The 67,162-nt window shown below is 47.5% G+C and overlaps 2 protein-coding genes and 1 pseudogene across 2 annotated transcripts; 1 reads left to right on the plus strand and 2 right to left on the minus strand.

Annotated features, from left to right (window-relative positions):
* Positions 1-19,245: 19,245 nt before the first annotated feature.
* Positions 19,246-20,504, plus strand: LOC136478265 (probable CCR4-associated factor 1 homolog 7). The gene has a single exon (XM_066476632.1). It carries the CDS (start codon positions 19,371-19,373, stop codon positions 20,232-20,234), a length of 864 nt encoding a protein of 287 aa, XP_066332729.1. The 5' UTR covers positions 19,246-19,370; the 3' UTR covers positions 20,235-20,504.
* Positions 20,505-28,479: 7,975 nt separating this feature from the next.
* LOC136475085 (pentatricopeptide repeat-containing protein At5g27460-like) lies at positions 28,480-31,282 on the minus strand. Its single transcript, XM_066472638.1, has 2 exons — positions 30,924-31,282; positions 28,480-30,447 (listed from the first exon to the last, which is right to left on the minus strand). Exons 1-2 carry the CDS (start codon positions 31,245-31,247, stop codon positions 29,695-29,697), a joined length of 1,077 nt encoding a protein of 358 aa, XP_066328735.1. The 5' UTR covers positions 31,248-31,282; the 3' UTR covers positions 28,480-29,694.
* A 3,482-nt stretch (positions 31,283-34,764) lies between these two features.
* LOC136475086 (two-component response regulator ORR23-like) lies at positions 34,765-39,368 on the minus strand (annotated as a pseudogene).
* Positions 39,369-67,162: the final 27,794 nt, after the last annotated feature.

A 67,162-nucleotide genomic window follows, 5' to 3' on the forward strand; every position in this document is an offset into this window, starting at 1 on the left:
GTGGTGGTCGTCGCAGAATGTTAGGAACTTATGGCCGGTGAATTGCATCCTGTTGTCAGTGATGATGGTGTTTGGAACCCTGAACCTATGGATGATTCAGTGAAGAACAGCACCGCTTGTTCGGATTTGATTTGATTGATCGGACGAGCCTCAATCCACTTAAAGAACTTATCGATTGCTACCAATAGATAGGTGTAGCCCCTAGGGGCTTTCTATAGAGGCCCAACCATGTCCAGCCCCACATGGCGAAGGGCCATGTAATGGGGATGGTTTGGAGGGCTTGGCCGGGAGGTGCGTTTGCCGCGCATAGTACTGGCATCCCTTGTAGGAGCATACTAGCTTGGTGGCGTTAGCAACCGCCATCGGCTAGTAGAACCCTTGGCGGAAGGCATTTCTGACGAGCATCTGAGGCGCTACATGGTGCTCGCAGGCCCCTGCGTGCAAGTCCCAAAGTAGGGCTTGGCCTACCTCAGTGGTGATGCATCACTGGAGGACGCCAGATGGGCTTCACCGGTACAACTCACCGTTGCTGAGGACGTAAGTCTTGGCTCACTGCACAAGTCATCTGGCTTCAGTCCTATCTATAGGGAGCTCTCCTTGGATGAGGCAATCAAGGAATAGGACCCCGCTAGTCCATGCCCTGGTTGGCCTCAGGAGGCTCCTCATTGACTTCCATGACCTCGGTCTCGGCCACGGTGGTCTTAGCGACCGAGGGAGCCTCAAGCCCTACAGCGGGCTCGATCGGTGGGCCCTCTTTCGCTGCCGAGGTGTAGTCGATGGAAGGCTTGTGGAGATCTCTGGCGAAGACGTTCGGGGAGACCGAGGCCCACGCCAACGCCATCTTTGCCAGTTCATCCACGGCCTCGTTGAATTTCCACGCGATGTGGTTGAGTTTGAGACCGTCGAACTTGTCTTCAAGGTGACGTACTAGCTTGCAGTACGCCTCCATCTTGGGGTCATGGCTGTTCGGCTCCTTCATCACCTGATTGATAACAAGCTGCGAATCGCCCCGTACGTCGAGACGTTGTACCCCAAGTTCAACGGTGATCTGCAAGCCGTTGACGAGGGCTTCGTACTCGGCTGTGTTGTTGGAGGCAACGAAGTAGAGCTAAATCATGTAACACATGTGTACTTCAAGGGGTGAGATGAAGAGCAGACCCACACTCGCCCTGGTCTTCATCAGGGACCCATTGAAGTACATGGTCTAGTATTCTGCCTAGATTTGGGCAGGTGGCAATTGGGTGTTAGTCCATTCTGCCACAAAATCAGCCAAGACCTGAGATTTGATTGCTTTCTGAGGCACAAAGGACAAAGCCTCCCCCATGAGTTTGACAACCCACTTGGCTATCCTACCCGAGGCCTCTCGGTTATGGATTATCTCCCCTAGGGGGAAGGACGACACCACGGTTATCGGGTGGGATTCGAAGTAGTGACGCAGCTTGCGTCGAGCCAAGACTACGGCGTAGATCAGTTTTTGGATGTGGGGGTAGCGTGTTTTGGTCTCAGAAAGTACTTTGCTGATGAAGTAGACAGGTCGTTGGATGGGTAGAGCATGCCCCTCTTCCTACCTCTCGACTACTACGGCCGCGCTAACCACTTGGGTCGTTGTGATGACATAAAGTAAGAGAGCCTTGCCCTTGGCCGGCGGGTACCAGGATGGGAGGATTGGTGAGCAATGCCTTGAGTTTGGTGAGGGCTTCTTTGGCCTCAGGGTCCAAGAAAAGCGCTCCGATTTCCTCAAGAGACGGTACAGAGGCAAGCCTTTTTTGCCAAGGCGTGAGATGAAGTGGCTCAGGGTAGCAAGGCATCCCATAACGCTCTATACTCCCTTGAGGTCTCAGATCAGCCCCATGTTGGTCACGACCGAGACCCTTCGGGTTGGCTTTGATGCCACGTTCCGAGACTATAAATCCTAAAAGTATGCCTCGGGGGACCCCGAAGACACACTTTTCGGGGTTAAACTTGATGCCCCTTTCCCTGAGGCATCTGAAGGCTATTTCCAAGTCACTAACGAGATCAGACATGGGTCATGCACCGCTGGTATGTGGTCCCTGCGTTTCTAAGGCCGAACAACATAGTCACGTAGCAGTACATGCCAAATGGTGTGATGAAAGAAGTCGTGAGCTGGTCAGACTCTTTCATCTTGATCTGATGGTACCCGGAATATGCATCAAGGAAGGATAGGGTTTCACATCCCACAGTGGAGTCGATGATTTGGTCAATTCGGGGCAATGGGAAAGGGACTTTTGGACATGCTTTGTTTAGACTGGTGTAGTCTACACACATTCTCCACTTCCCATTTTTCTTCTTAACTAATACAGGATTAGCTAACCACTCTAGATGGGACACTTCTTTGATGAATCCAGCCACCAGGAGCTTCTGTATCTTTTCGCCGATGGCCCTGTGCTTTTCCTCATCAAATCAGCGCAGGTGTTGCTTCACCGGCCTGGAGCCGGCCCGGATGTCCAAGGCATGCTCGACGACCTCCCTCGGTATGCCTGGCATGTCCGAGGGACCCCACGTGAACATATCGGCATTCACGCGAAGAAAGTCGATGAGCATGACTTCCTATTTGATGTCGAGGGTGGCACTGATCCTCAACGCCTGGTCATCGGGGCAGGTGGGATTGACTAGGATGAGCTTGACGGCCTCCGCGGGCTCGAAAGTCCTGGCGTGATGCTTGGAGTCGGGCGCCTCGCTACCGAGTTGGTCAAGGTTGACAATGAGGGTCTCAGCCTCTACGATAGCCTCAGTGTACTCGATGCACTCGACGTCGCAGTCGTATGCATGCTCATACGTGGACTCGACAGTGATGACACCAGTGGGGCCCGGCATCTTGAGCTTGAGGTACGTGTAGTTGGGGACCGCCATGAACTTGGCGTAGCACGGCCGCCCTAGGATGTCATGGTAGGTTCCCTTAAACCCAACCACCTCAAAGGTGAGGACCTCCTTGCAGTAGTTGGAGGGAGTACCAAAGCAGACGGGCAGGTCGACGCGCCCAGGGGCCGTGTGTGTTTCCCCGACACAATGCCGTGGAAAGGCACGGCACCACCCCGGAGCTATGACTGGTCAAGCTCCAGGAGCTCTAGGGTGTTGGTGTAGAGGATGTTGAGGCCACTGCCTCCGTCCATCAATACCTTAGTGAGCCAGGTGTTGCTGATAATGGGGTCGACGACAAGTGGGTACTGCCCGGGGTTCGGGACATAATCAGGATGGTCATCCCGATCAAAGGTGATTGCCTCCCGAGACCAGTTGAGGTACCGAGGAGTGGCCACCTTCACCAAGAAAACCTCCCGGCGCTCCCTCTTCCATTGTCATGCTGTGAGGCACGCCGAAGGCCCACCGAAGATCATGAAAGCGTTGTGCACTTTGGGGAATCCATCGTCCTTATCGTCGTCCTTATCGTCGGTGCCCCTCTTCTTGGCATCATTGTCGGGGAGTCCGAGCTTGGTGTAGTAACGCCAGAGCATGGTGCACTCTTCAAGGGCATGCTTCACCGAGCCCTGGTGGTAAGGGTAGGGTTTCTTGAGCATGTCGTCGAAGAGCCCGGGGCCTCTGGGGCCTTAGGGATTTTTGCGCTCTGTGGCCGTGACTAGGCCGGCCTCAAGGACTTTTTGCTTCCCCTGGTGACCCTTTTTCTTTTTCTTGGGGAGGTTGGGAGCCGAGGCCCTGGGGGCCTCGTCCCTCCGCTTCCCCTTGGCATCGTCGTCGGGGAAGATGGCCCCAACGGCCTCTTCGCCCGAGGCGAAGTTGGTGGCGATGTCGAGTAGTGCGGCCATCGAGGTTGGTATGTTCTGGCCCAATTCTCGGACCAGGTCTTGGCAGGTGGTGTCAGAGAGGAAAGCCTGGACGACCTCTAAGTCGCCAACGCTTGGCAACTCAGTGCATTTCTTGGAGTAGCGTCGGATGAAGTCTCGGAGAGACTCGTCCGGGCCCTGGCAACAACTTTTGAGGTCCTAAGAGTTCCTAGGGTGCACGTACATGCCCTGAAAGTTCCTAATGAAGACCCTTACCAAGTCGCATCAGTCATGGATCTATGAGGGAGGGAGATGTTCAAGCCAGGCTCGCACCGAGTCTGACAGGAACAACAGGAGATTGCGGATGATGAGCAGATCATCGTCCATGCCACCTAGCTGACAAGCCAGGCGGTAATCGGCCAGCCAAAGTTCGAGATTGGTCTCACCACTGTACTTCATGAGGTTGGTCGGTTGTCGGAACTAGGCCGGAAAATGAGCAGCACAGATGGCTTTGCTAAAGACTCGAGGACCAGGCGGCTCAAGGGAAGGACTGTGGTCTTCCCTGCTGTCGTAGTGGCCACCTTAGTGCAGATGGTAGCCCCGAGCGGGCCCCTCATTGTCGTGTCGCCGTCGCCTGCTGACCACCTCGTGGTCGCCCTGTGCCTCGCGTTGGTTGCCGAGGCAGTCATGCAGCAAGGGGACCATGTTGATCGTCGGTGCATGAACGGGTTCGGGATGAGCCAAGGCCAACCTGTCCTACCGAGGCAGTGCCATGGGAAGGTCCGAGGTGCCTCTGCGCCATCGGGAGGTGGAACTCTCGGCCTGCTACACCGCGGTGGTCTCAAGGAGATCCTAAAGCTCACAGTGGACCCATTGCCCCTCCGTAGTAGAGGGCTCGAGCATCGTTCAGACTAGCATTGTCGCAGCCGCGATGTTCTAGCTAGCACGATTGAAGATTGGGGGTTGCTCACCCCCTTTGTCATCGTTGATGCGGTGGTGGACATCGCAGGCCCTCCGCCGGGCTCTTCCGCCATCACCGTGACCCTACTGCTCCTGCTTGAGAGTGTCTCGAAGCTGCTGCAAAAGGAGTCAATCTTGCTTGACCTTGGCCTGAAGCTCACGGAGCTGCTCTAGGTCCGAGTGTTGAAGTTGTCCGAGGGCGAGGCTCTTATTCCGTGCTGCCGATGGGACAACGCGTGAGGGTGTGGCATCGCTCACTCCCTGGCAAAGCGGGGTATGATTGCCTATCCCCTCGTCCTCATCACCCATGCTTGGCATCCCGAGTCTGATGTGGAAGCACTCACGAGTGGGATCATAAGTGCCTTCATCATCAGAGTTGGAGTAGCCGAAGTAGTAGTCACTCGTGGCCAGGAAGCGACGCATGGCTTCAGGGTCACGAAGTCCAGAGAAGTCCACTCCAGCCCATGCCTCATCCTCCTTCGAGGAGTTAGTGTGGGTGTGAGTCGAAGTCATGGTGCCGAAGTCAAGGGCGAAGTGTTGGTGGCGTCCTAAGGGCTCTGTGTGAGTAGAAGCATAGGCAGAAGCATAGGTGGTGGTGGCATTTCTCAACCCAAAGGGGTACGGGGATGGTGCTATCGCTAGGCTTTGCTCCGCCAAAGTCAACTCCTTAGGAGGTGGCGGGGCTGAGCTTGATGACGGGGGTGTCGTCGTGCGCCACCGGTGCCTTTCCCTTGTCTAGGCTCAGGCTAGACAGGTCCCCAACCAGGGACCTTGTGCCAATAGCTGGGCATGGGATACCGGTTGAGCATAGTGTGTCACCCTGAGTTCGCATGGTGTCAGGGTGGCCCCGCTCGTGTCGTGCCTAGCGAGCGTGACGAGAGCGGCCGCTCGGGCATCGCCTACGCCTAGGCTGCGGGTGCGTGATGTCGTCATCGGTCGGTGGGGCTCAGGGTGTGAGAAGTACCATATCATACTCATATCCTAGAGACATGAACTCTAGGCTCCCAAACCAGATCACCCATCTAGAACTTGTTAGGGAGATGAAGCTGACACACAGAACCCCTACCTAGCGCGCCAACTGTCGGTGTTTCGGACTAGCGGGCCCTCAACCAACTAGTAAAAATGCACTGTGTGCCCCTAATCCTAGATGGTGATGTAAAGAGACATAAGGTTTGTACTGGTTCAGGCAATGGGTGCCCTACGTCTAGTCTGAGATATCGATCTTGTATTCCTTACACCGAAATACTCGCAGTAGGGGGTTACAAGCAAGGCGAGAGAGGGAGTTAGTCCTAGGTCTCTGCGTGGAGCGGTGTGAGTTGCTTGAGATGCTGATCTCAGGCAGCGGGTAAATGTGCATGTTACAGAGCGTTGCTTGCGCGTGAGTGAGTTTGTCCGTCTGCCTATGCGTGTCCCCTAGAAACGGCCCCGATCCCTCCCTTTTATAGTTGAAGGGGGGTCAGGGGTGATACATGTGTTCGCTATGCGGTGTCCTACGAATAGAGGTGGCATGTCTGAGCCCTGTAGCCTGTTACTATGGTAGCATGGTTGAGGGAGTGGTCCTGCCCTTGAAGTGCTAGAGCAACGTGCCGGTCACATCTGATCTTGTGCGACGTGGGAGCTCCAGTGATAGCTTGACGTAGGGCCTGGCAAGCGACGTGCTGGTTGCTGTGTGTTGATCGCATGAAGAGCCGAGGCTCAGTTGGTGCCGAGGCTGAGCCATCATGGGGGGCCCAGCGGGCGTGAATCCCGAGGTTGCCTAGACCCTGAAGTAGACTACCGAGGCATGGAGGGAGCAGTTGGGCCTATACACTGATTCCGAGGCTATAGTAACCTGGACCTAACTCCGCACGCCGCGTTGTCCCTGGAGCAGGAGTTAGGTAGCACAGCGCAGTATGGGCACCGGTCGTGGGCATAGCACCAAGCACAGCGGCTAGTAACCCCTGCCCTATCCTATCCTAGATAGCATGGCTTCGATGTGACTGGCGTCCAATCGGCCACGCCACTGTGTCGAGCCATCGTTCAGCTGATATCGCGGGAGCGGTTGAACGCGCCGGGCGGACGTGACATCTTTTCCGAGAAGTTGGTCGAGGCAGAGGCGATGGGGCTGTTTTGCTGAGCCGGCCTTGAGCGAGGCGGAGAATCAGCGTCTCGTCCGAGGCTGTACGCGTAGGGCCTCGGGCAAGACAAAGAATCGGTAGGCCGTCCGAGGCCTCTCATGCAAGGCCTCTAGCGAGGCGGAGAGTAGGTGGCCTTGGACGTGGCCGGGGTTTAACCAATAGTTGTCTCTTGGCTTTGATTTTGACGGGGTATAAGCGATTTTTTTCGATAGTTGTTTAGGGGACCCCTTCTCGTGGTACCCGACACAGGGCATACTACATGATTCCTATCATACTAGTAGGACTCTTAGGATATAATATTTATGCAGGTGGGTTTCAATCAACTCCTGTAACTTAATGCACATCAACATAATAATAAATGCTTAAAAAATAAGGGTTATGCACCGGGGCTTCTCTAGGTAAACCATCATTATACTATGTTGGTTGGCTCCATCTTTGGGACATGATCCAACCATCTCCATCTTCTGGACATGGTCACATTACACCCGCTTCTGGTTTAACTCCATAGGCCATCAACCCATCCATCAACCACCAACGCACCTAAATGATATGCATAGATGCAAATGAATGCTTAATTCAAACAAGTGTAACAAAGACATTTACAAACACTAGAAGACAAGCAAAACGTCATCATGGTGAACGGTAACTAAACGTGGGAGGTTCGACTCTCATCCTCTCCTAGTGACTTACTTGCGAGTTACTATTATCAACCTAACACAAGTAAGCAAAACAACCATTTGCATTTTAAACATACAAGTGAAAGCTTATCATAACATGCCAAGCACACTTCTACTTACTAAACACACTTTGCCTAGTCATCATATAAAACAAGTAGTATAGACAATATATTAACCCTAATCTAAACACCTAACATATATAAAAGCTTTAATAATTACAACCAAGGAATAAAAAGGTGGCGCACCAAACATCTCTTTTGGACATAAAAAATTTATGGGTGATACATCTTAACTAAACATAACTACCACATAAATTTTATAATTTTAGTACTAGCAAATTATTTACTAGCAATTAATTAAGATTTAAAAGCAATAAAGGCATGTAACACATGATCAATCAATAACTTGGTAAATAAGCATCCATTGGACATGAAATTTTTACCATAGCACAAGCATGCAACAAGTAACCTACCATAATAATTTCATAGCAATTAGATTCATATAACAGTAGATATGAATTTAACATTAAAAAACATAGACAAATATCTATAGCAAAACTTTTGTACTAAAACATGTCATATTATATATCTACTGCATAGATCTACTTGTGTGGAGTGTAACAAAACTGGTTTGACATTTTTATGCTTTTTCTACAGTTTACTATTATTTTTCAAAGTTTTAGCCGAATAAAACATAAAAGAAAAGGAAAAACCATAAAAGACAAACACCTTGCACAGTGGCCCCTGAGCTTTTCTTGAATCAACCCACAGTCTAGTAGTACTATTCATGTGAGTAAGAAGATTTACAATGGGGACCCTAGAAAAGCTTCTATTTAAGCGCGAGGTCCTTTTCTTCTTCTTCCTCGTCTTCACCAAGCAGAGGAGGGCCGCGGCAGGGTTGATTTCTGGTTGTGGAGGGCTAGGCGCGTGGCGATGGACTGGGCGGAGGGGTGAGCAGGCCTCGTAGAGACCTGGGGCTATCCACGGCCTCGCTAGAGGTGGCCCGAGGCGGTCCAGCCGTGGACGCCAATGGCTAGCGACTATGGTGGTAGGCGACAGCAGCACCGTGGGGCGTGGTGGCTAGCAAGGGTAGGCTCCTAGGAACCGGGTAGACATGGAGTGCCCACGGCTAGGTGAAAGCTCTAGTTTAGTTTTGGTTAATTGATGAAACCCTAAGTGCTAACCTAGTTTATCAAAGTGATTATGAGATAGGTAGCACTACTCCAAGTGATGAAGCAATGACGAAGATCATGACAATGGTGATGGCATGGTGATGATCAAATGCTTGAACTTGAAAAGAAGAAAGAGAAAAATAAAAGGCTCAAGGCAAAGGTATAAATAGTAGGAGCCATTTTGTTTCGGTGATCAAGACACTTAGCGAGTGTGATCATATTTAGGTTAGATAGTCATACTATTAAGAGGGGTGAAACTCATACTAAAATGAGGTTATCAAAGTGCCACTAGATGCTTTAACTCATTATATATGCATTTAGGATCTAGTGGAGTGCTAACACCCTTGAAAGTATTTTATGAAAATATGCTAACACATGTGCATAAGGTGGTACATTGGTGGTTGGCACATTTGAGCAAGGGTTAGAAACTTCACTGGTGGAGTGTCCGCCCGTAGAGTGCGGACAGTCCGACGGTGCCACCGGTGCCCTATATAGAAAAGACAGAGGTTCACGCAGTGACTGAATGCTGGTGGTGTAGTGACTGGACGCTGGGGTCCTACGCCCGGTCAGTAGCACCAGTGAGCACGTGTCTTGGTCTTTAACCAGACGTTGGCGCGAAGAGTGATCGAACACTAGCAGGGTGCGTCCGGTCAGTGCTGACGTATGCTGACGTGAGGCGCATAGAGGAAATGTTGAGTGATCGGACGTCGGGTGAGTCCGGTCGAGCTTGACCGGACGCATTCGGTCGTGAAATTTCGTGTTTGGAACCTTACTAGAAATGACCGGACGCTGGGGTCCTACATTCGGTCACTTTCTAACTGATGCGTTCGGTCATCACTTGACCCTTCAGATCAGGCGATCTGCGTTTGAAGCCAATGACACATGGCACACATCGCGTGACTAGACGCTGAGGTCCAGCGTCCGGTCGATTTGATCAGAGCGTCCGGTCACCCTGTTTTGTGCCTAGTGAAGAGGTACAACGACTCTATTTTGTGGGGACTTCTATTTAAGCCCCATGGCTGGCTCAAGCTCATTCTCTTGGCTATTTTGCATTGACATAGCAACCTTGGGAGCTTAGCCAAAGCCCTCCCACTCATCTTCATCATTGTTTCATCATCATTGTGAGATTGGGAGAGAATCCAAGCGCATTGCTTGAGTGATTGCATCTAGTGGCGCTTGTCATTTGTGTTTTCCTGTGGGATTCACTTGTTACTCTTGGTGGTTGCCACCACCTAGATGGCTTGGAGCAGCGAGGATCATTGAGCGGAGGTTGGTGATTGTCTCCGGCTTCGATCGTGGTGATTGTGAGGGGTCTTGTGCCTTCCCTAGGGGAGAGCCAAAAGGTAACTCTAGTGGATTGCTCATGTTGTTGAGTTACCTTACTTATGGATAGGTTCTTGTGGTGTCCAATTGTGTGGACGAGGTTTGTGCAACACCTCTTAGCCACTGAACCACCAAGTGTTGGTCGACACAATGGGGACTAGCGTGCCGACAAGCACGTGAACCTTGGGAGAAAAATTGGTTGTCTCTTGCCCTTTGGTATTCTCCTGATGATTGATTTATGTTTCATCTTGTGATTGGTTCACTCCTCTACACGATGGTATAATCACCCTACTCACTCATTTATATTCTTACAAACTAGTTGTGGCAAGCTCTTTAGTGTAATTAGAATTGAGAGCTTGCTTTGTTATGTTAAGTTCATCTAGTAGAGCTCTTTAGAGTAGCAAGATTGAGAGCTCTTAGTGAGTAGTAACATTGCAAGTTGTGTGCCTAGTAATCATTGCAACTAGAATTGTTGGATAGGTGTCTTGCAACCATTGTAGAGCTAGAGCAAGTTTGCATTTCGCTATTTTTCGTACTAATCAAATTGCTCTAGTTGATTTATAGATTTTTAAATAGGCTATTCACACCCCTCTAGCCATATTAGGACCTTTCACTAGGCCCTGCTCGTGCCAGGGCAGGGCGCAGTGGCCTGGCTATGTGCATGCAACATGACGGTGACTAGAGTAGGAGCCACGGTGGCTCCCGACAATGCGGCTATGGTGAGCGCATGTGGAGCATAGCGGAGAGCGAGGTGGGAGGTGGGGCGAGCTCAACTCAGCTTGTGACCGAGTGCAACTGCAAGGACTATGGCGCTCGAGCTTGACCCCGAGCTCGGGCATGGCGGGTGCTTGTGAGCAGCAGAGCAAGGGAGAGGCCGAGGGAGAGCAAGCAGGGTGCGAGCGAGTGAGCTGCGTGAGCTGGGCGTGTAAAAGAAGGAAGGGAGGGGGAGCAGCGCGGCATGTGTAACACCCTCGGTGTTACATCATAAATCATTTACTAAAATATATTATGAGCATCATGTTTATGTGTTAATGCATGTGATGAAGTGTGTAGATCAATTTCTATAACTCAAGAACGAAAGTTGATTCGATAGTCATGTTATATCACTTAGGGTTTAAAACCAATTTTTATTAAGCAAAAATGCTATAGAACATGTATGTGATACTTAAATAAAGTTTGAAGTACAAACTTTGTAGATGGCAATGAAATACTTATGGTCGAAAAATGATATTACTAGTTAATATTTCCACTAGCTTAGAAATCGCAAATGGAAATCAAATTCAGCTCTAAAACTTAGAAATTTTCAAGTCTGCCAACATCTAAACATTGCTATGTTTAACAATTTATTATGAGAGATTGGGTTAAAGGGTGCTGCAGTGTTATAGCTTGATTTGGTAGTCTCATGTGCCATCTTGAGCATGGTGAAGATGATTTAGGTTTAGGAGCAACTGTCTGGTCACGTTGAAGGCTTTGAAAATCATGCGTGTCATGGTTTCAGGCTGGTTGGCTGCGTGGCCATGATCACCGTGCTTGGGTGCTTGGCATCGCCACATTGGTCACACATGTGCACGCGCGCACTACCGCGAGTGGCTAGCTATGGCTGCTGAAAGATCCTAATGGCTAGAGGGGGGGTGAATAGCCTAATAAAATTTCTACAACAACACTTAACAAAGTGGTTAGACAATTATGAGGCAAAGCGAGTGTTGCGCTAGCCTACTTAAAATGCAAGCCACCTACCATAATTCTAGTTTAGATAGTGTTTATTCACACAATAGCAAATACACTATTCTATGTTAGTGTGCTCTCAAAGACTAACTAAAGAGCCACACCAACCAACCAAGCAAGCTCTCACAACTAGCTACACTAAAAAGCTTGTCAACTAATTTGCGGTAAAGTAAAGAGAGTGATTAGGATAGTTATACCGCCATGTAGATGAAGTACCAATCAATCACAAAGAGGAATAACAATGGAGACCAATCACCTCGGAATCAAAGGATGAACACAATGATTTTTACCGAGGTTCACTTGCTTGCCGGCAAGCTAGTCCTCGTTGTGGTGATTCACTCACTTAGAGGTTCACGCGCTAATTGGCTTCACACGCCAAACCCTCAATAGGGTGCCGCACAACCAACACAAGATGAGGATCACACAAGCCACGAGCAATTTACTAAAGTACCTTTTGGCTCTCCGCCAGGGACAAGGTCAAGAACCCCTCACAATCACCACGATCGGAGCCGGAGACAATCACCACCTCCGCTCGACGATCCTCGCTGCTCCAAGCCGTCTAGGTGGCGGCAACCACCAAGAGTAACAAGCGAAATCCGTAGCGAAACACGATCACTAAGTGCCTCTAGATGCAATCACTCAAGCAATGCACTTAGATCACTCCCAATCTCACTATGATGATGAATCAATGATGTAGATGAGTGGGAGTCCTTTGGCTAGGCTCATAAGGTTGCTATGTCAATGAAAATGTGCAAGAGTTATCCCTTGAGCCGGCCATGGGGCTATAAATAGAGCCTCAATCAAATAGAGCCGTTATACCCCTTCACTCAGCAAAACGCGCTCTGACCGGACGCTCCGGTCATACTGACCGGACGCTGGCCCTCAGCGTCCGGTCGCCCGATGGACGCCACGTGTCACCAGCATCAAATGCTGTTTGTCAGATTCCAACGGCTATGACGCTGACCAGACACAGTAGCTTCAACTGACCGGACGCTAAACCCCCAGCATCCGGTCGTTTCTAGTAAGGTACTGACCTCGACCGGACGCGTCCGGTTAAAACTGACCGGATGCTGGAACCTCAGCGTCCGGTCGAGTACAGTAAGGGTTGAAACCTGGTTTTCCTCGACCGAACATGTCCGGTCCACCTCGACCGAACACAGCCAGCGTCTGGTGGTAAACCCTAGCCACTGTACCGACAGTCAACGCGACCGGACGCAAGCAGTCAGCGTCTAGTGCTTCTGGATTCAGCGTCCGGTCATTGGACCAACGCTGGCATCAGCTCTGTTCTCACTTCTATCTTCTCCACCCTTGCTCTAATGTGCCAACCACTAAGAATTTGCATCTGGCGCAATAGAAAATAGGCATTTTATTTTCCTGAAAGCGCCGAATGCATATGCAAACACCTTGTGCACATGTGTTAGCATATCTTCACAAATATTATCAAGGGTGTTAGCACTCCACTAGATCCTAAATGCATATGCAATGAGCTAGAGCATCTAGTGGCACTTTGATAACCGCATTCCGATACGAGTTTCACCCCTCTTAATAGTATGGCTATCAAACCAAAATGTGATCACACTCTCTAAGTGTCTTGATCACCAAAACAAAATAGCTCCTATAAGTTATACCTTTGCCTTGAGCTTTTTGTTTTTCTCTTTCTTCTCTTCAAGTTTAAGCCCTTGATCATCTCCATGCTATCACCATTGTCATGTTATGATCTTTATTTGCTTCTCTACTTGAAGTGTGCTACCTATCTCATGATCACTTGATGAACTAGGTTAGCACTTAGGGTTTCATCAATTCACTAAAACCAAACTAGAGCTTTTAGCTGCCTCTGGCCTAGCTAGGTCTCGGCTGCCGTTGGCCCCACCGCATGGAGCCATTGCCACTGCTACCGACTGCCCTGCACGTGTCGTGATGGAGCCACTGCTGACACCATCAACTCACTGTCATGTTCGCACTGTCGACCTGCCTCACGTCATGACGCTGCCGCTACCGACGCCACTGCGACGCTGTGCTGCTGCCGTTTGCCTTGTCCTAGTTTGCACATGGGCTGCCTTGTGCCATCATCTCGCCTTAATGGCACTATGGTCACACATGTCGTGCTCTCACTTGCCTCCATGCTCGCACATGGTTTGGCCGTATTGTCATGTAGCGGGTGCGTAGATGCCACCCTAAGTCTGGTCGGACGTGTCCCGCCAAGGCATAGATGAGCGAAACCCACTACCGTGCCCGTCTCTCTCTCTCTCTGTTTTTCGCCGCTATCACATCATGTCACAGTGAAGCCAGAGAGCAAGCACCTCTCATCTATTCCTCGTGCTCATGTCTCCACCTTCACGCCACCTCTCTAGCCGACCCTACCCCACCTTAACTCGCATCACGCCGAGCTCTGATTTTGGAGCTTTGCCCGCTGCCATGCCGTTAAGGCCCATCATCGCCCGCGTCGTGGCCAGCCTCCACCACTTCACCCCACGCTAATTCCTCTGCACCATTAGCTTGCCTTGGTTCCCTCTTCGTCGTGCGCACGCTAGTCGTAGCTCTAGTGCCACCTCCTCGATGTTGATGCGGCTGTGCCTTTACGGTCCATCGTTCACCTCGTAGTGCGCATGTGGCTAGCCTTGTTTGGGTCATCTTCGGCCGAGCTAGCTTCTCAGTAAGGTCACTGGTGAGTGGTCGTTGCTCACCCGCTACCCCCTGCCGCCTTGTTGTTGCTGTGGATTGCCTGAACGCCATCGCCATTGCTGTAGGGTGCCCGCCATCATGGAGAGGTCCCTCTACGGTGTCTCGGCTCATGCAATCGCTGCCCATCGTCTTGCATCAAACCCTAGGTGAGCGTCGACCTCGTAGATAGGTCAGCGGGTGTCCCATGTGGTCGGCATAAGCGCCCGTGCCACTGCTCGCCGCGCTGGAGCGCGTGGGGATGGCCGAGGACCTTGCTGTTGTAAAGAGAAAGATCTGGGGGTTTTGTTGCAAAGTTATTGTCTATAGAAATAGTAATGTGGACTGTGGGTTGTTTTGCTCATAGTCCAGGGGCATTTTTGCAAGAGTGCCGAAGCGCACGGGCTTCCTCGCCGCGGGCCGCCTCCGCGCGTGGGTCACGCCTCACCTAAGGCCCATAGCGTGCTCGCGCGTGCACGCGCATTGCGCCGCGTGGGGCGCGTTGGGCCAAATTGAGTGTATCTTTTTCGTGGAGAATAGAAATAGCTTTTCATTTTAATTCTGAGTTAAACTTTGATAATTAATATAAAATAATGTAGATGTCCAAAAATTGTGAAACAAATTTTGTTAAGTTTCTAAAATTATGCTCTATCTGTTAGTGTATTTAGTTCATATATATATTTGCTGATACCAGGAGGTATTAAATCATTTGAGAATGCTTAATATTACTAGGTTAGATATTGTAGGAATTTTTGTGGCCAAATTGTGATAGCTTTAGCTTTGAAAATTTTACAGTAGCTTTGTGATATTGTTATGTGCTCACTGTAATTTTTGTAGCTTTAGCATAGGCTTGACATAAGGGTAGTTAAATGCTCTTTGTTTCAAGTATACATTAAATCATTAGTAGAAATAAAGATAAATTCTCCATTTGTAAAGCTAGGTGTTTGAAACCAACACTTTACTTGATGAAAATGATAGCTATCTTAGTATCTTAGTCATTAGAGTTACCTTAGTAGATTGGTAGATGTATTGTTATTTTAAGAGTTGCTGTTGTCGTAATACTAAGTGTTACATCATCATCGCATGCATGTAGAGAACGAGTTGGTGGAGATCGTGACCAATGGAGATCACGAGTTCAAGGAGGTGATTGAGGAGTATAAGGAGGAGATCCTCGTGCAGGAGGAGGTCCTAGAGCCACCACTGACTAGCTAGCTAACACCCCGCCTACCTAAGGCAAGCCCTAGTGCATAACCCTTATTTTGAATAATCATTGGGTCTATATATGTGATGTGCATTTATGTTATAGGCTTATGGTTGAAATTATATGCATAGATAAACCTACCTATGAGTCCTACTAGCATAGGTCGAGTCGCTACTATGCTTAGGCTATCTGTAACGTGAGTAACCTGCATGTAGGCCAAGTCCTACTAGCATAGGCCATTACTCGCAATAGATGATTATTATTATCACTTCCATGATAAATGGTGAAAAAGAAATAGAGACTGGATAGGGATATGGTATGGGTATTGATGGGTGTAAGAGGTTGTGTCCCATGGCCAACGGGGCATAACTTGGTTGCACTGTTTTCCCTATCCGTGTTGGTTAAGGACCGACCGTTGCATTGGATTCTAGTCAGGTCACAGACTTATTATCCTTAGCACATACTTATTTATGGGAGTAGGGAAGGTTCATTGCTCTCTTGTCATGGGTTTCGGCTCTTTTCGGACTGGCTGATTGGAGACAGGGATGGTGGAGGTCTAAGCACCACACTGAGTCTGAGACTCAGGTGTGGGGGCTTGGAGTCCAAGTTTGGACGGGGACGTGGACTCCTTGATAGGAGAGTGGTGGGTTGGTCCTGCTTATGCCTAGGGTATAAGCGGGGCGTGTGTTTTAGGGTACCCAGCTAGGCTACATTGATTTGTGAATCGCCATATAATACGATACGACTTGTCTATGATCTAGCACCGTAATAAGAACTAGAAGATGAAAGGTGGTGAAATTGATCTGATTGCTCAACTCTTGCTTGAAAGTAGAACATGTGCTTACATAGAATAGTTAGCTAATGAACTAATCATGACTGCTAATAAAATGCATACATAAGGATTCACTACTAGTGTTGCTTTTTGTAAAAATAAGGAAACCCAACAAACCATAAAGCTTATCATAGCATTTGGAGTTAGGAAATTATTCATACTAGTTGGGTAAGTCTTGCGAGTACATTGTGTATTCAGGGTTTATTTACCCCTGTTGCAGGTCCAGCTTGAGGAGTAGTTGTTGTGTGGAGGATTCTTCTAGTGAGCACAGACGGATCCTTGTATCTTATCGCTAGATGTTTATTTTAAATTCCACTGTTTAAATTCCACACTCTGAACTTGGTATTATAATAATGTATTTTTGAGAACTCTTGATGTATGAAATGGACTAAGTATTGTAAACTCATTCTTATTATTGGATTTTGAAGGAAAAACATGGATTGTTCGAGTTCTCCATTAGGGTGTGCTCGACGAAACTGTCCGATGTAGCTTATTTTCGGGTGCTTAGTGTCTGGTGGAAGACGAGTGCCTTCGAAAACGTGCTATTTCGAGCGGTTCTACCATAGCATGGGCGCGACGTGGGCAAGGCAGGGCATGGGCGAGGTCAGAGCAGGGCGTGGGCGTGGCAGTGGCCATGTGCTCCTCTTTGACATTTGGTGCAGCGAGTTTGGTCAAGAACTAGGTCCCACGTCCTATACAAAAGATCTTCACCAAATTGTAGACTACAACTTTGCTTAAGGGACCAAGGGCATTAGGACAATGAATTAGCGGGTAATTAGGGCCAAAGTTAGCAGTGTCAGTGAAAACACTAAGCACTTGGAAACTTTGTAAGTCTCCTAGGAAATGATATTTTATTCAAACTTTAAAGCACTAATTAACCTATCAAACAATTAAACTAGGCCTGAACAAGCACTCTACCGCAAAGTACAAAACTTAAACTAAGTTTTTCATACCCACATATTTTATAGTTTCTATATAAAATAATTATTTATTTATCCTTCAAAAAGCTATTGAGCAATTAAAACAAGGTAATATTTTTGGCATTTTTAATCATTTTCCCAACATGAACCCTAAATAGCTTTTGTTTGCAAACTCATTTAGAGATGTTTAAGCACAAAATCGAGGTTGGTTGATATCACACATGTTGACTATATTCGCAAAGGTGATTTAAACAAACATGTATCGTATCATTTCATGCAAGAATTTATCACCAAGCATAGAAAACTTATTTATTAGGTTTTATTAAGCCTTAAACTATTGTTAAACATGTATGTAACACCGAAGGTGTTACACCCTCTGAGGTATTGTTGCATCATCGCATCCTTGATACTACACTACTCTCACCTCTCTAAAATTCCAAGTGCTTTGTTTTTTTCTAGAGCATTTCATCCTATTCACCAATTGGACCAACCTCTAGAATACCAAAAATAAACAATAAGATGGCCCATAGTTTCCAACTCAACTCAATTTCCGTTGACACTAAGCCGTATTTTTGCTAAAATATCATGTAACAAAAATTAGTTATTTTCCACCATCCAACGTACATTGAAACCATGTTATAGACTTAAAAATAGTCACAACTAGCACATTTTAAAATCATGGGTTAACATTTATCTTCTGTAGGTGCACTAAAATCACTATGAGAATTAAATATCGATCACGTTTGTAACGACAAATCGGTTCTAATTTTAGTTGTAGACATGCACCATATTGTTTTAGCTAGTTCAACACTTGCACATAATTTGAATTTCCAATCAAGGAAGAAAAGACTGCCTTCTGGCCGTATATTTGATGTACAACAGTTGATATGTCATAGTGGTACTGTCGTATTGTCTTGGCTACCATGCCTACGGAAAGTGCTCTACAACTAAACATTGTCACAACTAGCTATTTCAAAAGTTCATGGTAATCAATGCTTTCTTTTTAATTAGGAGCGCTAGATAATATCTAGTAGTTCAACATGTTCATTCTATGGTAGATTGGTTTCAGTTTTGGGTTTAAACATGCACCGCCACTTTTTATTGTAGGTCATAGAATTTGAATTTGCATGTAAAGAAGGAAAAAGCTGTTTTTATAGAAACATATTTAGTGTGAAAATTGATCTCAGTCGTTGGTACATGACATAGATATTGTTGCGCCATCTTGTCATGCTACCACGTCTATTTGACTAATCCCACCTCTCTAAAATTCTAAGTGCATTGTTCTTTCTCTAACATTTCATACAATTTACCAATCAGACCAACTTCTAGAATCTATACAAAGGACAATGAGATGACACGTACTTTCCAACTCAACTTCATTTCAAGTAACACTTAGTCATATTTCCGTTAAAAATATCACATGGCAAAGTTTTATTTCTTGCTCAAAACTAGTTATTTTCCACCATCCAACGTGCGTTGAAAACATGTACTAGGCTTAAAAATAGTCACAACTAGCACATTTAAAAATCATGATAATTAACATTTCTTTTCTGTAGTTGCATGAATCGTATAAGGAGAATCAAATACTGATCACGTTTATAACGGCGGAATGGTTCTAATTTTAGATGTAAACATGCACCGTCCTGTTTTGTCCAGTTCAACACTTACACGTACAGGCTTGTTTGTCTCTCGGCTTGGTAAAGTTCTCTGGGCCACGCAGCAAGGCTAGGCGTCTGATTTGGGATGCCTGTAACCACCCGGATGGCTGGTCTGGCCAGGTAGCGCTTGCCAGTGTACCATCCAAACACGCCTGTAATTTGAATTTGCAAGCAAGGAAGGAAAGACTACGCTGCACATTTCATGTGGATGTGATCTCAGCCGTTGATATGTGATAGAGGTATTGCCGCATCGTCTTCTGTCTTGGCTACCACACGTACCCCCCTCCAATCTCACCTCTAAAAATCCAGAGGCTTCGGCCCCCTTCTCGAGCCGTTCGCCCCATTCCCCGATCGGACCAAACCCTAGGAGAGATTCGGTTTGAACTTTGGCATGGCAATGTCAGATCTCACAGCCACCGTGATCCCAAAGCCAGACGGGGCCGACGACGACTCGGTGGAGATCCGGGAGGTGTGGGCGGACAACCTGGAGGAGGAGTTCGCGCTGATCCGCGACATCGTCGACGAGTTCCCGTTCGTCGCGATGGACACGGAGTTCCCGGGCATCGTCTGCCGGCCCGTCGCCGCCTTCCGCTCCCCCGCCGACTACAACTACGCCACCCTCAAGGCCAACGTTGACATGCTGCACCTCATCCAGCTCGGCGTCACCTTCTCTGGGCCGCGCGGCGAGCTGCCGACCCTCGGTGCTGGCCGCCGCCGCTACGTCTGGCAGTTCAACTTCCGCGAGTTCGACGACGCGCGCGACATCTTCGCGTCCGACTCCATCGAACTGCTCCGTCGCAGCGGCATCGACTTCCGCCGCAACGCCGAGCGCGGCGTCGATGCCCGACGGTTCGCCGAGCTCCTCATGTCCTCTGGCGTCGTGCTCAACGATTCCGTATACTGGGTCACCTTCCACGCAGGATACGACTTCGGGTACCTGCTGAAGATTCTCACCTGCAATACCCTCCCAGACACACAAGCCGGGTTCTTTAAACTTATGAAGATATATTTCCCGACTGTGTATGACATCAAGCATCTCATGAAGTTCTGCAACAGCCTGCACGGCGGGCTGAACAAGCTCGCTGAGCTACTTGATGTGGAGCGTGTTGGGCAATCTCATCAGGCTGGGTCTGATAGCCTGGTCACGTCCTGTGCATTCTGGAAGCTCAAGGATTCATTCTTCGCGGGCTCAACAGAGAAATATGCAGGTGTGCTGTACGGGCTCGATGCAGAGAATGGTGTTAGTGCACATTGAGGGGTATCACTCTCTTTGAATTTTAGCTTTGTGAATGTATTGATTTAGGACAGAAAGGGTGACAAGTGTGCAAGAGGGCTCACTGAAACATCAAATCTGTAGGTTAAGTCTGTCTCACTCATTTGGGTGTATTTGGGATGTAGTCTTCTCTGGTTGCTCATTATTGAAATAGCTATTTCTCTTTTCTCTTTCAGCTTTTGTTCTCAATTTTTATTTTCTCCAAGCAAGATACTACACTCGATTAAAAATAGTAAAAGATGACCTCTGAGAATTAAGCCATGATACTTGCATTGCCACAATTTGTACGACCCATAGTCTAATTTAATTTTCTTTATTTCTTTATCTTCATGGTAAAAGAATTGATATATGATGCCTTTTTATATGAGCAGCTGATTGTCTTGAAAGAGTAATAGTGTAATACTACGTTATAATATCTAAGCATTTGTGAGCATAAACTTGGTGATGCTATACAAGAGAAAATGCCACCCACATTCACAGGACTATGCCTGAGGATGGCTCTCTTAAGGTTCCCACAATAAAGAAACAGCTACAATATACTTTAGGAGACTAATACTTCATAATCCATTATCTATCCTTAGAGTAAGCACATCACCCATTTCATTTTAAAGCTGCAACTTTTCCAGAAATAGGATTCTGAATGCATCTTGATTGAAAACTTCTGGTTTCAGTAATTGTGTATGCAAGTCACTTTCTACTTTTCAGTATTCTTCCATATGAGATGGAGCTAACATATTTCAGTAAAAATTCCCAACAGCAGCTTGGAAAGCTCTTGCTTGATAGTTGTGCACGACATGTTTCTTTCGTTTTTTACTAAGGCCTTGTAGAATCTGTTTATGGAATCTGACCTTCATGCCAGTGCCTAGTGCTCCAATTGACTGTTGGAGTTTTTGTCTATGTAAGTGTATCTTTGCATGAGGACAATTACAGGTAGCATTGTTCAAGGTTGAAATATTTGAGCAATTTAGAGTTTAACAACCCCTCTCTGGCCCTCATTCTTCCAAAATGTAGGTCGTTTTAGTTATGTTCTAGGTCAAACTTCTCTAACTTTAACCAAGTGTATAGAAACATGCACCATCTAGAACATCAAAATTAGTTACGTTAAATCCACCATGAAAATATGTCTCGATAGTGTATTTCTTTTGTATTTGCAAGTGTTGATAGTTTTTTGTATATACTTGGTCAAAGTTAGAGAAGTTTGTCTTAGGAAAAAACTAACCTACGTTTTAGAACGTTGGGAGTATTATATATGTTTTTTAGAATTATTCTTTCTAACTATGCACTGAACATTCAACGGCTAATTTTCTTCTTGGACACTTCTCTCCATGATACACGGTGTATCTAATAAAAATGTCCTGAGCCATTGAGATATATTTATTGATGCTGATGCAAGTTTACAAATGTGCATTGCATATATAAATGTGCATCTTGTTAGTCGCTGAATTCTCACTCTTGGTAGTAGGAGAATTCTTACTCTCATCGAGAGAGGATGACACTAGGAGTTGGGGCAATTTTCTTGTCTATTTCTCACACAAGCTCACACAAATGCCATGCCAACCCAAGGGGTTGGGGTTACATATTTATAGGCTGCTAGCCAGCCAAGCATATGCCAAGATGCTAGTCTAAGATGCTAGTCTAAGATGCTAATATGCTGTCCTAGCTAAGATGCTGTCCTCTAGTCTAAGATGCTGTCCTAAAAACAGAAAAACAGCCACAAGGACCATGACCATGTGAGCATCATAGCCCCACAAAGACCAGCCACACATGAGACTTATCCATCATTCTCCCCCTAAGTCTTGTGCGTCGTCTTGTGGGAGAGTTGAACCATCCCGGTCCTGGAGCAGAGCTCAAGGAACTTGATCCTCCCAAGGGGCTTGGTGAGCAGGTCCGCAAGCTGGTCCTTGGTGTTGATGTAGCTCGCCTTGATGCTCCCTTCCTCCAAACAGCCTCGGATGAAGTGGTACCTCACCCGGATGTGCTTGCTGCGTTCGTGGAACACGGGGTTCTTTGCCAGGGCCAGAGCGGACTTGCTGTCCACCCTGAGCTCCACCGCTCTAGTGTCTCTGCCGAGGAGATCACCAAGCAGTCGAGCGAGCCAGAGCGCCTGAGTCGAAGCGGTGGAGGCCGCTATGTACTCGGCCTCGCAGCTGGACAGGGCCACCACCTGCTGCTTGACCGACTGCCAGCTAACGAGGCACTTGCCGAGGAAGAAGAGGATCCCGCTCGTGCTTTTGCTGGTGTCGATGTCGCCGGCGTGGTCGCTGTCGCTGTACCCGACGAAGTGTGCCGCCCCAGGGCACCTCGGGTAGTAGAGGCCGTGGTCGAGAGTTCCCGCAACGTAGCGGATGATCCTCTTCACAGCCTGCTGGTGCTCCGTCGTCGGTCGCTGCATGAACCGACTAACGTAGCCGACAGAGAATGCCAAGTCCGGCCGTGTGTGGGCGAGGTAGCGAAGGCTCCCCACAAGACGCCGGTACTGCGTAGCGTCCACCTCCTCCGTCGTGCTGTCGCGGCTCAGCTTCAGCCTCTCCTCCATCGGAGTGAGAGCTGGGTTGCAGTCGGTGAGCCCAGCTAGCTCAACGACGCGCTTGGCGTAGGCGGTCTGTCGAAGCGTGATCCCAGAGTCATCCTGGTGTACCTCGATTCCCAGGTAGAAGGAGAGAGGCCCCAGGTCACTCATCTGGAAGGTGGCCTTCATCTCTTCCTTGAATGCCGCCACCTCCGCATCCTTGGTGCCGGTGATCACCAAGTCGTCGACGTAGACACCCACCAGCAGGGCATTACCTCCATTGCCCCGTCGGTAGATGGCCGCCTCGTGCGGGCTTTGCTCGAAACCCATCCCCTTTAGCGTGGAATCCAGCTTGGCATTCCACGCCCTCGGTGCCTGCCGCAAGCCATAGAGGGCCTTGCGCAGGCGGAGCACCTTGCCCTCCTTGCCGGGGATCGCAAATCCCGGCGGCTGGTGCACGTAGACCTCCTCCTTCAAGTCGCCGTTAAGGAACGCCGACTTGACGTCCATGTGATGAACACGCCAGCCCTCCTGGGCAGCTAGCGCAAGGAGGAGTCGCACGGACTCCATCCGTGCCACGGGAGCAAAGGCGTCGTCGAAGTCGACCCCCTCCTGCTGCACGAAACCTCGTGCCACCAAGCGAGCCTTGTGCTTGACGATGGCACCGGCTTCATCCCTCTTCAGCTTGTACACCCACTTAAGGGTGATCGCGCGATGACCACGAGGAAGGTCAGCAAGCTCCCAGGTGCGGTTCTTCTCAACCGCATCCATCTCCAACTGCATCGCGGCGCGCCATGCCGCGTGTCTCTCGGCCTCTGCGAACGACCGAGGCTCGCCGTCGTCACACGCAAGGTGCAACTGCGCCTCCAGGTCGTGAGGCACCAGTCCCGGCACCGGCTGGTCGCCGAGAAGGTTCTCCACCGTACGGTACCGCAACGGCTCACCGTCGTGGTACGCGTCGACGCGCTCCTCGTCGTGAGAGAGCGGAGTAGCGAGCTCAACCGGGCCGTGCTCGACACGAGCTGGTGGTGGAGTAGACGTGCCCGGAGTGGTGCCTGTCGGTGCTGGAGTGCGTGGCGTTGCCGGCTGTGGTGGAGCCGGCGAAGAGCTCATCGCAGCCGAGGTCCTGGCTGGAGAGCGTGGTGCTGTCGGAGTAGCAGGTGCCGGGGTCGGTGGAGGCTCGGAGACTGGGGTAGACGCGCTCGCCGAAGAAGAGCTGCCTACTCCCCCAGCTCCCTCGAAGTGGACGTACTCGACAGTGAAGTCGTCGTACGTCGGAGCTGAGCCGTCGTCCACTGCCTTGTCCCACGCCCATCCTCGCCCTTCGTCGAACACAACGTCGCGCGCCGTGCGCACACGCTGTGTCTTCGGGTCGAGGATGCGGTAGGCCTTCGAGCCCTCCGCGTAGCCGATGAACACTCCCGGAGTGCTCCTGTCGTCGAGCTTGCTGATGTGGCCAAGCTCCTTGGCGAATGCGAGGCAGCCGAAGACCCGCAAGTGGGAGACCGCCGGCTTGCGCCCATGCCAAGCCTCGTACGGCGTCCTGCCGTCGAGCGCCTTGGTAGGCGAGCGGTTGAGGATGTAGACGGCCGTCACCACCGCCTCTCCCCAGAAGATAGCCGGCATCCCCCTCTGCTTGAGGAGGGCCCGAGCCATCCCCACAACCGTCTGGTTGCGCCGCTCGACGACGCCGTTCTGCTGCGGGCTGTACGGCGCGGAGTAGTGGCGCTGAATGCCCTCGTCAGCGCAGTACGACGCGAATTCAGCCGCCGTGAATTCGCCGCCGTTGTCGGTGCGCAGCACGCGCAGCTTGCGGCCGCACTCCGCCTCCGCAGCAGCCTGCGCGCGTCTGATGGCGTCCGCAGCCTCTCCCTTGCTGCCGAGGACCATCACCCACATGTAGCGGGAGAGGTCGTCGACGAGCAGCAGGAAGTAGCGTCGTCCTCCCGGTGTGGCCGGTGTCACCGGGCCACACAAGTCCCCGTGCACGAGCTCGAGCCTCTCCTTGGCTCGAAAGCTCGCCCGCTGGGGAAAGGGGAGTCGCCTCTGCTTCGTCAACACGCAGACGTCGCAGAGCTGCTCCACATGGTCGAGGCACGGCAGGCCTCGCACCATCTCCGTGGCACTGAGCCGCTTCAGGGCCTCAAAGTGAAGGTGCCCGAAACGCTCGTGCCACTGCCACGCCTCGTCGTCCCGACGAGCAGCGAGACAGAGGGGTTGTGCCACCTGCACGTTAAGGACGTAGAGTCGATTTGCGCTTCTGGATACCTTGGCAAGAAGGCGACGGCGACGATCCCAAATCCTCATGACTCCGTCCTCAACCACCACGCGCGAACCGTTCTCATCCAGCTGTCCCAAGCTGATGATGGAGTTCCTCAACGCGGGGATGTAGTAGACTCCGGTGAGCAGCCTGTGCTCACCAGACACGGCGGTGAAGATGATGGAGCCGACGCCCTTGATCTCCACGCCAGAGGCATCCCCAAACTTGACGGAGCCTCGGACGCTAGAGTCAAGCTCGGTGAAGAACTCCCGTCGACCGGTCATGTGATGGGTGGCGCCGGTGTCGAGGCACCACCCGTCAGTCTTGTCGTTGCCGGAGCTGTCGCCGAGGAGGGCGTGTGCTTTTGGCTCGTCAAGGTGGAGGAGAGCCGCTGCGGCCGGTGCCGCTGGAGGTAGCTCGATGCTGGCATGTGCCATGAACAGAGCCGGCTCCTCCTCCGCCTGTGCGACGTGGGCCTGGCCGCGTCGTGGCTGTCGACAGTCCTTGGCCCAATGGCCAAGCTGGCCGCAGTTGCGGCAGGTGTCGTCTCGTGCCGGCTTGTGCCTGCCGGCGGCGCCGCCCTGGGCGCCTCCGCGGGCATCACCCTCGGCACGTCCTCGCGCCCCGGCCTGGGCGTCTCTGCGCGCCTTGCGCGGCTTGCCACGCTTGCGGCCGCCTGTCGCGGAAGAAGGCTCCCCCTTCCTCCGGTCACCCTGGCTGGCAAGCCACTGCTCCCGAGTGAGAAGGAGCTTCCCGCCAGTGGTGATGGGCCCCGAGAGGGACTGTGGCTCATCACTATCGACGACCTTGAGGCGACCTATCGCCTCCTCGATCGACATCGTGGAGAGATCCAGCAGCGACTCGATCGAGCGAGCCATCTGCTTGTACTTCTCGGGGACGCAGCGGAAGAGCTTTTCGACAGCTCTCTCCTCACCGTAGGTGTCGTCGCCGAACTGCACCATCTTCTGCAACAGAGTGTTGAGACGGAGAGCAAAGTCATCAACGTCCTCACCTGGCTTGAAGGCCAGGTTCTCCCACTCCTTGCGAAGTGCCTGCAGTGTGGACTTGCGGGCGCGGTCGCTGCCGATGCGTGCCGCAGCGATGGCGTCCCAAGCCTCCTTGGCAGTCCGCTTGCTGGTAAGCGAGAACTGCATCTCGGGCGGGACTGCAGCGATGAGAGCATCCAGCGCCCGTCGATCTAGGTCGTAGTCGACGTCGCCGTACCGGACTGCCTCCCACATGTGCCGCACCTGGAGCTTTACCCTCATCACCGCAGCCCACTCGACGTAGTTGGTCTTGGTGAGGGTAGGCCACCCACCGCCGGGACCGACGTCCCTGACAACAGCCTGGAGCCCGTGGTAACCACGGTACCGATCCGGGGAGAGAGAGCCATGCTGCCTGTGAAGGCCGCGCTCTCCATCGACCCGTCGGTACCGATCCGGGGAGAGAGAGCCACGCTGCCTGTGAAGGCCGCGCTCTCCATCGACCCGTCCGCCACCGTTGCCGTGCGCGCCTCCTCCAGGAGCGCCGCCGCCGTGCGCGCCTCCTCCAGGAGCGCCACCGGCGCGTCCGCGCCTGTCTGGGCTGCCGCCGCGCTCGTGGGCGTGCGCGGCTGCCCCAGGAGCGCCACCGCCGTGCGCGCCTCCTCCAGGAGCGCCGCCAGCGCGTCCGCGCCTGTCTGGGCTGCCGCCACGCTCGTGGACGTGCGCGGCTGTCCACTGCGCCGCCCGCGCTCGCGCTGCCTCCCTCTCTAGCAGCTCGAGGTCCGCGTCGGCGGTGTCGTCAGCGGAAATGGAGCTGCCGATGCTGCCGCGCAGAGCCTCGACCTCCGCCGCCGCCGCACGCGCTGCATTCGCCGCCGCCGCTGCTTCCGCCTCCGCTCTGGCTGCTGCCAGCTCCGCCGCTGCTAGCCTCGACGCCCTTGCCGCCGCCGCAGCGGTCTCTGCCGCCGCTCGCTCGCGTTCCTCTGCCGCGGCAAGTTCGGCCTCCTGCCGACGCCGCGTGCTCGAGGCGACCGAGCGCTGAGACTGCTCTGCGGACATGACGCGCTACCGGGGGGCTGCTGCGTGGGGAGAGGGCTGCTTCAGACGAGCTGGGAGAGGAGTGAACAGGAGCGGCCGGAGGAGCTGCTGCTGCCAACAACTGGGGCTGTTGTGGGGCTGGGAGAGAAGATGAGCAAGAGATGCTCAGGCTACAGGATAATACGGCTCTGATACCAGTTGTTAGTCGCTGAATTCTCACTCTTGGTAGTAGGAGAATTCTTACTCTCATCGAGAGAGGATGACACTAGGAGTTGGGGCAATTTTCTTGTCTATTTCTCACACAAGCTCACACAAATGCCATGCCAACCCAAGGGGTTGGGGTTACATATTTATAGGCTGCTAGCCAGCCAAGCATATGCCAAGATGCTAGTCTAAGATGCTAGTCTAAGATGCTAATATGCTGTCCTAGCTAAGATGCTGTCCTCTAGTCTAAGATGCTGTCCTAAAAACAGAAAAACAGCCACAAGGACCATGACCATGTGAGCATCATAGCCCCACAAAGACCAGCCACACATGAGACTTATCCATCACATCTACTGCCAAAGTACAAATGTGCATTGCATTCAATTCGTTTTCTTTTATCTTTATTACTGTTGTTGTATATCTTGTGCTGATCATTTGAGCACTTTCAGGGCAATTTCATTGCCAGATGCATCCTGCTTGTCTTTTTCCACCTGCTTTTAGAATATTTGACTGTCAATTGTTGTGGTACTTATTGATTGTGCCTTCCCTTTTCACCTGGCACTTTGGCCTGTTCATTTTGCCCATGTTTCGTGTCGTTGTTGATCCCGGTAGATGGTCTGGATCATTTGCCTTATTACTTTTACATCTGCCTCTTAAAGATTCCATATCCCAGAATACCATCTCCATTGAGGAAAGGTTCGGTTTGAATTAGCCTGCATCTGGGCCAGGGTTGGTGGTCGTTAAGGTTAGATCGTTTTAATTTTTTTGCTTAGCCTGCCCTTTATGTTGATTATCATCTATTATTGATGCGGCTGATATTGTTCACCTTGGCCATTGCCTTTTGCTTGCTTATTATCCCCTTGGATCTTGTAATGGTTACAAGTGACACCCTTGTATAAGGCTGAGTGAGGTTCCTGAATTGGCACTATGCAAGATTGGTATTTACACCAGATTCATAAAACCTCCATACATCACACCTAAAGGTTATCATGAACTTTGATTTTTTCCTAGGATTTGCAAAACATAGTTTCCCAGTACCTGTTAATCTGTAATTATCTGGATACATCACTAATGGCATCAGTGCTAACTTTTGAACTCCCCCCACCCCACCCAACCAAAAAAAGGAGGATGCTTCGGTTGCACAAATAAAATAAACAAGCTTTAGATTGTTTTGGTTGTCTAAATGTCCTATATTAATGACTTGAGCAAGTAATGTATCGATGTTAAGCTTTCTATAATAAAAGATGAAAAGGTATTAAAGTTGATTTCCAAATAACATTACTGAAAAACGAAAACAAAAGGCTGCATTCTCTGGCTCATCTATTTTGCCAGTTACACACTAACTCTAAATTTGTATGCAAAAGTACTTCTGAGAATGAAACCAAATTTGCAATTCACTTTGTTCAAACCCACTGCGGAAGCACGTTTTTGGAGACTGATCAGTGGGAAATTCTCCCAGAACAATTCATAAGAGAGATGTTACACGCAGATGTTACGTGGCTGCAAACCAGCTTTTCGTGGATAGTGATTTTGAGAAACAAATAAGCAAGCTATGTGATTGCATCATAAAACTGGTTGCACCACTAATTACAGGTAATGACTAGGGAATGTTGATTCAGGTTCGATGAGGTTCTGATAGTCCAGAGGTTCAGGTGATCCTTGAGAGCTGTAAGCATTCTTCTGTGCTGGTTCAGGTCATCAGGTGATACACTGATACCTTCATGTTCCACATTTTCCAAATACACTGTACGATCCCCAAGAAGATGGAGTTGTTCAGATTAGCAGGACAGCAGGAACACCAAACAGGGTCTCCAGGAGCGCCTTTTTTTGTATCTAGTAATTTGCAGGTTCAACTTGCCGCTCTTCACTTTGCAGCTCTAATTGACAAAGTCAAATGAATGATATTTATCATTTGACTGGTGATTGCCTGTTCTCAGTTAAAGACTATCCATTGCATGTGATATCTATCTTGCCAGCAAGTATGATCAACCGGTCCATTTCTTCGTCCATATCAATCTGATCTTTTGCAATCATCTCAAGGATATTCGGTGGCACAATGTCAGCATTGATATATGCTCGAATCAATGACTTATACAGGAGCAAGCTTGTCAAGTTAAACCTCCGGGGAACCTTAATGTATCGATATGCATCGTCAAAATTTCCTTGCTCTTCGAAATGTTTGCCAATGGCCTCCGTCAGTTCAAGTGGAGGTCTCCAATGGCAACTCTTCAACAGAGACAAACCTTTCTTCATGCAACCCACAGCTTTGTCCATCTGCCTACTCTGAACATAACCCTCCATCAATATCTCCCATGTCTTGTAATTTGGACATGCTTCTTTCTCTAGCATGTGGAGGTGGAGCCTCTCAGCCTTTTCAATCCACCTATTCCTCACATAAGCACCAAGAAGAACATTTCAAACCCGCACATCATGCTTCCTGCACCCTCCTTACCAGCTTCCAAAGATCCACTCGGCCTGGCTGATGTCGCCAACTTTTATTGAACATAACATAGCAGTCATGTAGTTTGCAGTGGGGATTCTACCTGGCACACTTTTGCTAGCCTCCCACAATCTCATAACTCCATCGCTGTCATTCAGAGCCGCATAACATGTCATTACAAAAGAGTATCCTAAGCGCCCTGTTGGTGACAGTTTTGTTTCAGCTTTCCTAAGGCAAGCTTGCGCTTTAGTGTTCAGTCCATTCTTCCTGAAAATGTTGGCTAGTGTGCAGTATGTGCTCCAACCAACCTCGACCGTCTCATCATTCAACATCTCCTGGAACACTGATTGTACTGAGGCAACACCAGAGACTTCAGCACAAGCATTCATCCAAAGGTTGTAGGAGAGAACATTTCTGGGAATGTTGTTCCGTTTCATGAGGTCAATAACACTAAGGACCTTCTCATACTGACAGGTTGCAACATAGAGTTTCATGATTTCATTGAAAGAGCGAGGATCTACAGGTAACCCGTGACTCTGCAACTGGGCCATGAAGTATTCAGCCTTCTGTACATTTCTTTCTGTAACATAGCAGTGGAGGAGAGGGAACGATGCAGCTTGTCTGGCAGCAGGGCTCTGTAGTTTGTTGTAGTATTCCTCAGCTTGAGAAGTACTGTAAGCTTTAGCAATCAAGTCCAGTCTTGCTGCATGATCCCATGACGACAGTTGAAGAGAATTGCATGATTCCATCCAAGAGAAAATCTGCAGCACAATGTAACTTTGTTTAGCCGGTGTACCCTTTAATATGCTACGGAATATCCTATACCAATGCTGTCAATAACATAACAGCCAAGCTGCTAAACCCTCGTATCCCAAGCTTCAGGGTCATGATCGAACATAAGAAATAGGTGCCCCTTGCTATCAACTCTTTAACGAATCAGTACCGCATGATTTGCAATAAAAATTAGAAATAACAAATCGAATTTATCACTTGTATGTGTGTAGCAATCAGCTCAGAAGAAAAACTCCAGATCAGACTACACTTGCAATCTGACAATGCTTAGGCCAAGAATGCAAAAATGATTCCAATTGTCTATAGAAAGGGGCAGCAATATTGTCACTGAACTCCCATTCCTCGTTCGTTTTATTAGATTAGATCCTTAATTCAAATGATACAGTAACAGTCAGTGCGTTGACAAAAACCAGAGCCAGGAGAACCCAAAAGTTCCACTGCTCACCTCGAGGGCGTGCTCGTAGCGGCGCGCGCGCCGGAGCATCGCGATTGTGCGACGGAGCTCCGGCCGCGAGATGTGGACGCGCTCCCGGGCCCATCTCTCGATGGCAGCCGCGGCGGCCCCGCGCGGCGAGCGGAAGCGGAGCCGGAGCAGGCGCCGCGAGAGGAGGCCACTCTCATCCTCGCGGACCCGGTCGGCCGCGAGAGGCGCGGAGATGGTCGAGGAGGAGAAGGCGCAGGAGAGGTGTGGCTTAGGGTCTGGTCGCGTGCGGGAGGCGAGGCCGAGGCCGAGGAGGCCGGCGAGGCGCAAGGGCACGGCAGCGGCCATCGCCCGTGGGCCTGGTTTGTCGTGGACTCGTGTGATTTTGGCTTGTGTGGCGGTCAGGTCGAGTTGGCATTGGGTTCGGCAGCAGCTGAGCGTCAAATTCAAATCTCCCAATTTGTTTTGAACTTTTGAATTTGTTTACATGAATACAACGTGTCATTACTAATCAAACGGTTTACGTTTAGGCCATCAGTGTGTTAACAACACGCAAATTGGCCCCAGACTTGTTTTAGAATCAACCCATCCAGGTCCGCCCCACTCCCATACTTCCTCTCTCCTCTCTCCAGTGCTGCTCGCGTGTCGGTCCCTCTCTTTATTCTGTCACAGTTCCCTTCCTTGCCTCCTAACCATTCGATGAAATGCCTAGCGTGCTTGTCTCATTATTTGCCAACAAAAATAATAATACTTACTGCAGATTCTTATGCTAGAGGTCTAATGGCTGCCATTGGTAAGTTTATTGAAAGCTTCTTCTTTTTTCCGTTACAAGACTAAATCTCTTTTTCATTCTAATCCACTGACCCATAAACAAAGGGGGCATACCGTCCACTTGGAAGATGTAAATAAGGCTCAAGAGCTAGCTCAATCATTTAATGTAAATATTGAACTCACTATACAACTATCCAAATAAACTTCTTCCCTGATATTAAAACAAGCAACAGAGTATTGCGGATATAGAGTGATTGCAATTTGGTCTTCATCGTCCCGTACTAGGCTTGCCGACCAGTGACTATGTGTTTGACAAAATGCCCATGTCTTACAAATATACAATTTCACGGCCTCCAATAGCCTCTTGCTTGATTTCATGAGCTGCGATGCTAATGGTTCCATCCAGTAACCAACTACCCAGATAAACTTCTTCCCTAATATCAAAACAAGCAATAGAGTGTTGCAGATACAGAGCCAGGCTCACGCCGTTCAGCTTAGGCGAGTTAATCGTCGTAGCAAAGTGATTATAATTTGGTCTTCATCCTCCCGTACTAGGCTTGCCGACCAGTGACCATGTGTTCGACGAAATTCCCATGTCTTACAAATATACAATTTCACGAGCTCTAGTAGCCTCTTGCTGGATTTGATGAGTTGCGATGCTAATGGTTCCATCCAGTAAACTGCATAAACTTTGCTTTTGCTTTCAATTAGCCAAAATGTGATGTCTATCATGTAAGTTCATTTGCCCTCATTTCTGGGTTTTCTTCTTGGCATACACATCTGTGTGCTGATTGTACGGTGTCGATAATCTATTCCACGCTTCAGAGAGACCCGCTACAGCCCCTTGATGCAATGATGCCTTCCATCACAAATTGGTGCTTCAACCTAGAAAATACAGAATGAAAGATGTCGAGTTCTTTTCCATATTTTCAGAGAAACAAGATTGAAGCAGCCACCCTGCTTATCCAGGTAAGAGCAAATGCACAATAAAATTTGCACTTGTGCAACCGGGCTATCCACCTAAATTGATGCAATTTAAAACAGCGAATGTACTGGTAGTGCGTGGTGACGCAATGACAGCTGCTGCAACATACTAAAGTGTATTGTGAACACACACAATCTATCTGGTTGACTGCCCGAGGAAAGTCCCATTTGATTTTAGAACATAGCAGTGTATGAAGTCATCATTAGAGTGTATTAGAACTCAAATATGCCCAGATTAGGTGCAATAGAAGTGTGCGTAAGAAACCAGTACTTTTTTTCTCTAATGAAAGTCCATCGTCTTGGTCCTTTTTTCTCTTTGTTATCCATGCAGTTCTATCCCACTATGGATACATCCAAGAAGAGTTTCCATGATCCCGAAGCTTTTCCATTTAGCAATGCCACAATACTTAATACTGATACTTGTTGTGTATTTTTTTTACTTCTTACTTCTACTTCTACCTAATGCTAAACCTATTGTGATCTACAGCTAATTGGTTTATCAAAGTGAATTGGTTTAACAAGTGTAGAAGTAGAACCTAGGTAACAGGATTAACTTCTAGCTTACCTCCTGGAGTTTGCTTTCCCTGTCAGTGTCAGTTGATGCTAACTTGTATTTTCTTTAACTGTATGTGAATGATTATTTTTGCCTATGCCATTTTGTATTTGAGGCTATCGTTCCATCGTCGTCACAGGTCAAACAAGGATGATGATGAATCGGAGAGTACGAAGGACACTAAAGCTCACCTGGATAATGCTTGTCTTTCACCTGCAAAGTCTTGCTGGCAGCCACGTCTATGACCTAGTACTGGTACCTTCCTGAGCTTATGATATGAGTTGTTTGGTACTCCATCTGTTCCATTATAAGTTGCTTTGACTTTTTTTATACATTCATTTTACTATGCATCTAGATATAATAATATGTCTAGATACATAACAAAATGGATGAACTAAACAAGTCAAAGTGATTTAAAATTTGAAACGAAGGGAGTAGCTAATATTTCATATTTATATAGTTGTTGTTTTGTTTTTATTCTCCAAAGTGAGCCCAGCATCACATTCTATATAAATTCACATATGGCAGGATGCCCAATACAGGCAAGCGCGTGGTTTCTAGTAAACGACATGAAATTATACCAAATTGGTTTTCTAATGGGATAAAACTATCCCTACTCTATATCAAATATGGGATACACCACCGATTGAGGTGTCAAGCTACACATTCGATCTTTTATCAATCTACTCACTTTTTACTCCTTATATCTCTTCCAATCCCCTCGCTGTCCTACATGTGTCCCTCGATGGGACTGTGGATGTTTTAGGTGACCTTGCCAATTCTAGGACCCCTTCCCCCTAGATTTGTGGACGGTGGCCTTGCCGATTTTAGGACACCCTCACGACCTCGTCAACTTGGTAGCCGGCGAGGTGGCCTTGTTGATTATAGGACACCCTCATGGTGAATTAGAACTTAGCATAAACAAGATCTTATCTTAGCCTAAACATGATCACTAACCCATCTTAATGCGGAAACTAATCTTCGATACTAACCAGAGCCTGTGGACGCCATCTATGTCGCTGGAGATGCGATGAAGGTCGTAGATGTAGCAGATGATTTGAGTTCACCGCCGGAGGACTTGAATGTCCTATGTTGGTGAAGAACGTGAGGAACCAGGTAGCGGTGGCCTTCTGGACGCCGCCGAGATGTACCTGGACAAGATGGACGTGGGAGACGACCTTCCTAGACCCTCCAACGCCTAATTGACAGGTTGTGTGATTTGTTTCACGTGGATGAAGCCGCCAGGGGTGTCTCTTCTTATTTATAGATGCGCTGTGGGTTAGGGAGCCGAACCCTAGAATATCTAAGGGTCGCCGCCGATCACGGTAATCTCGTAATTAAGTTCAGAATTAGCCCAACCGATCACATTCCAACACCTCACTGTGTGTCTCCCGAGAGGTCTTGACAGGAAGCGTTCATGGGTTTATCAAGTTGACAGACCTCCGCTGCGTGTTGTGGCCTTGTCGATCTACTAGTTAGCCTTGCCGTTTAGACCTCCCTCTTCTGCGTGTTTCAGCCGTTGCTGCCCGAACGATCTAGCTCTTGCTAATGTGTGATCGGAATTTGCGTCAACACAGTGTGTCCAGCTCAGTTTAGCAAATGGACATTACCTTCCAGAATCCAGATATCTGACTGCTAGCACATTACATACAGAACAGACCTAGTAGTTACTGTATTTTCTTGGCTGTGAGCAGCATAGATAGGCGCACAGCTACAATTTTACCTAAGATTAACACTAGCTGCACAGCATACAATGAGAGATGAACACAGATGCAGATATGTGGAAGGTGGCGATCATATGCAGGCACCCAGGGAGTAGAAGTCACATCCCAGGTCATCGCTGAAGGAAGCATCGTCCTTCTCCTGCACGGGGATCAGCACTGCTGTTAGATGAAATGTAGCAGGTACTCCTTCCTTTCGTCAGAAGACGAACCCTGCACAGACTAGTTGGGAAACATAACAAGAGCTTCCTTACCACTTTGATTATGGAGTTGAGGAGGCCATCGAAGCTGCAGCTGCTAGAGCTAAGCTCGCTGTGGACCCTAGGGAAGCTCAAATCCGATGCGCTCTTTGGAGTCGGTGTGTCTCCGGAGATAAACATGTCGATCCTCGTCTGTGGAGCAGCTGTTGAAGCACTTGCTGTTGTCTGTCCAACCATTGAGCCACCAAGGTTTCCGTTATTTGGTCTTTGGCTCATGGGATGATTACTTCCGATAAGATTCGGTGGTTGAGAGGTCTGCAAACAACTCCATATGAACTTGGGATTCAACAGATTGTCTGTGTTCCCTCCATCCATGCTCTGCCTCAAATTGCTTCCACCACCAAAATTCAAGTATTTTTGGTTTGGCACAGTGTCTGGAGACAAAAGTATCACATTACCAAAAGAGGCTAGCTCCCACTTTGTTGTCTCTTGCTACCCTGAGGTCATTGGAGGGGCAAATATTTGTACCTCCAGAGGACGTAGCACCCAACTCAGCTATGTCGTTACTGCAAAACGAGCCATTCATTGGCGATGCACTGGTAGAAAAGGCAGACAATGGAACAACCCTCTGCTGGGATGCACAAGAATCCATCAGACTGGAGGAAACTCCAATAGTGCCTTCAAGACGATCTGAACTTCCAGATGAAGATGGCTGGATAACAACTTTGTCTTGTCTACATTCAACAAGGCCATGCTGCAGCAAATGACTATTTGTGACGCTTTGGAGTGTGCCAGGCACGCCATTATTAGCCCGGCCACTCACAGAAAGGATAGTAGATAGATCGTCAGTTTCTTCATGAAACCACTTTTGTGTCAGCTGGACCTGCCCAACTGAAGTTGTCAAACCTTGTGCCAAATTTCCTTGTCGGCTACTAGTACCTGGTAGGCTAAGGTGATATTTATTTGGATCGCCATTGGAATGACTTATTGTGGAATTGCCGGTTGCAATCTGAATTGGCCTGTAAGCAGACATCCCTTGAATTCCAAATGATGTTGGATTATTTCTATTTAACAACCCCTGTGGACTAAAAGATGGCAGAGCTGCTGAAGAGGCAAAAGATTGATAACCCTGGAGTCCTTCAAATGCACCCATCCAGCATAAAGGGGTCGTTGCCTCCCAAACCAGCAACAATGCTAGCCTGTTGCGATGCCACAGCACTTAGCCGTTTAAGATAGAGTCTATACTTCTGCATGGCACACAAAAGCAAACAGTTTAGATGTGTAGTTTGTTTAGTATTGGACATGTACAGTAACAAGAGGGCCAATTTTGCATTCGAGATATGAAAGCTGAGTCCTTTTCAGCTTCACTATGTATGCAAGATGTAGTCCAAATCATTACACGATAAACTGAAAATGGAGCTATGGAACAAACTGTGTCCTTTCTTCCACGTTTATAAGACTGAATCAGCAAAAACCAAGAACTTCAATCAATAAATATATGCACTTGTCACGAATTCCCACTGTATAATATGCCTAAAACAGGTATGTCTTTGCTTAATCAGGGGGGTGAGGTGGCTTTCTTGTAGTAGTTAACAGTAATAATGTGTGAGCAAACAATCTATTAGCACCTTTTCATGCTCAAAAGCTCCAGGACACTTGCATATTTTTACAGAGCCTAATGCCAGATAGCTTGAAAAGTTAAGCCACACATCTTCTGAACAGTGGAAACTAAAAATTTAATGCTATCCTTATTACACGTACTGGTGAACCACACTACTGAACACCACAATTCTTGAGTCACCAGTACTTGCTAAACTGAACAAAGTGGGGTTAAGTCCATAAGTGTCTTGCCTGCAGGTGACTTGCAACATTTTCCCTGGTGAGTCTCTCAACATTCATGAGCTCAAGTATCCTTTTTGGCACAGCTTCTGCATCAACAGAAAAGATGAGGTTGTAGAATGGACCGTGGTAAATAACTTAACAGCAGCAAAGCTGAAAAAAGAACAGCAGGTGGCAGTGGGACTCACTGTCAATTCCTAGCTGATTGACAGCAGCAACAAATTTTCGGTGTAGTTCAACTGACCAAACAACCCTTGGTTTCTTTGAAGCTGAAGGATCATCGTTCTCTTGGCCATTACTCTCTTCTCCTTCATCTTCCTCTTCACTATGATATTCCTTCCTCTTCTTGCTGGGCCTTCCACATTGGTCAGGTGTCCCACCTGTAATTTGGCTGTGTACATGATCAAAATCTGCATTTGATGGCCTAGTGCCACTCCTCATAACCATCAATGTTAGCACGCTCACAGTTACTGAATTTCCTTCTAACAACATGCTGCCAGATATTCCTAAGCTCTTCCAGCCGAACAGGTTTTAAGAGATAGTCACAGGCGCCATGAGTTATCCCCTTCATTACAGTTTTTGTCTCTACCATTCACCGATAACACTGCATGGATAATGACTGGTTAGCAAGTTTTGCATTCCTCCAATACAAGCTTAAGATTTGCTGTATGGCATGGATGCTTTGCAGATAGTATAAGAATATCATTAAGTAAAAGCTGCATATTACTATCAACAACAGTGAGAGTCGGCCACCAGTAAGATATAGCATTTTGGACTTACTAATGACAGGGAGGTCCATTTCGAGCCCCACAAGCTCCAGAAGCTTAAAAGCCATCCATGTCTGGCATGTGCACATCACTGATAACAAGATCAAACAAGTCCCTGTTTTGCCTCAGCATCCTCAAGGCGACAACAGCCTGATTCGTCGTTGTCACTGCAAATACGAAACAATCCGGTCTTACAGATGAGTAGCTGTAGCAAAAGCCATAACAAGCATCTTGTACATACTGCATGAGAAACTACCTAACAACTTGTAGTAAAAGCCCCAAAAAATGCAGCATTCAGTTACATGGTGATAGTGAGGTCAACAATTCAGTGCTTAACTATTTTCATCATTTGATGTAATCAAATCTGTAGCTGCGGCAAGAATTTACACATGATAAGTGCATACATAACATATACCTGTAACAGCTAGTATAACACAATTACACAACAGCATTTTTTTTATTATTTTTAATACTCTGGAAGCAGATAATTCAGCAAAATCCAGGAAAAATAGAAATCTAACAGCACTGAACCAGAAATATACTAGGCTTACTAGCAGGCCGCAAAAAAGAAAATGACAGCGCTGCCGCCGTGTCGCGGAAATCCTTACCATGATACTGGCAGCGGCGCAGGAGGTTCTCAAGCACCTTGAGGCACACGGGGTCGTCATCCACGGCGAGGACACGCATGCCGACGGGGAACTGGTCCCTGACCCTCCCCACGGCAGCATTTCTCTCATCTAGCCTCATCGGAACGGGAGAGAGCCTCCCAATCTCGACCCAATTCACGGCAAGAAATCAAACCGGCGCAAGAACACGCTGCAGTTGGTGCTCCCAGCAGAGCAGAGCAGAGCACCAGCCGCTGGGCCGAGAAGCAAAGCCAACAGGACAGACCTGTGGTTGGCACGCACCAATCCTATCAAGAAATTGGGCTCCTAGCTAGCAGTAGCGGCACCACCAGCCGGCACCACCCCGCACAAGGAGCGAGATGTGGACAGCAGGGAGGAAGATGGCTTGATGAAGGCCTCCCGATCCCCAGCAAGGAAAAGGGATGTGGGGAGGGGAAGGCAAGCAGGACCAACCTACTGCTGCCCAACTGCAGCTGAAAAGAGGAAAAGGAGGGGGTGGCGCCTGGCGAGCCGGGATGATGGAAGGGAGAGGAGAGGAAAGCAAGCGGCCGGTGGATTTGGAGGAGGTAGCGGCGAGGGTGGGGATGCAGCGGCAGGGTCACGACCAAACCCACCACCACCACCACCCCATCATTATTGGAGCAAAGATGTGGGAAAGCAAAAGGAGGATAGGGAGTTGGAGGCGGCCGGCTTGGATGGATGGAGATGGAGGGAAGGGCAGGCCAAAACAAAAGAGATGTGCAGGGAAAGCAAGCAAAGGAGCTGAAAAGCAGGCAGAGATGGCGACTGTTGCAGATGAACCAAGCCACCTGTCTCCCTCTCTGACTCTCTCTTTCCTACCCCCACACAAGCAAGCTCAGCAGTCACTACAGTCACACACCAGCTCCCCCTCCGTCTCTTCTCCAGCGGGCGCCACTGCTCACGGCATGCTGCATGGAACGCAAGGGATGGAGAGATTGGTAGCTTTTGGTTCCTGTGGTTGGGGAGGGAGAGGGGAAGGAGGGAATGGCTGCGAGAGGCACGGCACGGCACGGCTGTTCCCATGGCCAGCCATGGCTGATAGATATATGTGGGTCAAAATGGAGGTGGCCGCGGCAAATGCAAGTGGGCCCCGCCCATGCACAAGCAGCAACTGATGATTACAGGCGTGAGTGATCCTCTGCGTCGTGCAATGCAACGAAGCGATACGACCTGAGTAGTACTCTGCAAGCACTCGGTAATTCTCGGTGGCGTGCTACTGCTACTGCTACCTCTAGTGAAACTGTCAAAGCCTTCTCTCTCTGTGTGAATTTATACTACCGCTCTGTGGTGTCTTCCCCTTTTTTAGCTTTTTATGAAACATTTTTATCTTTTTTTTGAACTCCTTTTTTTTATCGGTATATACTAAGGTCCTGTTTGGTAGGGATCTAGATTCTCCTAGAAGATCGAGATTCTCTCTAGAAACGTTTCTATATTGAAATAGGAATCACTTGGTAAGAATCGGTGAAACGTTTGGCTATTGATCTAGATTCTCCTTGAAATGAACTAGAATCACTGCGAAACACCTATTTGGATGATTCTCATTCCTAGTAAAAAAAACGAGAAACGTTTCCGTGAGACTCCGAAACGTTTTTGTCACCTATTTAGGTGTTTGGCAGCGATTATGGTGATTCACCTGAGAATCCGAAACATTTATGTCATCCAAACGGGGCCTACGTCTAGGGCGCATTTTGCAGCGCTTCACCGATTGCTTCAGAAGCTGCTTCACCACACCTAAATAAGTAAATAGCATCTCACGAAACGGCTCCACACCTAAAGTCTCACAAAACCTGGTTATTGAAGTTGAAACATGATGGACGAGCTGAAAAATCGAGCTTGACCTCGCTCAATCTCGCTCTCATGGGTCACGTCTTTGCATGCTACTCCTGACGTCGACGCTCGCGATCCCGCTCCGTCTCGCCACCAATGGGCAGGAGACGTGCTTGACCAAGAAATCATGAGGGACCCGTCTATGTAATATTTTGTAAACAACAATCAACAGTACTATATTTACTGTTTACTCAATGCTAATTATGTTAGACACCAACAGGTGAGGGCGATGCCAGTGGAGTCTTGCATGGGTGGAGGAGTCCAGTGTGGTGGTGAAGGGTCGATGTCATCGTGCTGAGAATTGGGGCAACGGTAGGCGAGAGAATTTTAGGGTGGGGAGGTAACGGCGAGAGAGATGCGGGAGGAGGGGGAGGAGGAGGAGAGAAATTAAAGGAATAAAAGGATTAATCCAATGACAAGTGAAGCATACATGAAGTAGGTCCAATGAGAAGCTGTTTTACTAAACAATACTCTGATCTATTAGATGAAGCTGGAGCAAAATGAAGTTATTCCACGAGAGAAGCCGGAACCAAAGCTATTTTATCCTCGATCTGTTATAAAGTTGTTCCACGAGACAAGCTGGAACCAAAGCCATTTTATCTAAAGCTAGAGCCCTGCCAAACAAAATACGATGTTGCCTCTATTCCTAGTCAAACTAAGTAAAGTTTGACATTTTTAAAAAAAAATATCAATATTTATGATACTAAATAGATCTATGGAAATACACAATTGCACTACGAAGTAGATTAGATGACACTTATTTCATATCATAAAGATTCGTATAAAATTAATTCAAGCTAAGATTGTTTGACATATACATGATAGAACTGTATTATTTTCGGGACGAAGAGAGTAATAAGTACTTGGAAAAATCTCTATCAGGTGATGATGAGCAAGACCATGTGATGGGCGACAACGAAGGTAATCATCATAGTTGAGTACATATATATACTCCCATACACATCTGACATCATTGCGTGCGTCATCACTCATCACTGGCTGTCCTGTTTTGCTGGAGGAGGCCGGAGTAGTAGTGCGAACTACTAGCAGTACTACTACATACCCACAATCCCACATGCGAGTAGTAGCTGCTTTGTTTCTGATTGTACGTGCTTTGTTGTTTCTGAATGAATGGTGCGGCATGCATGGCATCAAGTCAAGACTCTGCCACGTGTACGTACGTGTAGACGGTGTAGTAGTGCACAGCAAATTAAACGCGATGCGACGGAACGGAGCAGGAGGCGATGACGCGTTGACATGGAGAGCATACGACGCGCCCGTGTTGTCAGTCACCAGAATGGAGTAGTTGTGCCTGCTAGGACGGATCGGACATGGAGGTGGTGGATGATCGATGGAACCACTCGTCCAGTACGTCTGCTAGCCTTCAGGGCCGCCAGCGCGCGCGCGGTAGCCATACCACGCTATATATAAGTGTATTGTGTATATATACGTAACATGACGCACAAGGTCTGTACAAGCTTACAGGTACCTCGCCTACAAGTATATGCGCACGTGCGGCGGTACGTGTGGGGCCATGCTACAGTACTACCCAGATCGCTTGCAAACGCGTAAATAGATCCATCATCGTTCGTGCGGCTGCTGCATAACTTTGGTGGGATAATTCCTTTGATATCAGATAAATGTTTTGTTTTTTTTTTGTCCTAAAAAAATTTCAGTTTTCTATTTAATACCGAGTTTAACTTTCATTCCTTATACGACACTCCGTTAGATTTTTTATCCGTAAGCCGTTAACTGCCATATGAAAAGACGATTTTACCCCTATGGGTCCCACCACCCTTCTCCCTCCTCTCCTCCCCTTCTCCCTCCTGTCCGCACCCCCTCCCTCCGCTCCCTCTCCCTCCCTCTCTTGTCACGCGGACGACGATAGCCGATCCTCGGAGCAGCGGCGGCCGTCCTCCTTCCTCCCTCTCCCCGCCCTCTCCCTCTCTCCCGACATGCTAGCGTGCCGGCCAGGCCCAGCGACGCCGGATGGCCAGAGCGGCGGCTCCCTCAGCACGCGGCGCAGCGCTGCGCGTGTGCCCCACCGGTGGCCGTCCCCGGCCACGGAGCGGCGCGGCTGGACCCCGCTGGTGGACACCGGCGCTGCTTCCCCTACGTTGCATCCTCCCGGCGATCCGCGAGCGCTCAACGGAACCCTAGCTGCCTCTTTCTCGCTGGTGGCGGCGCCAGCCCTCAGCGCCTTCCTCCTCCACGCCCCTCCCCCCACGCCGCAGGGGCGGAGCGACAGCGCCCCCGTAGGGTGCTGCGCGGGTGGGGCAAGTGGCCACCCCCTACCGAGAGGGCCCCTACGTCCGCCGTCCCAGGGCACGACGCGACCGAGCGAGCCCTGTCGGTGGTTGACGGCGCGGCTGCCGAAGGTGTGCGGCTCGTCGGAGGAGGGAGGGGGCTCCAGCCGTAGCGGCGGGGACGGTCGGCGGGGGCCGCGACGCGCCTGTCTTCTCCACCGTCAGCATGCTGCTTATACGGGTGCAGACAGGAGGGAGAAGGGGAGGAGAGGAGGCAGAAGGGTGGTGAGACCCACAGGGGCAAAATCATCTTTTCACATGGCAGTTAACGGCTCACAGATGAAAAATCTAATGGAGTGTCGTATAACGAATGAAAGTTGAACTCGGTGTCAAATAGGAAACTGAAATTTTTTGAGGGCCAAGAAAGGAATGGGTCATTTGTCTGATGTCAAATAAGGAATTCTCTCAACATTGTAGCCGCGCCCGCTAGCCGGCCGGCTGGGTATTACTACAGTAGCAGTACACACCTACACCGCTACACGGGTGGTTGCTCACCACCCTGCAACGAGGGTCGAGATAGAGTACTATACTTATGTACTGCTATGCGCGCTTACCGCTTAGCAGCGGTATGATATATTGCAGTACCTCTAAAATGTAGATCAGGCGATAAACTTGACTTAGATAGGGAAACTTGTTCCTGTACCTCGCCCTAGCGCAGTTGCGTCCAAGGCGCCGCAGCGATATGGACACTGGTGTCATGGCAGCGTAGGCGGGGTGGAGTCCAAAGGACGGGGCGCTGCCGGCGGCACTTCCCGTCACTTGCAGCGTGCCCGCGATCGGAGGGGCTTCTAAGGTTCTACGATAGGGTCCAATGACGGCGTCGAACCTCATGTCTAGCGTCCCGGACCCCACCTCTCTCTTATAGCGTTGTGTAACAGGTGCCCGCCGACCAGTGGTCGGTTGTGTGTCCCCGATCAGGACACGGTCAAAGGGTCTGACTTAGTCGTTGGACTGAGTCGGATGAGATTAATCCTAACATTCTCCCCCTTGATTTCACCTTATGACTTAAACTTAACTTACTTACTTTATCTTGTTCCCATTCAATCACAAATCAGTGCATAGAGCGTGCTTCATCGTCACGGTCAGTTACCATTAGACTTAACAGCTACAATGCACCTTTTTATTTTAAAACAGATACTCAACTAGGCCCTTAGTATCCAGAAATCATAGGCTTTCCTATAAATCCATATCGACTGTGTGTTCTCTGAACGTATTGAGTGGTTAGCCTTTAGTAAGCGGATCTGTAAGTACTTACTCGATACTTACGTGCTCAATGCTTTTAAAATGATTCTAGATTTTCTCCTTTACAATATATAACTTAGTGTCAATGTGTTTGGCGGCACACTTGATATGTTGTCTTAGGAGTTAACTTACTTTAAATGGTTATTGCTGTTGTCTACCATTGTTAAATCTGGTTACAAATTCGTTCCTTAAGCGTCATGTCAAGGTATACTATGGTATGCATCACTGATGACTCAGTAACTATTTTTTGGAGTTTTTCCATAATAATACTCCAACTGTGGGTGTTAGCAGCTACTGTGGATTTCACTACACATCTCACCATGACTTAATATTTGTACCCTCAACTATTTGAGAGTACTTATTCTTTTTTGTTCAGCATGAGGCCTATGATACTTTGCAAAATTACAAGACATTCTCAACTCCATTTCAGTGATCTATATCTGAACTGGACTTTTGTCAAAATATCTCGGATATATAACTACGTCAGGGTAAGTTCTTACTTGTACTTGTATACTCATCAAGCTTCCAACAGCTAAAGCATATGGAACCATATTCATTTGATCAATCTCATATTGGTTTCTGGAACACTTAAAGTTCCCAAATGTATTACCCTTGACTATAGGAGCAGGCGTAGGTTTACTCGCATGCAAACTTTACTTCTTTAGAATCTTTCCTAAGTATGCCTTTGTGATAGTCCTAATAGACCATTTTTCTTTTATCTCGGTGAATTTCGATTCCTAGAACCAATGACGCTTCACCAAGATCATTCACATTGAAATTTGAGGACAAAACTTCTTCTCCAATGATAGATTAACATCACTACTAATGAGTAGAATGTCATTTATTCATAGGATGTGGAAAATAAATTTTCCATTCTTGATCCACGCATAAATGCTATTGTCCTTCTCATTTTCTTTAAAACCTAAACTTTCTTATCGTTTCATCAACTTTAAATACTACAGTCTAGAGACTTAGTTTTAACCCATAAATGGATTTCTACAGGCGACATCACATATGCTCTTTTTCTTCCATGACAAAATCTTTGGGTTGTGCCATGTAAACGTTTTCATACAAATCCCCGTTGAGGAATGCCGTCTTTATATCCAATTGATGTAACTCTAAATTGTAATGTGCCATTAACACCATTATAATTCTAAAAGAATCCTTACATAAAACTGAAGAGAAAACTCTCATTGTAATCTTTTCATTCTCTTTACGTAAAGCATATTACCACAAGTCATGCTTTATATCTTTCTACATTTCCTTTAGAGTCACATTTTATCTTGTAGACCCATTAACAGCCTACTGTTTTGGCTCTATTAGGAATTACTTCTGTCCCAAACATCGTTAGTATTCATCAAATTCATTTCAACTTCATATCTTTTTACATTCCCTTTGGAGTCATATTTTGTCTTGTAGACCCATTAACAGTCTACTGTTTTGGCTTCATTAGGAATTACTTCTAAGTCCCAAACATCGTTGGTATTCATTGAGTTCATTTCAACTTTCATAGCTTCTTGCCTTTTAAACAAGTAAACGCTTCTCATGGCTTCTTCAAATGAGGTGGGAGTACCCTTTATTTGAATTTCTTTACTAACATAGACTTAATAATCATTAAAAAACGGGTTTACTAATTCTTTGAGAACTTCTAGGGCCTCAGCTACTGACACTTTCATATGAGGCTGTTGTTGCTCTTCATTGTCAAGAGGCAATTGATTCTATGGGCTTCTGTATCACAAGATCCTTGTTTACATTATTTATCTTCTTCGAAAAGCCAACAACAGGTGTTGTATAAGTCATACAACATCAACAGGTATTGAGAAATTCTTTGTTTTGAATTACTGAAGTGGGCACGTAGTCCCGCTTCACTTCAAGTCTTAGGTCTCTACATACCTCTACATACCTGCTCCCCTAGATCTTCCCATCTTTTATAAAGATAGTGTATCTTCCAATTTATTATTTGGGTTCAATCTGTTAAAATCTCATATGATGTTTTAAGCACCACCTTAGCATCTTTGAGGCTAACTATGCTATTTTCCTGTCAAAACTTTAAAAGGTATAGGAATTTAGCTATTTCTCTGCTTAGGGGTACTATTGTTGTGACCGTTGTACTACTTCGACGGTCGCATACATCTTAATTAATCTTAATATCCTCCCTCTTGAAATATGACATGAACTTTACTGCCATAATTTCAAAAACCATTAAGAAAACCTGTGAACGAGGAGACATATATAACTTACTTCATTCACATGATTATGTCATGCGAACATAGTTATTTCTTGATTCGTATAAGAGTACACTTTCCTTATTTCACTTCGAGAACTCAATGAGGTCTTTCATCAGCAGTGTTTTTACAAGTCACACTTGCATCTTTTCTTATCTTTTGGTTGGTATTGACCATGACGATGCATTTCTATTGTGCCACGGTCAATACTAGGAAGCATAAGAGCTACCCAAACTTCTCTCGCTATGCGGATACAAAACATGTGAATCATCACAAAACTTTCCCCGCCATGTAGGATTGACTAGCATAAGTACTATGCCAAAACTTCTCCCCATGCGGGATACATCTATATGAAAATTTAGTCATGACGACTAAAACATTCACTTATACTTTATTTTTCAATTAAATCTTCCCGTTTGTTCCAATTTAATCAGAAAATTAGTAAACTAAGAAAAAACTATCCTGAACTGGCTTGACTCAAGCCTTTTCATTCACATACCCTAGCATTGTAGCCCGTTGGCATACAACCAAGTGATCTCGCCGGTTAAAAATAAAACGTACAATATGCTACTGCATCAATTCTACATCACCGTTGAGCAGAAAATAGAATTAATGCATAAAACTCATAAATTAACTTAAAATCCATATAATTACTCTTCAACATTAAATTCTCCCGCTGGTTCGAATTTAATTAGAAGATAATCAACTTCATTGTAGCGGAAACATGTTAATAAAATGCATTCTATTGTCCTTATCTACTCTCTGAAAAATTGACCACGTCGGTGTAAAATTTATCATAGATTTAAACTTCGAACTTAAATTCATTATAATATTATTATCACCAACGTTGGTTAGAAGATAACAATACCATAACTTAACATAAACAAATCGGACTACTTCTCTAATTTAAATTTTCCTGTTTGTTCTAATTTAATTAGAGGATAAACATAATCATAATTTACCAAATATAACTATTCTTTAAATTAAATTCTCCCGTTGGTTCGAATTTAATTAGAAGATAATAAACTTTAAACTTTGCGGCGGAAACTTAGACATAATTGGTGAATTTTACCCATAGGAAAATTCTCTTTTGCTATTTTTTCTTGAGCCATTAATCATTTTCTAGGAAATAACAATTTACTAGAAAAAGAAAAGGAAAAATTGGGCTCAAACTCTTCACTGTTGCTCGGCCCCGCGGCAAAAACCAGCCTAGCCTACTCTTCTCGCGCGCGCTGCGCCTTCTAGGCCACAACCTGGGCCTAGGCCGGCAAAGCCGTCCGCCCACGCGCTCCCACCTAGGCCAGACCCCGGTCTGATCAACGCTGGTCGTTGATCTTGATCAGACGGCCGTCTGTGCTCCTCGGCAGAACAAAACCGCCCGACCGGTCGCACGCCCTAGAACCCTAGCTCACTCGCGTCCCCTGCCTCTCTCTCTTTGCCCACGACGGCCGGCTCTCTCTCCTTTCTCTCTCCAAAACCTCAGCAGTCGGAGATGGTGGCGCCGCCCTGGGGCCCCTCGCCGATGAGCACGCTCACCCGAGGTGGAGCGCGCCACCGTCGAGTGGCCTTGCGTCGTTGCCCTTGACCCCACACGGCTCCGCTCCCCTAACCCTAAGAGAAGGCAAAGAGATGGTGGTGCCACCGCCGGCCCTCTCGCCGGCACGCGCGCTCCCCTGTGGGTGAGCACACCGCCATCGAGCGGCCTAGCGGCAGCGCCCTAGCACGACTATGGTGCAGAGGCGCGGAGATCCTTCCCGGAGTGTAACGGTGAGTGGAGCCGACGAGGTAGGCCGCCTCCCTAGCCCTTCCCTTTCCCCTTCTTCTTCCCTTGTTTGGATCTTCTTTCTTTTCTTTCAGAGTTGGTCCGATCTAAGGTTAGGTTAGGGTTTGAGTTACTGTTTATCTTCCTCGATGGGTTAGGGTTCGGGTTGAGTCACTGTTCTTCTTCCCCAACGGGTTAGGGTTCGGTTGAGCCCTGTGCATCTCTGTTTCTTCCCTAATTAGGGTTAGGGTTAGGGACCTTTTACTTCTATCCGAATCGGATCGTTCTCATCTTCTTCTAAACTGCTACTACCCTGATCTAAATCTACACACTAGAAAAAACTCGGCTCTGGTACCATTGATAGATTATAATACCTCTAAAACGTAAATCAGGGGATAAACTTAACTTAGATGGGGAAACTTGTTCTAGTACCTCAACCTAGCGTAGTTGCGTCCATGGCGCTGCAACGACGTGGACGCCGATGTCGTGGCAGCGTAGGTGCGGTGGTGTCTAGAGGACGGGGCACTGTTGGTGGCGCTTCCCATCACTTGCAGTGCACCCATGATCGGATGGGCTTTAGGGTTCTATGGTAGGGTCCAGTGATGACGTTGAACCTCATGTCTAGCGCCCTGACCTCCACCTCTCTTTTATAGCACTGTGTGATAGGGGCCCAGTGGTCGGTGTGTGTCCCTGATCAGGACACGGTCAAGGGGTCCGACTCAGTCGTTGAACTGAGTTAGATGAGATCAATCCTAACATGGCATATTGTGTTGTACCTGCATGTTCTCGTGTGCATCTCATACGTATATACACGTGGCTACGCATGCACTGGCCGCCCGAGCGAGCGATTAGAGCGAGTATAATAAGGGGTTGTAAGCAGGGTAAATGTTAAGATGGAGGAGAGAGGAAAGGAGAAAGAGGAGAAACGGGCTATAAGTTTACAGCCGGTTTAGCACAGGAACAAAAAAACTCTATGAGAGATAAGTGAGCTGAGCCATCTTGACATAGGAACTAAGAAATTATGTGAGAGAGATAAGTTGGTCACGTATTAATAATAAAGATGTAAGGTTGAGAGGTAGGCTACAAGGATTCATATAGCTAGCAGCCGGCTGTATTATTAGGCTAGCTCTTGTACTGATAGAGTATCAATTAGTAAACCGGGAAGCAGGTTTAAATGACCAAGCATAAATGCATGCATGCATGCGATGCGATGGCGGGCATTTAACGGCCATTCAAGGCGGCGCTACGACCGGCCGCGAGGCGACGATTGGATTCGTCGTCCCACTTGCCTCCCACCCGGGCCGGCCCACCGGTGATCGCGTATTGATTGCCCATGCCCTTAGCCTTGCTCGCGCTCAGCCCTCGTCGCTGGGGGGTTGACAGATCGAAATCAGATCCGCCGCGCGTGCGGCCGCCACCGATGCCCCACGTATGCGGCGGCACATGGGCGGCTGCCAGTGCACGGGGAGGCGAGATAGACCCATGCGAGATTCGTTCATGTCATTGTGTGTCAGTGTGTCACTGTGTTGTGTGGGGGATGATGATGGGCCGGGCTTTACTACTTCCACAGACGGGACGGAGGGTCCGGGGCCGCATGATGTTGGAGCCGCGTTCTCTGCTGGGCCCGCTTCATTTCCCGACGACGACAGCACGTCAGGTAGCCGTAGCCCCCCCCTCCCGTCCATCTCCGCCGTTGGTACCACGTGCGGCGGCGCTAAAACGCACCATGCAGGCCATCAGATTCACCGGTCTACCTTGAGTTTAGGATTTCCCGTTAGTTTGGGTTTTTAGTTTACCATCATCCATCGATAGTTTGACAGTCACACTGTTCACAAGTCGCTTGTAATGGTTGGTTACACTTACACCGATGACGTCACACCGGCCGCGTCCTACTACCGCCACGACTGTGTCATATTTTACTAGCTTGTCTCCTTCCCTCTCGACCCTGGTCAAATACTGTGCTCCTCAGATGTTACTGTAGTACGGTATGGGGTCGTGTATTATTGACTTTGCTCACTGCTGATCATACGTACTCAGTCCAGCTGCCACAACTAGGAAATAAAGCATTCCTCTCATGGTCTAGAAACAAGGAACAATTTCACAACGCCCCGTTCATTTGGGTTTGTTTAGCTGATAAGCCATGACTGAGAGTACTGTTGGCTGATTTAGTGTGACAGAAAAATATTGTTCGTTGGTACCTCACGTGCTTAGCTATACTCCCAAACATATTTATTAAAAAATATTTCATGATTAATTTGATTATACCTATAAATATTGTTGGGGCACGGATACACGAGTAGCGGAGGCCAGTGCAAGTGAGGAATAACGATAGTAGAATTGTTGAAGTAATGTTGTGTAGGGGCAGCCGACAGTATCTTCATCTACCATCAAACTAAGACGGAGGTCGCAGCGCCAAGAACGGAGGCCGCCTGACGAACGAGGAGGTCACCGCGCCGCGAGCGAAGGCTGCCCGGTGAAGGCAGAGGTCGCAGCGCCACGAGCGAAGGCGGAGGTCGCAGTACCATGAGCGAAGGCCGCTTGGCGAAGGCGGAGGCCGCAGTGCCATGGGCAGTGGTGGAAGCTGGCTCCACCACAACGGGAGGGTTCATGGCGTGCGAGGTGACCTCAGGCTAGGAATGGGCTTCCCTTGGGACGACAATTTAGGCCCAAGGAGACAAGGCGGTGCAAAGAAGGGAAGGTCTAGTTTGCCCTGGGCCACCTGCACTAACAGAAGGATATTCAGGGAATGTACCATAGCAGTTGTAGGATAAAGATGGAAAAAGGAAAAGTAGTGAATAGCACCCTATAAAAGGGGAGATCTAAAGCCTGTTTGAGGGGTTGCTGAATGCATTTATAGAACCCTAATTGTGCCAAGACCCACCTACCACTTTCTTAACCTTCGCCTAGGGCATCCGACCGGGCGAAGGCTCTCTCCATATCACCTGCTGGAAAATGCTACTTTCTAACATTGGCACCCACTGCATGTTGGCCAAGCAAAACCGATGATGCCGAGAAAAAGAGCAGCCCCCACCAGAACACCCGCGGAGCCTTTGATAAGGGGATGACCCAGGCGTAATAACTGCAGTGCTTATGCCAGTGCCCCAGAAGACTAGGTTGTGGAAGAACCCACGGTCAAAGATCAGCCTTTAGCAGCCAAAGATCAACAAACCTCAGATCCACCCTAGAGCAGGTACTCCAACAATTGCAAGCCCAACTGCAGAGTACACAACAAGAAAGAGATAGGCTGGCAGCAACCTTCGTCGCAAATCAGAGGGTAGCACTAACATCATTGCAGGCAGCAGAGATCAAGCAACAGTTGGTCATCCTACAGGCGAAGATTCAGAGCATGCAGCCAAGCCAGCCCCAGTCCAACATTTTCAACCAGCTCCGATCAGCAGATCAAAGCCAGCCTAACCCTTCGCCTAGGTATGGCCACCCAGCCAACCTTGGCACATCGTTCAACTCACCGCCATCCCATAGAGCTATAGATTCAAGATCCCCACTCTTCGAGGGAATCCAAACCTCACCTTGGCCACCATCTTATAAGCCCATTACCCTACCCAAATTCAATGGAAGATCAGACCCCCGCCTAGTTTATCATGAGTTTCGAGGCAGCCGTAGCCTCCACAGGAGGGAATGACACTGTCTTGGCCAAGTCATTTGTCATCGTAGCCGAAGGAGATGCATTGGCATGGTACTCAATGTTAAGGCCAACTTAGTATATTCATGGGAAGACCTCCGAGATATGATCATCGCTAACTTCAAAGGGTTCACCATCGAATCTCTGACATCAATGGATTTATTTTAGTGCAAACAGAATCAAGGTGAAGCACTAAGGGACTATTTTTAGAGGTTTGTGCAGCTTAAAGCAAAGACACCAAATGTCCCTAGAGGAATGTGGCAATTGAGGCCGCAATCAAGGGCCTCCTGCATCGGAGCCTTCATAGCTCATCTAGCTCGCGAAAAGCCAAGCACTATAGAAGAATTATATAGAGAGTTTGAGAAGTACTGCAGGTCAGACAATGACCTCCGAAGAAGGCTAGAAGAGCAAAATCAGAACAAGCAGTACTAAACAAGTGGCATGAATGTTCAGAGGGGCAATAGAAGCCAAGGTCAATCGCAACCTCAGCAGACCCCTGATCAACAAGTTTTAAACATAGAACAGCAAGGGAGCAGCCAAGCAGTAGAAGCAAATGCTAGAGGCAGAGCAAAACAAACCACTACACAAGTAGTACTGAAAGCAAGAAATACAATCAAAGGAAGAACTAGAATAAAAACCAAGAACAAAAGTCAGCGAAGGCAGTATTGTTTCTCTCACAGAGAAAATAAAGGGCACATCACTAGAGATTGCCCAGACGCGAAGGAAACTCAAGAAAGGATAAAAAGCAGGGAAAACCCTCAACCCTCGTCACAACAACCCGCCAGGGAAGTCAACCACACCTTCGTTGTGCTTTCTCAGCAGCCATATTGCCCAATCTACCCAAGTCTTAACTTCAATCAAATTCACCCATCCACCTTAGCGGTCGCATACTAGCCCAACTTCCTACCTGCATGGCGACCAAGCACCCAACAGCAAGGACATGCAAGTAATCAGCGAGCAGAATCTAACATCACCTACATAAACCCAAGGCCTCCACACATAACATTCATAGAGACAAACCATCCAGCTCAGGTCCATAATAGACAACTCGAAGCACCTCTGCCGCCACATCCACCACAGCTAGCCGCCCCCAAAAATGAGCCCAGCCTAGAAAATCAACTCAACCCACATACACCACTACCCACCATCAGCATGATACTGCCAATAGCCAGAGGCTCTTTAATAGGAATTCTAGACAAAAAGCAAAAGAAGGATCACCTCAGGCTCATCAACAACATAGCAGTCCAAGGTCCAGTGCACTGTATAGATTGGTTGAAGTCACCGATCACCATCTCAAAGCAAGACCTGCAATTAGAAAGTTGCCCCCATACCGATGCTACGGTAATCAGGGCCAACATAGTGGGTTGGGAGATCAACAGGGTTCTCATAGACTCTAGAAGCTCAACAGATATCATCTTTGTTAATGCCTTCGACCAGATGAAACTAAGCAGGACCCAGCTATAGCCTTCGGATTCACCACTAATTGGTTTTGGGGGAAAGAGGATCGATGCATTAGGGGAAAATATCCCTACCAGTTTCCTTCGGAGGTCAGAAAAATGCAAGAACAGAATACGTAACCTTCGACGTAGTGGACCTCTATTACCCGTACAACGCCATCTTCAGTAGAGGGTTTGCGAACAAGTTTAGTGTAGCCATCCATACGGGTTACTTGTGCATGAAGATGCTAGCTTTGCACTGGCACTATTACAATACATGGCAGTCAGAAACAAGTAAGAAACATAGAAAATGCTATCTACAAATCATAGCAAAACATTAATTTTGTTAATTCAGCAAAGAATACTGAGCTAAGAGCCTCCAAACATGCTGAAGGGCAAAACTAGATCTCAAAGATCAAGAAGAAACAAAGTCAGTCCCATTGGAAAATGCAGTCCTAGATAGAAAGGTCACCATCAGAGCCAACCTATCGAAGGACAGAAGAAATAAAACTCATAAAAACCTTAGCCTAGGAATAAAGACGTCTTCGCCTAGTCAGCCTCCACCTGAAAGGAGTCAGTAGGGATATCATACAACACTCCCTTGACATCAACCCCAAGATGAAGCCAAAGAAGCAGATACAAAGGAAAATGTCAGAGGATAGAATCTTAGCAGCAAAGGCCGAAAGTACAGAGGTTGTTGGACGCAAACGTCATCAGAGAAGTCAAGTACTCAGAATGGTTGGCAAATGTAGTGCTGGTGCCAAAGAAGAATGGAAAGATGAGAATGTGCATAGACTTCACAGATCTCAACAAGGCATGCAAGAAAGATCCATTTCGCTACCAAGGATAGACACCTTCGTCGATAAGGCAGCAAGATGCAAGCGCTTCTCCCTACTAGATTGTTTCTCAGGATATCATCAAATTTGGCTCAACAAAGAAGATGAGAAAAGACAAGTTTCACTACCCCTTCGGAACTTACTACTACACCAGAATGCCCGAAGGACTAAGAATGCAGGCTCGACCTTCGCCAGAATGACGAAGGCAGTCCTTGGCCCACAATTATAGAAAAACATCATAGCTTATGTCGATGACATCGTGGTAATGAGTAAGAATGAGGAAGATCATATAGCAGATCTAAATGAAACCTTCGCCAATCTTAGAGAAGCAGGCCTAAAGCTAAACCCAGACAAGTGTGTTTTCGGTGTCAGCCGAGGAAAGATGCTCAGGTACATCATAGGACCTGAAGGTATTCAGGGCCAACCTAGAGAAGACGAAGGCTATAATCTCAATGGTGGAGCCGTCAACCAAAAAGAAGTGCAAAAACTCACTAGAAGAATATCAGCATTGAACAGATTTATCTCAAAATCAACAGAATGTAGACTCTCATTCTTTAAAGCTCTGAGAGGCGGAGACAAGGTGGAATGAGAACCAGAGCAGTCGAAGGCTTTCCTAGCAACTAAAAAATTACATGGCCAGCAAACTCTTGGTAACTAGTGCCAGATCCGGAGGCCCCACTACTATTATATGTGGCTAGCCTCTGACCACAGCAATTAGCAGGGGTACTTGTTCATGAGAATGAAGAAGGGTCAAAGGTCATTCAACATCCTAGTCTACTATATCTTAGAAGCCCTATCGGGTGCAAAGCTGAACTATATAGAAATGGAGAAAATTGCATACGCCGTACTCATCTCATCAAGAAATTTAAAACACTACTTCCAAGCACATGAGATCACAGTGCCGTCTTCGCAACCACTCAGAGATGTGTTCAACAAAAAAGAAGCCTCCGGAAGAATAGGAAAATGGGCAATAGAATTATCCTAGTTTGAAATCAGCTATGTGCCAAGAACAACAGTCAAATCCCAAGCATTAGCAGACTTTGTGGCATACTGTACACCTTCAGCACATCAAAACCCATAGCCTCAAACCCAAATATGGACACTTTACATAGACGGAGCATGGGGGCATTTGGGAGCTAGGGCATCTCCATTTTGGTAGCACCATCAGGCCTTCGTACAAAGTATGCAGCAAGACTAGAATTCAAAACAACAAATAACATAGCAGAATATGAAGGTCTCATATTGGGCCTCAATAAGGCAAAGGCGCTCGGTGCGAAGACTGTGTTAGCCAAAATAGACTCCCTAAGTCATGGCAGGACAAGTTGAATAGGAGTATGTCGCAAGAGAACCAGGAGCTGGCCAAATATCTGGCCACAGTAAGGGCACTTGAGCTGAAGGTTCTAGGGATTCACCTAGAAGTATATATCCGAGAGCAGAGAACATAGAAGCAGATGAGCTAGCGAAGGTGGCAGCAATAATACACACCCTTTCTAGAAGGAACTTTCTACCAAATATTGCGAGCACCAGCAACTCAAACAACAACTGAAGGCATTTAAAACAATCATGATCACCGAATCCGAAGACTGGAGACATTTCATTATAGATTACCTAAACAACATCCATCACTCAGAAGATGAAGCAAGCACAGCAAGAATAGCAGCCAGGGCAAGAAGTTACACATTAATGGATGGCATTTGTACAAAAAGGGGTAGTCCTAGCCGTTGCTCAAATGCATAACTCAGAGCGAAGGCAGAGAGCTGCCTCCAAGAAATCCATTCAGGGATGTGTGGCTCTCACATTGGACCAAGGGCATTGTCTGCGAAGGCAATCAGGCAAGGATTCTATTAGTCCACGCACATCAAAGATGCAGAGCAGATTGTTAAGACATGTCAAGCATGCCAGACCACATCCCCTCATCAGTCGAAGCCTTCGGTAGCAGTACAGCTCATCCCACCCACTTGGCCATTGCAAAGATGGGGCATGGACCTAGGTCGGCCCCCTACCACCTTCGCAAAGGGGGAACAAATTCAGTAGTAGTAGCGATCGAGTATTTCACAAGATCGATTGAAGCCAAGCCACTAGCAATAATCACCTCAGAAGGCAGGTGAAAAAATTCTTTTGGTAGAACATAATCTAGTAGATTTGGAGTACCAAGAACCTTAACAGTAGACAATGGAAAGTCAGTTTGATTCAGACAAATTCAAAGAATTCTGCCAAAGCATAGGCACTAAAGATAGCCTTCAGCATCAGTCTATCATCTAGAGTCAAATGGAGCGGTAGAGAGAGCCAACAGAATAGCATTCTCAGCAATCTCAATAACCTTATTCAACCTCTGCTAAAGGCAAATGGATAGAAGAGCTACCGAAGGTAGTATGGTCTCACAACACCATGACGTCTAGTGCAATAGGATTTACTCCATTGAAGCTCCTATACGGCAAAGAGGCAATGCTACCCTGAAGAGATCAAACATCAGGGCCTCCGAGTGATGAAGCAAACTTTGGCTACAGATGAAGAATACTCCAAAGAAATGATCGAAGGCTCAAGACTAGAAGGCAGTGGAAAACATCACCAAATACCAGTAGCAAACCAAAAAGTGGAGAGACAAGCTAAGTGGTCAGAAAGCTTATACTGAGATGGAGACCTAGTCCTAAGGAGGAAGCCCAATGGCTATCGTAGGAAAGCATCAACCAAAATGGGAAGGCCCATACACGGTGAAGGCCATCGGGAGCCTAGGGTCATTCTTCCTGATAGACAATGAAGGTAGGAACAACCACTCATACCTGAAACATCGATAGTTTGCACAAGTTCTACATATAATTATAAAAGGTGGCCTCCACGGAACTATAAGCGAAGGTCACCTCACTCAGGTTTTTGCATTTTTTCCTTTTTACTTCATGTAAAAGGGCCTGTACTCTTTTCCTCACAAAGGGGGCTCCTAGCGAAGGTGAGGTTTTTAATAAGGCAAGGACCCATGTAAAACCCTCTAAAATATAGAGGAATTCCCCCAAGAATATAGCCAAAAGCGAAGGTCGAAAGTGGCTAGCAATGGAGCCACAACATTCGATAATGACATCTTGACAAAGATGACCCTCCACCTGCCTTAGCCAAAGGCTTTAAGACAGTGGAACGACCTCTGTGGCTAGAATTAGCCTGTAACCTTGACAAAGCCCTGTCCACAATCAGGCATCAAGGATTCATCAAAACGGCCAAAAGGCCACAAAACCCTAGCAAAGACCTACCTCCGCTGTAGGCATCGGGCAAGAAAAGACCTGGCGAAGACCTGTCCTTATCAGGCACTAGGGGAATATTAGGAATTAATGACTAAAGTATAACAGGAATAAAGGCCAAAGATATGCACCAGGTACACACAAAATCCATCAGTCTTATCACCACTTCAAAACGTATCTAAGCAATAAATTTTGGTCAACCACAAAGACTCATTAAATTGTGCAAGAAGTAGACTATAAAACCCAGCATCTTGCACCTAACACTAACCCCAGTCAGCGCATTCTCATACCCCCATCCCCATAAGAAGTGATAGGGGGTAAGCCAAACCAACCAAGAGCCACTCTACTATAGGGCCAAACAAGAGATGCCATGGAAGCCAGAGTTTCCTTAGAAACAAGAGAGCAAAAGGTACCATGTGAAGACTCAGTAAATCCAGCAGCTCACGTAGCCCAGCGAAGGCCACAGATAGGTTGTACACATCCTGCCACATGGTGTTGCATAGCCTCCACGAGGAGTCAGTGTGACCATAGTCCTGGCAGCAAGCAGACAGTGTCAGATGTTGTGGGAGGGTATCGCACAAAGGCTCGTAACTTCCCCCCATAACCGAAGACACCATCTGGCGCAACCCAACATCAACCATGTTCTATGGGAGCATAGCTGCTCCAGCATGGCTGAAGGATACAACAAAACAATCCATGTGCAAGCGGAGGCAATGAACAAGAAATGCTTCCTCAACCTCCATTGCTTGCTCAAATTGCTTTGTGGCCTCTTGAGAAGATACAAAATCGAAGGACACCACCCCCGATGAGTGCTCAAATTGTGCCAAAGCCTATGCAGCATCTGCAAGATCAAACACGAGTGCCTCAGCCCTTCTACGTGGACATGCCAAAGCATCTGGTTCAGCAGCAAGAAAGCACAGAGTCAGAGGCTAGTGCGACAAAAAAAGCTGCTAGAGCCTTCGCAAGTCATGCAAGGGTGAAGGCAACTACTCTAGCTTCTCTACTGCATCACGCAAGCTCATCCCCAACATGAGCCAGAGAAAAGAGCAATGGAGGCAAGAGCAAGAAAATAAGTAACGGAGCCTCTGCAAGCCATACAAGGTCCAAGACGAGCACCTCAGCTTCTATGCGCCAACACCCAGACTCATGCTCAGCGTCGACCAAGAGAAGAAAGAAGCCTAGGCTAAACAAATATTGTAAAAACATTCACTAGGAACCTTTGGCCTAACCGGTATTCATATCTATCATCTTCCATAAAACAAGAGTTCGACCAAATCATCCCAAGCAAACTTTATTAACAAAAAATAGGTACATTACAACAAGGCACATCTTAAGTGCAAATCTCTAACACAAGATAAACCTTACAAGGGAACCTGAAAGCAATAAAAACAAATGAAAAAGATGTTGCATCAAGGCGTAGGGCAAAGGCGTAAAGGCCAACCAAGGGAAATTTATAAAGGAAGAACTTTATAATGGAGGTTGAGGCCCCGCCAAGCTAATGACCTAGTAAACACCACACGTTCATCGTCAATGTCACACTTCACAAAATCAAACATTTCAAAAACCAAATGCCTGAGGAAAAGCTTCACGCCAATATTGCCACAAGTTCACCATTAACATAAATCCTGTCATGGTACATAGTAATAGGGGTATGTCCTACACAGGCCCAGAGAAGGAAACCTACGCAGGACGATTTGTTAATTTAGACCTAAGGTATATACAAAGGGGTGGGCATTTGCAGCACATCACCTTCGAACAAACCTAGAAACTAGCTAAAACCAAGGCACTACGCCTCTAGATCAGCAAGGGCAGGCATAGGTTCCCTGGGCCTTGGGACCTCAACAGTAGGGGAAGGAGCCCTCAGAGCCGTCGCCTCAATAGCAGGAGAGGGGGCCTTCATAGCCATCGCCTGTGCTACCCACGAAGGTTGCGCTCTAGCAGCACCACGTGCGGCCTCTATCTTCTGTGCCTCCTACAAAATACCACAAGAATACAAATGAACAAATAAACGCTAAACAAAACACAAGCAAAAGACATGTTCTGAAAAACCAACCTCAGCTTGGCGAATCTCTGCCATCAAACGAGCCTTCGCCTGATTGGAATTCACCTAGAAGGACTTCATGAAGTTACGGGCCGATCTCCTCACCCCAAGGTCCTTTTCCTTGACACCTTCGACATGCTTGCAACCATCTTGTGCCAGCATCTTGGCAAAGTTCGTGGCAGAGGTCAGGGCTCCAAAATCAGTGGCGCCACCAACAAAAGCAGGAAGCTTCTCGAAATTGGCCTTCATCCATGAAAAAATGCTGAACGCCGAAGGCTCCAACGGCATAAAGGACGTAGAACCCTCAAACTGTTCAAGGTACCAGCATAAAGCTTAGCTGTGGTCAAACCAACCTCCTTAGCATCCTCCAGGCATTTGGACAACAGGCCCACTTGCTCCTTCAAAGCGGCGCTAGACTCCCTCTCGGCATTAACCTCCTTGCGGAGGTTCTCGGCTGTCTCGATAGCCCTCAGGGCGCACTCATCGGCCAATGCCTCGACAGCCTTCGCCCCCTCCACCTCCTTATTCAAAGACTCAACCTTCTTCTGAAGGTTCTCCAAATCAATGCGGGCGATGCTAAGACCCCCAACCTCCCCTACAAGCCTATCCTTTTCAGCCTCCAGAGTCTCCACCTCTTTCTTAAAGGCCTCAATGGCTAGGTTGTGATCGACAACCTCTTGTGTACTACGCTCTTCGAGAGCCTCCACCATATAGTGACTCTGTCAAGGCGAAGGTCAATCGTAGCCTCCAAAAGAAAAAATATATAAAAAAAGGGGGAGAGAAAAGGAGGAAACAAGTGAAAACACACCACACATTGCTGCTCTAGGTTCAAGCGCAGTAGCTTGAAATAATCAACGCTCCTCAGCCAGTGGGGAAGACGACCTAATAGGAAATGGAGTATAAGAAACATAAGACTAAATACAAAAAACAAAAAAAACAAAAGACAACCTCCTATATCCTTATAAATAGCCTCAAGGGCATCCACCCACCCACTTGTTGTGCTGTCGAAGGCCCCTGTAATAGCAACTTAGTTAGCAAAGCACAAGGTGTAGAAAGCACAAAACCAGGGAAAAGGCAATAACTACAACCTATGCCGTGTTCCATGCCCGGACTAAATGGGTGAGGGGTCTCGCCAATGAGCGGAGGCCTCGGAGGCACACCCAATCCAATCCAGGCGACATTCATACCCACAGGATCATAGGAATTCTCTCCAGTGTCTGCAAGGGCCTTCGTCAAATCTGCTGGGACAACAAAACCAAATCAAATCAGGACAAAAACTCAAAATATGGAGCAACTAAATAAAGCGAAGATGAACAGCAAGTCCTCACCTAGATGCAGAGAATCTAGGATGGCACCAGAAGTACCCATGTCGGTGCACTGCGCCGTGGCTCGAAATGCCGTACTCTAGAACAGAGCAGGAGATTGTGCCTCCACTTCATCCTCGGGCACCTCTAGCACTAGGGCATCCATAGTTCGGTGGCGGCTTGTGCCACCAACCTCTGTGTCAGAAGGAGAGCGTGCACCACTGCCTCCACCAATATCCTCGCCCTCTAAATCAGATGAGTCATCACCAAGAACACCAGGCATAGGCGCCATGATGGAAGGATCAGCGGTAGACCTAGCACCCATCCCCTAGAGGGCATCTTGGATGAAGTCGTCTCTGCCAAGGTCCAAAGAGGCGGCAGAATGCTCACCTTCTACCCTAACGCCAGAGGCAGAACCTCTAGCAACATTCTCTGCAACCTCTTCATTGGCATTAGCGGAGGCAGCTACAGAGGTGGCGGAGGAGGCAGCGGTAGATGTTTTCTGTTTCTTGCTAACGACCTTGGGCCCGCTAGCTCCTCTCCTCTTCTTTGACTCCGGCGCTGCGGTGGTGTTCTTGGCAACGGCCTTCTTGGATTTCTCCTCCAAGGACTTCAACACCTTTGCCGGAATCTTGTGTAACGTGTGGTGTATCCCCAAGTCTTCAAACACGTGATTTAACTGGGACATAGAACCCGTGATCGACCTTCGCGCAAGAAACTCCTTATTGGTTATGTCGTCGACAATCTCACGAGCCTCCTGTTCCACGACGGTGACAAAATCATCGAGGGACTCCTCCTCCAATAAAGCTATTTCAAAATGGGGAAAAGGAACACCTTCAACCTCACCAAAAATAGGAAGGTTCATCATCTATATTTTGAATGAAGTCTTAGACTTCCCAAGAGGCCAAAATGTCATAGCAACCATCTCTTCAACAAGGTCGCGCCCTCCAGAGTATCGGTAGGCCAAGGCAAAGGCCCTGTCACAAGCTTCCCTCTCTAGAGTCATCTCATCACTAGGATTCACCTTCGCCAAGGGCTTTATCTTTGTCATGACGAAGTGCTCTTCTTCCCGTCTTCATGCGTAGTAGTGACGCCAAAGGTCTGAACATAGAATCAATAGCGCATCCAATCCTTGTCCCACTTGTTCTTCTGGCACCAAGAAATCTTCAATCGAGAGTCCCCTTGCTGCCTCTTCGCCATAAACGTGCCGCTACCATACTGAGCTACAAGCCCCTGAGCACCCACCTTCTTCGGCTGGTGCTGAAGCTCAAAGTATGTGAAAAACATGTCCAAATTAGGCTAAGCACCATAGGATTGGTAGGCCCAACAAAACTTACTCAAAGTGAGAAATCCATTGGGAGTAAGGTGGTGGATCTGGAGATCAAATTCCTCAAGAACCTGACAAAGGAACTTAACAGAAGGGAGGCGAAGGCCGCAAGCAAAAAAAGTCCTTGAAAACGACAGCATAATCCCTACCAGTATCTGGGACCGTCTTGCCCTGTGAAAGCTTTGCTCGGCCTAGGGGGATGCATCCCTCCTTCTCAAGGTCAGCTACCATCTTCTTAGTCATCAACGAAGGCCCAAAGTCCTGGGTCTTTCTGGCCATCACTTTGGTCTCCTCAGCACCAATCAAATCATCAACTAAAGCCTCAACCCCTACAAGATCCTCCTTAAGCTCCCAAGCCTCCGCACTAGCGATCATGCACTCCTCGAAACGTGCAAGCCATCCTCTAGCCCTAATGCTTAGAAGCTGGGAATACAGACCAAAGAAGGTAGCCCGATGAGGAGGACAACTAGTAGTAGGAGCCACCGCTAAGACCAACACAGCAAACACAGAGAAAGAGCGAAGGCCACAAGGCGCTGAGCGGAGGCTAGCAAGGCAAAAAGAGAGCACTATAGGCGTAGAGCAAAGAAAGTGATAGCTTAGTAAAGCACAGGGGACCTCCACCAACCTCCCTTTATATAGGCAGCGACCGGATGCTTTGCCTTCTAAGCGCCAACGGTCTTGACTGTTCTAGAACGCATCAGTTCTAGAGCCACCGCACCGAGTCAAGAGCCGACACGTCACACCACCAACGGTCCGATCCGGTGATCCAAGGGGGAAATGGGGGAAGCCTCCACCACTCGGCACTAGCGCCAGACTTGAGGCTCACAACCTACTTGCATCGGACCGCACCCTCAAGGGGGGAACTATTGGGGCATGGATACGCGAGTAGCGGAGGCCAGTGCAAGTGAGGACCAATGGTAGCAGAATTGTTGAAGTAATGTTGTGCAGGGCAGCTGACAGTATCTTCGCCCACCATCAAACTAAGATGGAGGTCGCAGTGCCACGAACGGAGGCCGCCTAGCGAAGGCGGAGGTCACCACGCCGTGAGCGGAGGCCGCTCGGTGAAGGCGGAGGTCGCAGCGCCATGAGCGGAGGTCGCCCAGCGAAGGCAGAGGTCGCAGCGCCATGAGCGAAGGTCACTTGGCGAAGGCGGGGCCGCAATACCACGAGCGAAGACCGCTTGGCGAAGGCGGAGGCCATAGTGCCATGGGCGGTGGTGGAAGTTGGCTCCACCACAGCATGAGGGTTCATGGCACGCGAGGCAACCTCGGGCCAGGAATGGGCTTCCCTTGGGCCAACAATTTAGGCCCAAGGAGACAAGGCGGTGCAAAGAAGGGAAGGTCCAGTTTGCCTCGGGCCACCTGCACTAACAGGAGGATATTCAGGGAATGTATCGTAGCAATTGTAGGAAAAAAGATGTAAACAAGAAAAGTAGTGAATGGCGCCCTATAAAAGGGGAGAGCTGAAGCCTGTTTGGGGGTTGGTGAATGCATTTATAGAACCCTAATTGTGCTAGCACCCACCTACCACTTTTTTAACCTTCGCCCAGGGCATCCGACTGGGCGAAGGCTCTCTCCGTATCACCTGCTGAAAAACACTATTTTCCCACAAATATATTTAAATTGGTTGATCGACCTATATCGAGAAATAATAATGAAGCTTTTGGGGGATGGAGGGAGCCGTACAATTCTACATTCGTGTATCATACCTCTCCTCCGAGTAGCTAATGTTCATGCAAAAGGTTACCCATGTACATACCACAAGATATTATTCATTATTGTGGATCCTCTGCAATACCACTTTCTACCGGTCTGCTATTTAATTTGATGGTGGTATAGTCGCAAGCGGCTCTTCTATTATTCCTTTTTGGATAAAATATTAAAGCTATAAAGACATTGTGCTAGAGGCGTGTCTCCTGCTCAATTTTGATACAAATTTTGTCACTGATTGGTGAAATATCGTGCCACACTACAACTCAAGATATGGACTTTGTGTTTCTGGACACTATAGATGTTACTCCATTCGTTTTAAATTAGAAGTCGCTTTGACTTTTTTTGTACATTTATTTTGCTATGCATCTAAATATAATAATATGTTTAGATAAATAGCAAAATGGATGTACCAAAAAAGTCAAAACGACTTATAATTTAGAACGGAGGGAGTAGCTGTTTTGGGGGCATGCAAGATGGATTATAATTGCCAAGCAGATGTTGTGAGTTCGTCGTTTATGCTAGTAGCATGGTCCTATTTGGAAACTGGATCACCTAGAACTAAAATTTAGTTAGATGGTGTTTGGATCCCAACTAAACTCTATGTGAGTCATGTTTTAATAAATAGATACTACCCTTTCCTTACACATGGGAAAGGAGAGGGGTAGGTGGGAGGGCATTTGAGTCTTTTCATGCTCTATGCCAACTTTTAGTCAAGTAATTGGAGATGGACTAAAGTTTAGTCGACCTCCTTGGATGGACTAGGTCTAAAGTTTAAGTGACTAGCGATTAGTCTATTGTACCAAACATGCCCTATGTGCCAACCCCCCCTTGTTTTTATTGCAACGTCCTTTCATTCAAGAGTAAATACTTCTTAGTTTTCTTAGGGCCCGTTTGGACACCATAGACTAAACTTTAGTTGCCTAAAATTTTGATAAGGTTCAACTTGCAGAAGGGCATGTGGTGGTGGGTTGGATAAAACTAGAATCACTCAGAGATCACTCAACAAGATCAACTAACACCGAAGATGCATACTCAATTCAAATAACATATCATTGTCTACTCCCCTTCAAATGATAGGTAACATGGATTATTTAAGCTAGGAACATCCCTCCTAACTAAGCATAAGTAAAAGCAGGTCGAAGATCATATTGTGGAGAAGAGTCCTCAATTTCTCCCACAACCACGTAACAACCCGAGCAACTTCCAGTGACATAGCCATAAGTCCATAACTACTAGCTCGGAAGTCCAAATGATGCACCGTTTATTACGTTGGAAACTAGACTCATACACCTTTTCAATGAAATAGTATAAATATGATTGATAAAACCATAAATATTAATATCAGCTAGGCACAAATTATTGCACTAGTTCTTATGTTGTACAAACTTGCGTAACATGGCAACGAAATTACAGATAGTATCAGTTTTAGGAGTACATGGTTTACCTTCCCATGGCCTTTATCAACTCTAGTCCTAAGTATCCAAACATGTCGACTAAATTTTAATTTTCAACCCAACTAGCAATTATAGTTCATTAATTGGCAAATGTGGACTAACATAGACTAAAAAGCACGTAACGTATGAGTCTCTGTCCATAAAAGCTACTTGCTTTTAATCCATGGATTCAAGCAGCACTGGACTAAAACTTTACTCACATAAACTTTAGTTCTACTAAGTAATCTTATATATATAACCTAAATCCTGCGTACTTCATTAATCTGAATAAATGCACCATCTTTTCTTAGTAATTTGCAGTAAAGCCTTGTTTATTTCCCCCTCTTAAATTTTAGCCCCTGTCACATCGGATGTTTGGACATATGCATAAAGTATTAAATATAGACTAATTACGAAACTAAATGTACAGATTGAAATTAATTTGGGAGACGAATTTTTTAATCCTAATTAGTCCATGATTTGAAAATATGGTACTACAGTAAACATGTTCTAATGATGGGTTAATTAGGCTTAATAAATTCTTCTCGCGGATTACTGAGGACCTCTGTAGTTTGTTTTATTATTACTATGTGAACACTCGATGTGATACCTAGCCCCTGAATTTAAACATCCCCCGAACTGAGGACGAACAAATTAGACAAAACATTCGTTCCATGTCCATGCTTAGCTTAATTATGACCTATGAGCATAACCCGGCCGTATGATTCGTATTTATTTCCCAACTGTTGATCGAGTCACTACTAGTAGCTACAACAATAAACAATCCTTCAAATTAAAGGGCTACAGTAGCGGTGTTAAACTGATGATCCTGCTGTGGCCCAACCCAACAGCGGAATGAATTACATTTGTGTCGGCTCCATTAGATTTATGGATATGTACCCTGGGCGGCCCCGGATAACAGTACTAGGGTAGTTATCACTTATCAGTCAGTCCATTGGTAGCAAGATTTTCCTGCGTTTTGCTGCATTTAGGCCCCGTTTAGTTGAAGCCAAAATCCAAAAATTTTTGCATAGTACCTGTCACATCAAATCTTGCGGCACATACATGAAGTACTAAATGTAGACGAAAAAAAACTAATTGCACAGTTAGCCGAGAAATCGTGAGACGAATCTTTTAAGCCTAATTAGTCCATAATTGAACAATTTTTGTCAAATAAAAATGAAAATGCTACGGTAGCCAAAAGCCAAATTTTTTTTTGAAACTAAACACGCCCTTAGTTGCTTGTCGTCGTGGGCCGACGAGCATGCATGTATGCACCCTAAAAAAAAGGACCACTACCGATACTATATCAAATGCAGGTTTGATCGAACAATCGAAAATTACTCCCCCGTTCTTTTGTTAGGCGCGTAGGAGTTTTATATAGAGAGAGAGAACTACTACCTATAGCTGGCTACAAAATAACTTATTCTGTAGTCACTTTAAGTTACGATAATTACTATGTTAATTTACGAGATTATAGTAACTCCTTGCTAAGTGGTTTACTATAACGTTATGGTAAATATCCATATGTGTTATAAAATTATCGTAAATAGAGGTGGCTACAGAATAACTTAAATTAGTATATAAAATTATCGCAAATGGAGCTGGCTACAGAATAATTTATTTTGTAGCTGGCTACTGAATATACTCTCCATATATATATTTAGCTGGCTACTAAATAACTTATTATCGTAAAAGCTAGCAACAAAATAAGTTATTCTGTAGCCACCTCCATTTACGATAATTTTATATACTAATTTACGATAATATCAATACATATTTACGATAGTTGGGTTACTACAACACATGGGAATATTTACCATAACGTTATAGTAAATCACTTAGTAAGGAGTTATTATAATCTCGTAAATTAACATAGTAATTATCGTAACTCAAAGTGGCTACAGAATAAGTTATTTTATAGCCAGCTATAGGGTAGTAGTTATTATATATATATATATATATATATATATATATATATATATATATATATATATATATATATAGAACTGACATTTCATTCGCTTCGATTTTGGGCTTTAGTCTCGGTATTTTTTGCGTCCGGGAGTAAAGGAAGAATTAGTCCCGGTTGAAGCTATCAACAGGGACTAAAAGCCCCCTGTCCTGGCATGCTTTCGCAGCAGGCCACCTTTAGTCCCGATTAGTGTTACCAATCCGGATTAAAGGTCGACCTTTAGTCTCGGTTGGTGTTATCAACCCAGACTAAAGGTCCTTCAACCTTTAGTCCCGGTTGGTAATACCAACCGGGACTAAAGGGTGACCTTTTAGTCTCGGTTGGTGTCACCAACCCGGATTAAAGGTCTCCCACCCGGGACTAAAGGTACCCCACAGGTCAATTCAAAAGGAGAGTGTCCAGGACCCTGTCACATGTAGTGTACAACAGAATTGGTAAGGAGTTTATGCGCGAGAAAAGAGGCCCTGGGTTCGAATCTCACACATCGC

This window comes from Miscanthus floridulus, chromosome 8, assembly GCF_019320115.1.
Source record: "Miscanthus floridulus cultivar M001 chromosome 8, ASM1932011v1, whole genome shotgun sequence".
Taxonomy (NCBI): Eukaryota; Viridiplantae; Streptophyta; class Magnoliopsida; order Poales; family Poaceae; genus Miscanthus; species Miscanthus floridulus.

Bases quoted from the DNA above. Each gene is read 5' to 3' on its own strand.
- LOC136478265 (XM_066476632.1), top strand. From the start codon at position 19,371: ATGGCAATGTCAGATCTCACAGCCACCGTGATCCCAAAGCCAGACGGG.
- LOC136475085 (XM_066472638.1), bottom strand. From the start codon at position 31,247: ATGGCCGCTGCCGTGCCCTTGCGCCTCGCCGGCCTCCTCGGCCTCGGC. The intron at 30,448-30,923 runs GTGAGCAGTGGA...ATTGTGCTGCAG, and splicing joins GCTACGAGCACGCCCTCGAG to ATTTTCTCTTGGATGGAATC.